We start from the raw sequence: 72,089 nt of genomic DNA, 5'->3' as shown, positions 1-72,089 counted from the left end.
GGGATCATACCCTAATCTAGAGAGTAAAGGATGGTGTTCAGGAGGCAAGAGCTTCACAAAGTGCTTGGGAAGCATTTGGCTACACAGTGAGATGGCCAAAGACAGAATATGGTGGGACTTTTCCCTAAAAACCAAAGAGGGGAAGGGAGAGCACTCAGTGGAAAAAGAATACAGAAAAAAACAGAGAGGAAATGGGAAATAATAATGTCACAAAACTTAACAAAAGACAAATCTTCAAATGAGATGAAGTCATCAAGCAGGCCAAATGTAGAAGAAACACATACCATCATTGCCCTGAACACAGAGAGATATTCACAAACTCTTTGGGAATAGGGAAATGAGTATAACTGTATTTCTGAAGAAGGAGAAAACATGAGAGGATGACAGAAAACAGTGATTGGATATAAATAATTCGGCTAGACAATGATTTAGCCAAATTAGGTTTTTCTAGCTCACCCCAAGGGATCTGTTCAACTCCTGCTTGGTGAGAAAGACACCAAAACATGATGCAGGCTAAGCTCTGTCTTCAACAGATTTTTTACTACTACTCCTTTACAAGATGGGAAGAGGGGCCGTGGTAGGATCTTTTGGATTTTTTGGAATTTTTTTTGGATGCCTTGTGACCAGTGCAGTTCCATCAGCTTTTCTGTAATTCTCCTTTGTGTCCAAGTTGTCTCTAAGCAGAGACTTCTGTTTTAGGAACATTGACTGTGTCCCTGCCATTTCAGCTTTCTCCAAACTGCTTTAGCTATCAGAGAATTCAGAATCATTATTCTTAATGAGAAAAATTGCTCCTTTTGTAGACAGAATTTAATCTTATCTCATTTCATGAACCATGATCATGTTTCTAGTGCATTTGGTTTGCTAGAAAATATTAGGTACCTATATTTCTGACCTAATCCTTGGGTAAATACAACTAAATCAGTGACTGTAGCTTTAGGCATTCAGCCAGGGAGAAAGTAATTTTCTGTGCTGATGTTCTCAATGAAAAGCTGAGGTACCTTAAGCAGTTTAAAAACTAAACCTGATGCGTATTCTGTGAAGGCTCAGTTTATGTGATATAAATCAAACCCTTCCTTGATTACCATCTTGCCAAGACACATAGACTGTATGTGTGCCTACTGCTAGACAACATTAAATTATTATTTTCCCTTGGTGCAAGCTTGAACATAGTTAAAGCTCTGCATGTAGAAAAATTAAAATATTCTGATTACTCAGTTGCACAGTTTTATAATTACATATTTACAGATCTATACATTTTGAACAACTTTGATTTTATAGAAACTCATATGGAATCAACCACAAAAGGGCTGCTACTCTGAAACTGCATAATTAACTATTCTTTCTCTTTCACTTAAATTCTGCAAATGAAGGAAAGACAATCAGTTATTCATGCATAATGCTGAAGTTGTCACTGAGGCACGTGGACTCCAGTGTGGTATCCTACAGGAAAACAATAGCTTGCAAGGAGACTGGAGCATCAGAAGTTACTGATGACTTAGAACATCCTACCACCAACCTTTGAACAATTTATTCTATTTTTTTCCCCCATCTCAACCAGAATAGCATTCCATTTGATCAGAAAACAAGGAGCTACCAGTGTAGCCCTGGTACATTCAACCAGTGGTATAAACCCACCAAAATTCCTGTTTCTGTGCAGCCATGGTAACTGAAAACCCTTCACCAGGGAGTACTGCCAGTTCCTCATGCTCTGTTGCAGGTCACAATATTCCTCTCAAAGACAGCGAGTCACCAGCAAAAGCCTCTCTGAAGTTTCATTCTCTACAAACCTTCCAGTAAATAAAGTGCCTTTTCTCCCTACTTATTCTGCTACTCAGCTTGCTGTTTGAAAAGGGGGGAGGGGAAAATCTTGCTCTGTTTTTACAGCATAAAATATTAATTTATCCTCACAAATCACGTACTGAACTTGTATTATATATACTGATTGATTAATTCGTTCACTCAAAACCAGCAGTAGCCTCAAGATCTGATTTTCTGTCACACTAAAGGACTCTCAACCTCTGCAAACAGCAGAAACAGAGCCATAACTACTTGCTTTTCATGTGTACAAAGTACTATGTGGAGTCCCTGATGGCAAACAGATCGTATCACAAGGTCAACAACACATTGTAGGCATTTAACAGCCATTCCTGCTGGCACAGGATACACGAGGAAACAGCAAACCAAGTGCTCTTGGAAAGCACCTTTACTCTCACACCAGCAAGATGCCCTACACAGTGGATATATTGTTTAATTCAAATCATGAAATTAATTTCAATGAGTATTAAATTCTTTAGGAATACTGACTCAACTTTGAATTACTATCTCAGAGTTTTGCACTGTGCTCCACAAACATTAGGACAATAAGAGGTAAGAATTAAGCACGTTTTGGAAGATGGGGCCAGGAGAGAGATGAAACCCAGGGTTAACACGCAACACTTGCCCACTTGACAGTTAGACTCTTCATTCAGAGATAATGAATCCATTCTACATGAGTTTAAATTAATTCCAGTGTGAATCTGAAATAACTCAAGCAAAGAACAGGGCTGTGTGTCCTGCCTACAGAGCACCCCTGCTTCAAGGTACTGTGGTGAAAACAGCTGTAAAGAAATTTTTAACATTCACCATTAAGGCTTATGTGCCAAGGAGTGTTTCTACTTAGAGATTAATGTGATGGACTTCCTTTGATTGGAAATATCTGCCTGGTTTTAGGACCTGAAGAAGCGTTCATCAAAAAAGGAATCTCAGACTTCGAATTAACCACCTTAAAATGACTGGGCATAAAAAAATCCATGAAACCACCTTTTACCTCCATGTGTGAATGAGATGGATCTGTATGAACAACACCTGGAAAAAACATTTTGACCATAGTAAGAGAAGAGAAAGACATTTTGGCTGTACCTCAAGGCATGCAGGAGCCATCCATCCCATGTGTTTACAGGCTCTGGATCCTGTTTGATGCAGAGCAGATCCTCCTTGAGTGTGCAGACACCTATGACACGGGCACTTACTTCATCCACTGAGATGTGGCCCTGGCTAAGGTTTCTTTCTCTGTTATCTCAGACTGGAGGCAATCTAGGGTTCTCTAGATAAGGCTGTGTACATAAGGCTTGTTTGGACATGGAAGCTCTTTTTTAATGGCAGATCCTGCTTTTAAAGTTGATCTTTTATTGGCAGTGTATGACTGACAGGCAGCTGGCTCGAGCCTCCAGCACTCCTGGCAGACAGGCACTGTCTATGCAAACCTACCTCAGTGGTTATCAGCCAAAATATCCAAAGACTCCACTGCACCAGGTCTGGAGAGACACAATAAGCTCAACAACTTCCTGATGAACCACTATACAGTGACAAGTCTGTATTTTTGCTTAGTTTAAAATAAATTTATACTCAATCCACAAGAGTGTTGTAAGAATTGATTCATGAATACTTTCAAATTACTTTGGAAAAAACATAAGTTTTACTAAACATTCCAGCTAGCAAATGCAGGAATTATTTCTAGCATATGGTGTGGCTACTGTGGCTTCATTCTTCCTTTAAGTTTGTTGTTTCCTGTTCTTTATAGTCACTCAAATTAGGTGAGGTTATGGCTCTTAAACAACTCTACTTGGACATTCCTACTGTGTAGCAAAATATGAAAACATGTATTTTACAATGTGATTATGAGAAATCATGCTAAAAAATAGGCTTTGTAATACCTACTGTTACTCTTAACATCTGTGACACCTGGCTTGGGGCCTCAGTTTGCAGATAAAGTTCAGGCAGCAGAAGAGGGAAGTGTAGTTCCTTGACAGAGCTCAGTAAGTCAACACACGTCACCAGCTTTATTGCAGTGAGTCACCCTTCCAAACCTCTGTGTGCTCAGCACCTGACAGTGAAAGGAGACTTCACCCTTTCAGGTCCCTCCAGCACAGTAACTACTGCTCTTCAACTACAGTTACAACACTTACTGCTCGTTGGTACCTGAGTTACAAATTTGAGATACATACCCAAGCTTTCACAAGTTTGGAGGGCACTGCCTCTAGCTGCTTGAATCTTCATCAGTTGTGGAAAATGAGACACTGCGGAGAAGGACGTGGAGGTTTAAATGCCACATTTCTCATGTGGACATGCCTGAAGTCCCACTGAAACAAATGGACTTGGTTTTAGTGTGCAAACTAATAATTTTATGTGGCAGTATTGTGCAATATTGCATGTTTATAACCATTCTTACAAGGTGTCTCTCTGATATGCTGGGTACCTCAAGAAATTGCGTTTTCTAACTTTGTCAAAGAAATAGAGAGGGAAATGGGAAAGGAATCAGTTCAAAAAATATACTAAAATTCTGTAAAAGGTTTTGACTGAATTACCAGCAGCTTCCAGATAACCACCTTCTGAACTGAAACTTCCAAATCAAGCTTCAACCCCACACATGCCTTTCTTTTGGTGGGGGCTGTCTTGCTGCTATGTATGCACTATGTCTCAAATTCTGGGAAAGCCCTTGGTGTCCTCTCAATGAGGAAAGAAAATTGCTTTTCCATGAGTGTATTTAGTTATTAATAGGAAGGAATTATCCACAGACAGCTCAGAATAGAAGCATCTGTTGAAAAGTTAAACAATCTTTTAGATCTCTAGGTTTCTGATCTGTTTAGATCCTTTGGGGGACAGATTCTGCAAAACCTATAGATCTGTATTAAATTAGAATAGTGCTCACCTTGACCTGTAGCTGGAGGAAGGGTTATTTGCCTTTGCCACTTTCAAATGCTATTTTGAAGTAATAGCATGTGCTCCTTCTCAGGCAGCACAGTGAGCGTGTTCAGCACTACTTGTTCCTCAGTCCCAGAAACCCCTACCAGGTGCATTTGCCAGGTGCTAGCAAAATAACGCTCCAGGGAGGGGGAAAAGCCACAAACAGCTGTGTCTGCCCATGTAGAATGTGAGATGGCAGCTGTACGTGTTACCCAACCTCTAGAGTCCTTTACTCTGTCAACAAATAGAAGGCTACTACCTGGTGCAGCTACCAGCTACACATTTTGGGTGTCCTCTTTAAGTTTGTTAACATTCGTGGTAAGAAAGGACATGAAGAAGGGTGAGATGCCTATTTAGAGTCCTCTAGCCAATGTTACTGCTGTGTGTAAATAAGAAACTCTGAAAGAAAAAGCTGAGGGCCTCAACACAATGCTCCCTTCTGATCTCGTAAGAAGGTGTTCAGCTTCCTCTCCTCCTACATTTCTCTGGGGAATCCAGTGTCGTTCATGTTCCTCATCTATATTTTGCTACTGATAAGAAATCTACAACACTTTGAAGTATTATATAACATCCATTCAAGATGCAGAACTGCGTTCTAGCTTTCTCAAATCCTTGTGAAAACCCTTAGAATCCAAATGAAAAGCAGAACTGGATCTTTGCAAAGTTAAGGTGATGACACATAAAGGAAACTTCAGGAGCTATTAAATGGGAAAGAAAGGGGAACAGTGAAAACACAACAGGCAAATGGAATCAATAACACATAATTAAAAAAAAAGTCCATCAAATGACAAACAGATTGCAGCACTGCTAATGCTGGTACGGCTGATTGCTTAGAAACACAATGAGGTAAGGCAATGGGGTGAACATCCCAATACCTTAAGGGGAATTGATACCAGCGGGGTTTCAAAACCATGGTTGTGATATGCTGACTCTGGGCTAACGCTGGGAACAAAGAGACACTCAGCCCCCACTCACCTGGCTGACATAAGCAGAAAGTCGTGATGAAATAAGCAGCTCCTGACCCCACCACTGCCTCTCCCTGCCCATCCCTTCCCTCTTGCGCTGGCACAGCTGCACACACCTCCACCTGTCAGAGCCCATCGGGGCACCAATCCTGCTCCAAACACCTGGCATGAGGGAAGGGCACCACAGCAACGAGGGGGGAGCACTGCTGAGCCCCATCAGGGGTCCTGGCAGCTCACAGAGCATCTCTGGCCTTGGCTCTGCAGCCACTGCCTGGCTGTGCCTTGCAAGGTGGCTCTCAGTGACCAGCCCATAGTGCTGGTCTGACTTGTCATTTAGGTGTCCCAAATATCCTTGCATGGCATGGCAATGTCTTCAGTCAGGAACAGGGGTGCTATGGAGGGGTGGACTTCATTCATAACACTGGCTGTGTTGATTTCTCCCAAGAGTGGCTGCATTTTGAAAGGAAAACATTTTTGTTGATTTCTTATTTTGCCTTGTGATCTAATTTATCTGTTTTTCCTTTCCTTCCTTGGCACCACACTAGCTATTAGTTATTTATAGAGCAAGCAAAAATGGGATAAACTCTAAAAAAATAGATATGGGAAAGGTGTGGTCTCTGGTGCTAAAAGTCTGACTTGTGATAGGGTAAAGTGGGAATGAGAAGGCTGGAGGGTGAGATGGGCTCATGGACAAAGATTACAGCAAAAGTACATTTTGGATGTTCAGTTTTTATAATAATATTGTAGATTCACAGGAAATCATTATTTTGCCCTCCTGAGCTCATACCTCAGAAATCAGTAACGTTCTCATCTCTTGGTATAGTGGTTATGAAATATTTCTTTGCAAACCATCTTCATGCTGTTTTTTTACCTCTGTTGTTTCTGCTGTGAAACAAAAATAGTGTTAATAGTTCAGTAAAGGCTAACTTTAGAGTTCAAAATACCAGGAAATGTAAAGTTTAAAAATCAACAGTAATTTTTCTGTCCTGTGTAGAAGGAACTAGACTCTTGAATTAGATAAGATTCTTCATGGAAGCCAGATCTGAGATCTGAAGTGAGAAGAAGCATGATCAAATAAATATAAGTGGAGCTGGAATTCAACACTTGTTTTGGGGGGAAGCATGTGTCTCTGTGACCCTTGCAAAGAGCATGTTGCAAGCTGAAGAGTAACACATGGTACAATAAAAGCTCAAATGAGAAAGCTGGATGAAGTTGTGGAAAAAACAGCTCTGCAGAAAAAAAAGTTGAAGGATCTCAATACAATCTAGATGTATTGACAGAGAAGAGGAAAGAATCTCTACCAAACCAGATTGGAAAGACAGCTTCTGACATTGAATCATATCAAGAAGTAAATTTGATTTAAGGCATATAAGAGATGCAGAAAAAATTGCATGTTCCAATTTCTCCTGAATCTGGAATGGGTTTAGCAGTATGAAGGCCAGCTGTGGTGGACAATCCACAATATACCATTTCCCACTTCTGCCCATCTAAACCCTCAGATTTGCTATATTGTTTTGTTAAATTAAACATATTGAGTTGTATTTCATTAATCATGATGAGATTCGTGCAACAGAACTTTTATCTCCATTAGTGTTCCAGTTACATTCAACATGTTAGTTGGTAAGATGTGTCTTTTGTCCAAAAAGCCATGCAAATATCAGCTGCAGAGCTGTAACTTAGAGTTATCACTTTGGTGAAGCCTGAGTTTCTCTGACTAGCTAGCTAGAGGGATCTCCTCTCAGAGAACTGTAATGCAGTCACAAGGTCAAATTTTGATACAGTTTCTGTGAGAGAATTTACCTCAGGTACTGCCAGATTTTTACCCTTGAGCAAAAGATTCATCCAGACCAAACACAGAGGCATGGATAAGAACAGGTGATCACTATTTTGTAGATTAACACTGGAGAGAAACAGGTTAAACTGTCAAATGTGAATGCTGTGAGCTCATTTCACATCACCCTTGCTACAGGACGTGACTATTGCACCCAGCACTTCACCTGAGAAGACCTCAACCAACTCAAGGATGTGTGTGCATTTGTGGACAATACTTACCTCGGGACCTAATTATCTTCAGGGTTTTGCCAGTGTGGCACCTGAAAAAAGCCTGCTGCATTAGGTTTGTACTACTAGTAGACCACTTGAAATAACTGGGTGGCTCCCCCAGCGTTTCTTTAACTGCTGGGTGCCTCCTCCTCCTCCTCCACCAGGTAAAGCCTGCAATTCATGTTGGCTCTGGGCTGCATCCTGCTGTTCGTCTGTGGAAGGCAAGCAGCAGCCCCTCTGCTTCCAGAGCTTCAGCCTCTCCCCGTGCTGGTGATAAGTTACTCCTCGAGTCCTTTCTGCCAATTGTTCTTGGCAAAGGGACCAGGGAAGACTTTTGTTGTTGCTGGCTGTTATCTCTGCCTCTGATTCCACTTGGCAGTGGTGCAAATCCATCTCTCTGGTGTGGAAACAAGCTGCTGGACTTTGGATGAGTCAACTCATTAATAAACAAAGAGTTACAAAGGAAGCAGGGATCAGTCTTAACAAAATAAATGCTTTGAAAGTTTATTGGATGCTAGGGTATTTGTCGTCCCCAGCATGACACTGCTTTATCTTGGGCCCCAGCCTTCCTATCAGAAAATGGGGAAGTTAGTAGTTTATCAAATTTTAATCAACTAAATGTTGATGTATTACTTACATAGCACGGAAAGTATTTTCTCTGTTGTTACTGGTGAAAGTGGGCTATTTTTAATTATTAATTTATATCTGTTTCTGTACCTTCCCTGCTTTGTGGAGTATGCTATGCTAACTGGAAAACCTTCCATCACCTACTTCTTGCCCTGTCTCTATGAAGGAATCCAAGCCAGCTGCTCTGTGGGAAGCTCAGGACTGAAGTATTAAATTCTCATGAAATTCTCTTCTTTGCTGAAGCAGAAGAATGTGATCAGATTCAGGAGCATGGGACTTGGAGGATGGGGGATTGCAGCTTTTTGGTGGATGAGATTGGTGCAGTTTGCTTTGTGTTACTGTTTCTTTGTTCTTTGTTTTTTGTTGGGTTTGGGGGTTTTTTTTTTGATTTTTTTTTTTAAGGAGAAAGGTATTTGGATTTTCTCCTTGTCCATAGCCCACAGTTGACCAGGAAAAAAATTTCATCTGGATGGGACCTTAGTTTTTGTCCAGAAACACCATTTTAGTGGTGAAAGCAAAACCTGGCTCAGCTTTCTTGATACTCCTTATGCCACCCCCAAGAACAGTAACCTGACTTTCCTTGCGCCAGCACTGGGAAAACCTCACAGTTTCCTCATGTGCAAGATGTCCACAGCCAGATGCCCTTCTCTCACCTTCAGAAGCCAGTCTTGCTCCAGCAGACACTTCAACAGGCAGTCCCCACTCAAGTGCGAAACTATTTCAGTGGTATTAAAACTAAGCAAGATAGGTTCACTGCACTTCAGAAAAGCTGGAAGCAAAAGGAGCTGCAGGCAAACATGCTGCTGGACTATTAATTCCACAGAAAGCAAATAAGGGCATGTAGATACAAAGAGAAGAGCAACAAAGTATTACAAGTTTGGCACAGGCTGCAGCCAACTTGCCTTTCAATGCTTTTGTATTGTAAGTTTATTTGAAAGCCCAGAAAGTCATTCTAGTGGTATGGATGAATTTGCTTTATAGGGAAAAAAAATTGGGATTCTTTGTATTTTCCTAGTAGAAGCATGTTCTCTCTCTCCCCCCAAGTCAATGTTCCATTTAGCTTCCCCTCATGGCACCTTTCAAAGCCACATGGGATCCAATGTCACCCCATCTCCTAGAAGTTACTTCCAAGAAACTGCGCTGCTCATTCTTCCTGCCCAAAATTCACTGACAAGTTTAACACTGGAAATAAACCAGATATGACCAGCCACATGCATTCCCCTCTTCAAGAATTTTGTGAAATGCACATGAATGTTTATGTACCCAGGAAAACAGCAAGACGCAATGGGATGTGGGAAACTTAAAGGAAAAAGGATACATCCTACTACCAGTAAAGTGTGTTAATTCCTTCCTAGAGTTCCCTAAGAGTTAGATAGCAATTGTTACACAATATACAGTGTGAAATAGATTGTTTGAAGAACTAAAATCCATGGAAAATACATACTTTAAGACAGGCATCTGATAAGATGGCTTCATCTGTGTTAAAAAGTGTTGTCCAAAGGATAGTGTTCAGGAGTTAGGAAAGGTCACAATGAAATTAGGCCAAGAAAGCCAATGGAAAGTTTCCCAAGCAGAGTCCTTTGATGAAGCATGGACAATTTTCCCAGAAAGTTCATCAACAAAGCAGTTGGTCAATGACAACCTATGGTGTGGACGACAAATCAATTGTCTGTTACATAAAACACTCAATTTCTCTAATCAGTTGCAATAGTAAAATAGATTTAATCCATTTACTCTCTACTCTTGGATAATAAAGGAATGTGACTAGATCTATGATTTACTTTGTGCTGTTTACTGTATTAAAAACTTCAGACTCCACACCATGCCTCTAAAACTTTCTGCCTACACACATACCTCTCAAAACTTCATTCGATTTTTGCTGTCCTTTTCCTTTCTCAGTCATATTCCTTCTGAGGTGGAGCAGACTGTGTTTAGTAGTCCAGGTATATATATCCAGGTGTATATGCATATCAAGGTTTTACATTATTTTATTTTCAGTACTGTTCATTATTCTTCCCTAATACTACTACCACATTTCCCATATATCTCTGCTTTTCAGCCAACATTGCATGAAGGAAAGATCCTTTTTCTCAGTTCTTCACAGCCACATTCAGTCCTTTCCCCAGCTGGTTTCAGTGAATTAAAATTTAGTATATACAAATAGCCAACATTGTTCTCTAAATCACATTACACTGCAATAGAAGCTTCATCATCATGTCAGATTGCCTGACCTTTGTTAGGTCCATCCAAATTTCCTTCTCCTCCCTTCTAAATGTGACTGAGTAATTTCTTTGGGGCATGTGTTGATTTTACGATCCCACTGCTTGCGCCTTCCTCCAAATCAAACATTAGAGAGCACCAGCACAAACTTTGGGGGAACTCCATTTAAACCTTAATTAAACCCTATGAAAACAACTTGCATCCACCTTTTCTGCTGTAGAGTCTCATACTTTCTACCATAAAGTAAACCAAACTGACCTTCTCATGGTAAAGAAAGAAAAAAACGAGGAAAAAAAAAATCAGAACTCTGCAATCCCCGATTCAGGCTTGTTGAGGAAAAACTTGGGTAAAAGACGGAAGTTAGAGCTCAGAGGGCATCATTGCTCACTAGGAAGACAAGCACAAAAAAGAAAGGAGAGGAGGGAAATCACAGAAGTGAACGCGAGCCTTGAGGGGGAGTCCCACACTGGTCAAGGAGGCCGTACAAACAATGGCCACTCTCTTGGCCAGACCACCAACACCTGGCATGGTCAAAGAAGGGACTGGTCATTGCTGAAACATGCATGTCCTCGAGGACCTCATCTCCTGCAAGTCCAAAGGCAGCTGTTGTACCCATTGCCAAGGGTTTATGGGATGCAAAAACCAAGTCATAAAAAAGAAAAAAAAAAAAAGGGATGGAAGAAATGTGCTAAAACTCTCCAGTCCTCCCAGGTATAATTACAGAAAATAACAACAAAAATAAGGTGGCTTTTGGCGCTTTTGGTGTTCCGAGGTGTTTACTGTTTTGAGTCTCGACTGCGGTAACGTGTAGGACGCATAAACTGGAGTTGGCCAACCAGAACGGGCACGCACCCTGCTAATTGGGGAAAGTCTGCCCCAGCGTCCGGCCACGGGTTGGCAACACAACAGCCCCCAGAAAGCCAATTTTTATTTTCTAATAATTATCCTAAATGCTGGCTCAACCACCGATCTAAAAATTAAATGAACATTTGTGTAATATGCAAAATAAATGGGTTTTGTTCTGAATATTATTAGCTGTCATCCCTTCTCTGTTTGTAGCATTTAATAGCAAGAAATACATGAAAATAACATAACTGCCAATGCCTTATCTATGTAGTATTCCCATCTCTACAATTTGGGTTTTCTCCCTTTCCTTAGTTACACGGAAGTTACACAGACCTCAGGAGCAAGATACTATAGTTAGCATAAAACACTGCTTTTCCATCAGCATATTCAGGAATTGCCCCCTGCATAAAAACCCCCAAAAAACCCTAGAACTGACCCCACTACTACTATGCTTGGATGCACAGTACAGTCACCTGTTAGAAAGAAGCACAATCTGAGACCTTTTCTTCCCGTTTCAATTTTATAGAAAATAAATTTGGAGCCTTCATGACTCAATTACTTGCACAGTAAGAAAAGGTGACAATCCTGTTTTCTACAGATGTTAAAATAATCATAATCAATTCCACTCCTCTCTAATAAATTCTGTGCTTTCTAAAAAATAAAATATATAATAGATTGCCTAAGGTCTCCAGACCACATATCTTGAAATATACTTTGCTTCCAAGCAAGTTGTCACTCGAGTCTTCTTATCTAATCTTTAGCTGTTTATTGCCCAGTTCAATTTCTTCTGATCAAAGGGCTTAGCAAAATATCAGTGTAGATATTATAGAACACCAAGACATAATGACTCGACTCTTCATTTGTTTTACTCAGCTCTCTAGGACTGTTTTTTCTCCCCTCCTTTTTCTTCCTTATGATCCCATAATGGAGCGAGGGTCTGATTCTCAGCCCAGATTTTAGCCCATTTCACAGGGCCACAAACACTTTGAGTATTAGGTAGGTAAACTACATACTTCTAATTGTGAAAGGTGGCAACCAAAATAATGTTTCACATTGTAAATTATCTGACCTTTCAGTTAAACATCTGTTACTGGCTTAATGGCCACTAATGGTGTTCCAGGAACAGAAATAATTTACTGCCTTTTACTCCTTTTGTATTACACTGCCAACTCAGCAAGGAGCTGAAGTGAAGCCAAAGGGACAGCACTGGTGGAAAGCAGAGCATTAAGTCCTACAGCAGTCACAACTATGAGGCCATGTGAAAAAGGATGGGAGGCGAAGCCTGAAGGGCTCTACCAAAACAATTGTGAAAACTGTTAGCTTATTGCCTCCTTACCATGAGCAAGAGTAGAGAAGACAAAATGGAAATAAGAAATTCACTTTCAAACATGCCTCTTTATGCAAGCCAGGGATATCAGGTAAGAAAAGAAAGTCTACTTAACAATTAACTAAATTTAACCTCTATTATTTTTTGGTTCACATAAAAGCCACCATGACATTTTGGGTAAAAGACAAAGCACTCTCATTACCTGCCCTTCATAGGTACCAACAACCAGCCTACTATTCACAAAATATGTCATGAGCCATGAAACATGCTAAAGTTCCCTGACCTCATTACTCATGAGATGCCCTGAAATTTTTAATTCTTGGAAAAAGCTAGTTTTGAGTCGTGATGAACTAATTAAATCTTGATACAGCAAACAGGATAACATCTTCACTATTTAATGAAAGAGAAATAATCAGATAAGTTGCAAACCTACAGAAATAGATTCCATTTGAGAAAGATCTAAATAGTATGGGCATGAAAGTTCCATGGAATGAGAACAGCGATTACATTAATCAGATTTCCTCACTACAGTTCAGGGTCAGTATTTTAAAAAGGGACTACTTGCTTCTGTCCTCTAGAAGTCATGCCTGATTACAAAACCCCAGCTAAATCCTAGCTGCACTGAAGTTAATGTGAATTTTGCTAAAGGCTTTGGAAGGAGCAGGATTTTGTCCTATTTTCCCTGGCACAAAAACAACACATGGAGACATGCGAAGCCCTCTGCTGAGTCCAGGTCTTTCTGGCAAAGCAATCCCTTGTAAAAGCTGAATGTGCTCCCAGGTGCTGGGTCCAGAAAGACTCTGTAGCACCTGCTGCCATGCTGCAAGTGATTGCACACAGGCCTGGAGCTGGTAGAGCTCTGACAAGCCCTCCCAAAGAAGTAAGAAAAGAAAAACAACTCTAAGAAAAGTTATATGATATCCACATATTGTCATTAAATCAGAAATATCTTCCTTCTTATTTAAATGGAATCAATACCTTTTCCTTTTATGAATATTTTCTTCATACTCTACTCAGATGCAAGAATGAGAGTAAGTTCAGTTAAGGGCTTCTGGTTTAACACTTCTTGATTTTTGATGTGCATTGATTTGCAGTTTCCTTATTATGACTTCACAAATTTAATAATGCAAGGTTCCCTGTGCTGCCTTGCTAAGACTTGTCATTTTGGATCTAAACACACAATTTTCAGAAGTATTTTCCATTTTCTTGATTGTTAAACACATAAAGGGAGCTCTTCAAAGATCAAGAGCATCAACTCTTCACAGGAGCAGCGTTCCATTTTTTTATGTGCCAATACAATGTCTATCATACAATCCAAATTGCAATCCCCTCTAAAACCTACTCAAACACAAATTAATGAGTAAACTGAAGATTAACCTGAAAAAGCAATTATTATTATTAAAAGCATTGATAAAACAAAAAGAGGAGGTATAAAATGAACACAGAAAGCAGATGCAGTTTTTTCAGAGAGACAGAAACTGGACCCAAATAATGCTGGTAAAAATGACACTCATTGAGATGTGTAAGAAAGAGGAAAAAATGCTCTGTCACCACTCATTTTTTCCCCCCTGTGTTTTCCTGGTACAGCACATTTCTGAGACCATGTCACTGGCTTTCCTTCACGGAGATAAATAGGGTAAACAGAAGTCTTTATTGTGCTTTCCTATCTCTAAATAAATTTGATTCAAGGTACTTTGCCATCAGGTTCCTGTTTCTTCTATTTGTAATTCATGTGATTGCTAATGAAAGCTCATTAAGAAAGAAGCCTTTGCCTGTCACTGGACAAAGGAGGATGTAAAAGCACTTCACTGTTCCTGTTCTGAAGAAAAACAATTTGCCACAGCCAGATCCCCCTCCCAGCAGTGCCAAGCACATGGTAATTTATTACCCCTGGATGTCTGATTCCAAGCGAAGGAAACTGAAATGTCATACCTTCATTCATAGCACCGTCTCATGGAATTATTTTTTCCGGATTCCTGGGAAGTTGAAATATTTGAGAAGAATATCAGGAACTGTTGTTTTAGCCTGTTTGGTGAGTAGATAATTGCCTTCCAACTCTATTCTTTCAGGAAATGATGTGAGTGTTGCATTGTTCCTAGACGGGGGCAGCAATGTTTTTTAACAAGACACACACATACGTATTTTTAAAAGAAACAAAACACAATAAAAACATGCAGTCTAAACCACTGCACTGAACCAGACTTTTTGAATCTGGCAGAGATAAGGGGTTGGCCCAGACAACATGTCCACATTTCACATAACTCAGAGCATTCTTTAGAGGGGATGTAAGCAACACTTTTTGTTGAAGTACAAAAAAAGAGAAATTTCAAACAAAACCTTTTATGATGTGAGAGTAAAAAGCTCATTATGTTAAGTGATATCAAGCATGACCAGAAAAGACCCTAGGGAGAAATTACACTTTCTTTATTGGATTCTGTGGGACAAACCAGCCTGGGAACTTGAAAGTAGAAGGAAGGTGCACGTGGAAATCACATCATATATGAAGAATAATTCCTTACCGTGTGAAAATTATTTGGAAATAGTTTTCAGCTAAAGTTTCTCTTTATGGCAGCCTTTTCAAAGGGAGCGCACTGAGGCAATGACCTACAGTAGCACTGATACAATGGCTGCTGGATAACCTCCTCACAGAAGTATGTGGTCTTAGTCCAGCTACGTGTCAACAGGCAAAATATAATGAGGACTGAAACTTTTAAGAACAAGGGCTCAGTTTGAGCCTCTCTCATTATTTTGACTAAAGATAATGGTGAACATTTAACATAGTTTTTGAATTTCAATTTAATTTTTGATTAAAGTAACACTGGGCCTGGAAAGGGTACACTATTTCTTCTAAGGGAGAGGGGTTTAAGGACTAAGGGACAACATGCAGAAACTGTGCTATGGCTTTGCATGCTCCAGATTGACCACCTCATACTTCTCGAGGACTTCCATCCTCTGAAAACAAAATGAAGGAAGATTTTTGCCTTTAGTGATCATGTGCTGGTAGTGACCTGCTCAGTGGCAAACTGTGCAACAACCTGATGAAGTGGGGCTGCATCGTCCATTTCCTCCCTGCTTCAACATCTGTCTAAGAAACAAAAGTCAATAATTAGACAGCTTTATTACACAATATTCTATCTGTTTTGGATGTTTTAAAGGAAATTGCATTTACTGTACCATCTGCAAGTAACAGCTGCAAGAAAGTTTCAAAACACAATGAATTCTGGACACCACAAATTTATTTTTTTTAGTACATGTGTATATATTTTGAGATTTGGTGTTTTGGTTTTTTGAGTCTCTTTTACAACCAGAGATGGTAGCCAGTGATTAGGCCCACTTGTCCTGGATGCATGGGTACACAATTGTTAAAACAAAATGGGAGGAAGTTGCTGTCCTACACCAGGTGTCTGTGCAGTATTTGTATTCTGCATAAGGTGCCCCAGACAACAAATTAATCACATTTACTGATAAAATGAGCATCTCTAAACTTGCTCAATATACAAATATCACAATCCTGTTAGCTTCAAGTGCTTCTTGATTCCAGAAAATTTTTCCACTCTGGCGATGTATTGCAGGCTGCTTATTCTAAAAAAAGTTTTGAATCCTCAGGACTTTGAGAGCTTGATAGATAACTCCTCCTTAGGATTTCAAAAGCTAATTTGTTGTTTGAAACTCAGCTGCTATGGAGGTATACTATTGTAATTCTACTTTACAATTTTGAACATTCATTGTTTAGTAATGATGCGCAATTTTCTTTCAAATCAGTGCACTGGAAGGATGCACAGTATTTCCTATTTACGTAATTCAGCTTAGAAGGTTTCTAGTTGACATAGTAAATATTGGAACCTATTTAGAGCCATCTGGAGAGGGGATTTTCAGGAACCGGAATTTATTTAATGAGGGCTAAAATCATCTGGAAAGGACAGACTTGTGTCCACTCATAAAGGACTTCCTATGACCTCAAGCAAACCTGAACTAAATTTCCAGGGCTAAAGCCACTGAAAAGTGCTGTGCACATTCTAGAATATAGAATGTAGCAAGTGGCATTTTTGCATATCCTAGTTTGGGAAAGCACTGACTAGGGAACACCCCACAAGTCTTCCAAATCAAGATGGCAAATTTATTTTAAAATTAATTCAAAGACAAGTAAAAATGCTTATTCAGTTCCTGCAACATTTACTGCTGCAAGAACAAGAGGTTTTTGATTTTTTTTCTAGATTAAAGAATATTGGGACCATATGTCATAAAACGTTGGATAAATTTCTAGAATACATCCATCTCAAAACCTTAGTAATGAGTACCAAGCAAAAGCCATAAATAGTGCTTTGGTTCCCACTAAATGCCATTACATCACATTAAATACAGTGTCTGATAAAAAAGAAAAATAATAATAAAAAATACACTCAGTTGCAGGTCACCTTGTATCCACCCAGTGAGGGAAGACTGAGAAAATGCAAGATTTTATTTTAAATTACAGTTTATCCATATAGTACTGTCCACCCTTCAGTACAGTTGTCTTGAAATCTCACCTTGAAAGGGGTTGTCTTTTTCTTCACCATCTACAAAATGATGTTAAATAAAAATCGGAACCATCTATGTTCTGATTTGGCCCAGACAAAGCATGTAAGGCGGCAAACTGAAATTTAGTTCTCCTGGATAGTTCTACATAATTTCTAGTCAGGAAGCACAAGTCTAAGCCTGGATTTTCAAAGCTACAGTTTTACACCCTAACAGGACTTCTGCAAGATTTTCTTCTTTCTAATGCTCACCATTGCCTTGAATAAATTTGATCCTACTTAGCTCATTGCTTATATACAAAACCACCAAGGTAGTGCACACAAAACTGTATACTCTACAGAACTGGAAGGTACCTGGATGTGAAATAATGTATTTCTACAAGATTTCTTTTAACCCTTAGAAAACCCCCTTTGTTAATTACTTCAAAATAGACTCTGATGCTTTTGACTTCTGCCCTCTCTTTTAAGCATCTACATTGTCTGGATTTTTTGAACAATCTTTGACTAAACTATTTATGAAAGTTGTATTACTCATTAACATCACACTACAGCTGCTTCACTTCCATCTTCCTGCAAATTCTGCTGCATCTTGACCAGAAGACCTTGCACACAGACCAGAAGACTGACCAACAGCACTGGGCATACTGCATCTTCAGTACTTTGAGAAGTATTAATTGCTTTATTATAAGCAATTAAAATAACTGGTCTGTTTTAAAAATATGTGGTACAGTAATTTGGTTCACAATTTTTTTTTTTTTTGCAGAAGATCCCATTTCCTTTTTATGGCACAATTTCCTTCAATAAGCTTAAATTTTTGCATCAAATCTTCAGTAAACCTGATCCACTAAAACCAACAGTAGTGTAAGAACGCAGCTCTTGAAAGTTTTCATCTTCAACATTTGAGTCTAGTCTCAGATTAAAATAAATTTTAATTAGAATGCAAAAGAACTGCAGACAACATCGCTCACATCAGCCTAGGTAAGATAACTAAGAGTGTCCTGTTCTAATGGGGCAAATGCAACTGGAAAGTAGTGTCACTTTATATTTAAAAGTGCACAGCTTCATCCACAAAACACCTTTTACTTACACAAAACACCTTTTACTTACACAAAACACTGTTACAACTGAACAGCAGCATTTAAGTTTCATACCTCGTGTAAAACCAGGCTTACCCATGCTCCTTCTCCAGACTACACTGACACCTGCTGGGAAACTTGTGTCAACCTCAGAATCCACACCCTTCAGACATATCAGGCGTTTTTCAACTCAGCAGTGAACTGATTCCATTCACTGGCTGATCATGCCACATATTTGCTGTGAAATTTGAACTTCTGAAAAAAACTCCACATTTTAAAATGAAAGATCTAACAAACCATATTTTATCAGAGAAGATGTGATGTTCCAGTTTTAATGAATAGTTTAAAATCTATTACCTAACATCACCATAGAAAGAAGCAGAGGAAGAAAATACAAGTCAGCATTCTCCCTCATTCCTAAGAATAAAACAATGTGGTAGGCCTTAGATACAAAACATTCCATGAAGAACAGCACTTAGGTTCATTGTTAACATAAAGCAGTTTAAAAAACCCCAAATCTTTAAATACCTCTTCAGTTTCTCAATTCGTTATTGCTCATAAATACAGCAGGGACAGATTTCATACAGCAGTTCCAAGGAAGACACCAGCTTTGTGCTATGTGTTCGTTACAACAGAAGGACTAAGAAAATATTCCAGTGGTTACACGACATATGACACCCAATCCCACTTTCAGTTCCAAAGAACAGTTCAGCAAAATAAACAGCACTAATAGTTAAGAAAAAAGTTATACACATAGTCTGGTATGAAGATGGATTGCAAAACCCACCTTTCATACTAGAAGTCAACTTAATACTGAGGACCTTTTCAAACTCCTACTGGAATCCAATGCAAACTTCTATCAGATTTAACAGGGATTAAATAAATCCTCAAGATTTTTAAAGCTGTGGAATTCAGTCATGTAAAATTGCAAGGATAAGGTGAAACACTTCCTTCATGCACCAATGGCATAAAACCAATGATTAAACTATTGATTTTCCTACTTTTCCCAAACAGCAAAGACTGGGAATAACAAAAACTTGAATCTTGCAAAGAAAGTTGCACTGTGGAGAACTATTGTGTTCCAGACAGATCATAGTCCCACTATGATAAAACATGCTGAAGACAGCAATCTTTCTCTATCAGTCAGATATATTGAGATAGTATTGGACACATTGGTTGAGATTTTTTTTTAAAGTATTTAGACAGAATTTTAGGTTTCCCTACAAATGCTAGCAAGTTGCTTCAAAGATGATTAAACATTTCCAAGTACCTACAGCATATCATGCAAAAAAAGGTGAAAGTTACTAAATGAAATTATTTCAGGAACAGATGTTTTTCATTTAGTCCCCACAATCAATAACATTAACACCAAGAGGTAGACAGATTTTGAAGAAGTGTGCTTTCAAATTATCTCCAGCATAAAAGATTCTTCAGCATAAAACATTCAGAAAGAGGAACACATTTTCAATGTTAGTACTTAAGAAGCTTTCAAAAAAATCAGAAGCATACATCTCAGGTTTTGGAAATACCACTTTATTTTCCAGTGAATATCCAACTTACAACACTTGCATCATTGCTTATGAGCCTTCAGATTGATGAAATACTAAAACCTACAGCTCCAGTGCACAGTTAATTAGATATCTAAATCTTAATAAAAATAATCAGTGCAAAAATAAAAATTAATTTAGTATGCAGTTAAATGCATTTTGTTACAAAGATATTTGGGCTTTGAGCACATACACATCAAAGAATCATTTCCAAAAGAATCTGGTAAAAGAATCCATTTCCAATCTGTGCTCCAAACAAAACTATTCCACACCCAATTCTAAAGACAAGAAGGAACTAATTTTTTCTTTTTAAATGAAAAGTTTGAGCTTAGTTACAACATTCATCATGGGTACACAAGCTGAGAAATATTACAAAAGTCACCCTCTATTCAGATAGGAGTTGTTAAAAAAGAGGCTTTCCTATTTTTCATGAGTGGGATCCTTTTGAGACTTCTATGTTTTTCCATTCAGAACAGAGAATTAACAACATTCCAGCGTGCCCCAGTGTTGGCAAATCCTCTTTTCAGTCCAGATACACGATGATGATTGATGAAGCTGTTTGGCCTACAGTAGCAGGCAGAGCAGCTTGGCAGGAATTCAGTGTTATTGAAAGAAATCTCAAATACTTATTCCATCTCCTCTACTAACTTTAATCACACTATCAACATGCTGCCAAGAATGGAGCCTTGAAACCAAGCCATAAACCTACACAAGCAACCCTTGTTGGTATATTACTGCTGCAATACAGGTAACGCGTAAATTCTGTTTATTTTTACCTGTTTCCATTCTACATTGGACACCAACTAAATTATGGAAAGATATTTCCTGCACTAACGGTTAGCTTGCAGCAAATTTCATTAAGGTACTACGTCTCATTTTCCTTGGTTAATGAACTGATTAAGTTAACTTCTTCAGTTACACTGCTGGTAACTGCAAGTTTGGGATAAAGGAAAGCAGCGCAGGAGTGTCCTTCATATATGCTGTAAAAGTTGGTAAGAAAGCAGATCAGTATTACAAGGCATTTAACTACTAATCTGCTCATTTGTTATTCTGATAAAGAAACAAAAATCTTACCTCAATTGCTTCATAAATTTCTGACAAGCTTATCTGAAGTAAATCAACAGCACGCCAAATATTTAAGGTAAACCTGTACTAGCTACAAAGCTAATACAAAGACTGATATGCTTTTCATGATCACTTTTTTAGCTTGTTTTGGCTTTGCTTAGAAGAGTAAAGCTTAAAAAGAGATGCCTGAGACATTTACTGTGAGAAAAAAAAAAATAAAAAAGGAATTGTTGACCAAGCTTACCTTACAATTTTTATGTTAACAAAAACCATTCAAACTGCAACTCTACATCATAATACTGAACACACAACCCAAAAGTTTGAATTACAATTGGATTTAAAACACTGCTGAGAACTTTCACTGGTTAATCTTCAAAGTAAAATATTCCATAAAACAACTTCATTTTCTTGAAATCTACAAGCAGAATACAGAGTTTTCCCAGTGAATTCTCAGCTAACTATGGCTGGAATCTATTAACCTACTTTTTGGGAAAGGGTTGTGGCTGCACACCAGGGTAGTTGATATTACATTAGTCTCTGTTTTCCCAAATGATACGATACTCTGCTGATGGGAGAGAACTCCAGTTTGCTACTCCCTGAGCTGATGTAGTCACACAGATTTCAGTTCCACCTTCCAACAAACAAATACTGGCATTCCACCTGCCCTGAACCAAAAAAGCATAGATAGGCACTTAAGTTGAAAGTATGCAAACTTATTCCTGTACCAAGTCAGTAGAGGAAATTCTCCTTTTTACTATCAGCTTCAGCTTTCCAAAAGAACCTCAATTTAAGTCAGAAGCAACTGAGCATGGCACAAATCCAGCATTATTAAAAAAGGTCTTAAAAAGAAACGTATTTGGCCAGTTCCTTCTCCATCTCAGAATACTGCTCTTTGAGGCGCTCCATAGCTTTTCTGTGCTCTTCATCCACCTCCACGCGTTTTTTCTGCTGTTCTTTCATGAACTCCTCCCAGTGGGCAATGCACTTCTCCTCACGAGCCATCACCTTGTCTGCCTGAAGCTGACAGGAGGAAAATACAAAGTTTTAAACAATCATTTCCATAGTAAAACAGGGGAGGTTAATGAGAGCTACATAATGTTAAAGTTTATGGAAACTAGCAAGAAAACATATGGAAAGGGGAAACTAAAAAGAAAACACTTATTTTTGTATAGCCAATCCAAAACAAGTGGCAAAATGTCTGGAATACTATTAATGTGATTGTATTAGCAGTGATGCTATTTCTATAAAATACAACAACAGAGATATTAATGTTTTGAAACTGGCACCTAGTGTTTCTGCTTTAGCCAGCTAGCTCTCACTGTGATTAATGTCTTCCTTTATAAATAAGTTATTTTTCCCCTCATACTTTCCTACTGCTTGGCGTCTGCTATTCAGTATCTTATCTTGAAAAGAAAAATTTAAAATGTCTACATATCTAGAAAAAGAGATCATACACACATCCAATGCACATGACAAAACACAATGTAATTCTGTGGATTGCTTGTGAGTTGTATTGATTGTCTGGTACCCTTACATTACAGATGCAGAAGCCAAAATAAATCTAGGAAGTTGTTCTTCCATTTGCTCCATCTCCCAGCAAAAGAGAGGATTAATCCTCCTTTTTTTTAGCCTCTCTCCTTTTCAGTGCATCAGCAATAACTGTTTCTTATGTGTGGAATTTTTGTCAACTAAAGGCACTGGGAACACACTTACGTATTCTTAAACATTCTCTCTGCTGTTCTTCAAGATCAAACAGCAAGGGCTAAATACACTACTTTTTTCAGTGCAGCCTTTCATACACTTCAACAACACTATGCCAAGATCCACTTTGTTTGCAACAGATACAGTAACATCTACTGACAAAATACACCAGTGCACACTAACAGTTTGACCTGTGCACTACTTTGTATGCAATAGGTTTTGAAACATTGGTGTTTCAAACACTTTTTGACACAATTACACACTACATACCCAAACCTGACACTACATTTTTCCAAAATATCATTATTTTTTCAGAACGCATCATTTCAGAAAAGTAAGCAAAAGGTATTTCTCCTCAAGTGGCTGCACTACAATGACAAATTTTATCTATATTTTTAAAGAAGTTACCTACATGTTACTTCTTCCTTTTGGAAAGTTGCAAGCGAAAAATCTTACCATACAAACTTTAAGAAATGCTATGTATCCTGGATACCTATAACTACTCTTTCACTACATATTGGGGAAAAAAAAAAAGTGGAAACATACAGCTAATATTTTTAAAAAAGGACAGTCACCATTCTAAGTGATTGTTCATTTTCTAAGTCATAAATGCCTTATTAAAGTTCTATTTCAAGCAGTGGCAGAACTGTAAGACTTTCCTACCTCTCAATGAGTATCTACTCTAATGTCAGACACAACCAAACTCTGTCAGTGCTCAGACGTGTGCTGTTTGCCCAGTACCAGTATTCAATTGCAACTGGACTGCCCATCTTCATCAGTTGCAAATAAGGAAAGAAAAACATGACTATCAGCTTACATCCATCAATGCACAGCCTGTTTTGCTTGATGGTCATGGAAATGGCTTCAGCTTTTCCTGAACTAAATTATTATCAATGGCATTTTGCAAGTAAAGAGATAACACAGGAACACAATAAAGAAGTAGTAATGGGAATACATGAAACTAATTTTTTGTGTAATTTTCCAGGTTTTAGATTCAGAGCACATGTATTTCAAATAAGCAAAGTGTAGCCAGCTGAAAAAGTTCCAGTGATTCGCATGTTCCTATAATATAGCCCTTCATTAAATAACCCATCCACAAGTGAAAAAAAACACTTCCTTTTCAACAAGCAATATATATAATATGGTCAATGTTCTCAGCTAACTAGGAAAGATTTACATTTCCATTCTGGTAGGTTAGTAGATGTTTTTTGTTCCACAGAAAACAAGCTTTTTAATATTTAAGCTTTCCCTGTATGTGACAAATGTTATAGTCTGAGTTAGGAGGGAAAATAAAGCAAAGGAAATAAAAAAATAGTTTCCATATACCAGGAGATTGTAGAAAGAGTTAGCTAGATCCATTAACTTTGCAGTGTGCATTTCATAAGTGCAGAAATCACCCCAAAGGAAGTTCTACTGCAAGTATATAAGGTATAGAAACATATGTTTTTAAGTTTTGCTATACTGAAGGCAGACAAACTTGCTGTGAAGCACAAGACCCTTAGATTACAAAAAAAAAAAAATCTATCCATCCATCCATCCATCCATCCATCCTTTACCTTTTTTGCTTCACACTCTCTCTCTTGGAGTCTACGGATCATAGCGTTGGCAGCTTGCACTGAAACAACAAATTGCAGTAGATCAGGCTGCTGCTGTAAACAAAAGAAACTTGCCTGAAAGGGATTTAGAAGATTCAAGGCTGTTGCAAGGTGAAGATTATATTCCACTCTGTCACTTAACTCTGCCCAAGAGTCATCTGTACTTGCAGAAAATGCTATACACTTAACAACTTTTACACTTAGAAAAGTAAGTAGGTTTATTGCAGAGTTCAACATTTGTATGTTCTAGAAGCCAAAAGCAGGAAGGCAGTGATGTCCTCTTGTGCCCACACTCTTAGTGTTGTTGATGAGCTGGAGTGCACTACTCAGCACCTCAGAAGACATCAAAAGCCACTCTCAAGTCAGTAAGTAGAAACAGGTGACCAAACTATGTTTTAGTTAGTTGGGGATTTTCCCCTTATTTTTTCTTCATCAGCTGTGTATAGATTCCACATGTACATCTTCATGTTGAAGTCTATCTCTTCCCTCCCAGACTAAGCCTGGGAAAACTTGTCAATGGAAATAGGAACTGTATTCCTACGCACTTCCCCCTCCCTCAACTTATTTAACACTTAATTTACACACAGAATTAAATACACTAATCAATACATCCTGGACAACTCACTCAAGCTGCTGCTGCTTGAACAGGGAGGTTGGACATGACCTGCAGAGGTCCCTTCCCACCCTAACCATTCTGGGATTCTGTTACTGAAGATGTACTGCACAGCTGACCATTAGAAATTCAGGAAGCAGGATTGAAGAAGTTAGATGGTATTAGGATATCTTATTTGCATGACTAAATTTTAAGTTCCAATGTAATCTGTTTGGTGTGTAAAGCACCATCTACCATTTGCTATTCTGCATATGCCAGAAGCCATATAAATAAGTTACAGGAAATTAAATGTTTATACAACATGCCACACACAAATTGTAACAAAAACCCACAATGGCATGTTTCAACTGCATAAATTCGGCAGCTAAAGCTGTGTACCCACACTCTCTTAGAATCTCTTTTGAAGGAGCCATCCTGCTAAACAAGTAAGAAAAAAAAGAACACTTAAAAATTCGCAAAAATTTCAAAAATTTTTTTAAAATCTGAGCAGAAATATATGATTAAGGATGAAACCAAGATTAGCATGCAATTACTATTACTTCCCAATTTAGGACTGAATAATAATAATACTGTCATAGCTATATAGCAGGAAGTTTTGTTTTAAGTGACGGGAGACAGTACTATGCACTCCTGTGGGAAAACTAAGAAACTTGAAGGTCACACCACAGCATGCTTGCAACAAATCAGGAAACTGAAATTTTGTCCATGGCTTTAGTCAATGTGGAGCGCTATTTCCAAGTGAATAGGAAAAGAATGTGCTGAAACAGCTTCTACTTAAATCAACAGAAAACTTTAATGTAAGCTTTAGCAAGAGGTGATCAGCTGGACTATGATGTATCCAAAAAAATCCCTGTTGCTCCCCTTTTAAAGTTGCACAGAAGTGAGAACAAATCACATAAAGAATAGAAAATCACCCAAGTGTGGTAATTTTTTAACAAATCATATTTTGAATCCAAATTATTTAAATTACTCAAAATGATGCATCAAGAGCAATAAGAAGCAACTTGCTTACATCTCTTGAAGGTTTCACTCAAATTGTCTTGCATTGCCTGCTCACACTTTGGAAGAACACGTTCATTTGTTTCAAAGATGGTATTTTTTAGATTTTCAAGTACTCGTAGTTCTCGGAGGCCACGTTTTTCCTGCCACAAAAATTAAAGAAAGTGAGTGCTTAGCAAGGGATTCCACTTCACAAATTAAAGATGGTTTCCCAGTTGATAAACTAATGGCTTAATCTCAAAGATTAGACCATTGTCTACTAAAGTGTTACTCTACTTATTTAACAACACAGAAAAAATTGCCAAAAAAAAAAAAAAGAGCAATATTCCACTCTTCACATTCAAATACAAAAATCCTTTGAATGATTCCTCTGGCCCTTGTGAGAAAAGACAATATTAACTATTTACATACTGTAAGGAAAAATGTCCTGTTTTGTAGAGATAATTTACAGCATCTCTAAAACAACAGAGAGCAACAGAGCTTGAAAGCACTTCATTTTTATAACTCAGTTGGTTACTGAGAAATAACCTAGCTTGCCTGATGGCTGACCCTCCACATTTAGTATGGCAGGAGGTGAAAACAAGTGAAATTGTTTTAACTGAAGTAAAGCAATGAAGTTGACTAAAAAATAATGTAATGTAATGTTGACTAAAGAGGCAGCACTTCTAGTCATTACTGATTAATGACAAGTACAAGAAGATCTTGTTTTATTGTCTAAATTTAAAAAGAATTTATTTTTCTGAAGTCACAGCACTATTCCCACTCTGAATTTCACCAGCATTTTACTTTGGCTAAAAACTCTACATAAACAAAAAATACTCTATCACATGAACGGGGACAGGGATCACCACACCCATTTTAAAACATCAGAAACAGAGGCACAGACAAGTAAAACTCTTTAATTAAACAGGCTTCAGATTTCCTGAGTGCAAATCTCCATTCCTTGCACATGAGGTGCTAATCACTGAAAAAATAAGCACATGTCCTATTGCAATCAAAAAGTATCTCATATCTTAAAAGTTAGAAACAAGTGGAATTTTTGGGTGCCACTAGTCTTAAGCCCACTTAAAAGAAATTCTAAATTGCAAAAATTTAAACAACCCTCTGCTTTGCTATTTTCCTCTCATAGAAGTACACACCAGTAACTAAATTTCAATAAAAGATCTAAGAAGATCTTAAATCTGTCTAAGAAACAGAACAAGACTTCAGGTGAAATGAGACAAATCTATGAATTACCAACCTAAAGATATAAGTCCTAGTTTTGTCTATGAGTTTAATAATTTCCTTCCTGTGGAATGACATTTAAAAGGACTTACTGTATCCTATAGCTTAGTTAGGGAAAGCAGAAAAAAGAAATGATTTCTTGTGACTCTCAAGTCCATACTATACAGATGTGATGAGATTTTATTTCCTATCTGTATTTTGCTAAACCAGCAGAGACAAAAATAAACCTGCGTGAAATATAAGCTACAATCAAGGTTGGGGGGGAATGAGGAGAAAAGACATTTTAATGTCATTCAAATCAGGCCTGTATACTCGAATTTTGAGATGTTACTGCATTTTCAGTTAAAGTTTAAAATTACACATTTTGTAAGAAAGAAAATCTATACAGAAACAGCCTTTTCCTGGCAGACGATTCAAATTTTCTAAACTTTTGCTGCCATCTTGTGGAAACCAAATTATACTTTCCAGGCAAAGTTGTATATAAACACTCCTACACATTCAGTACTTTAGCCTTATTTGCAGCCAATCAAATAACAGTTATTTAATTTTCAGTGAATTTATTCCTTCGCACAAAGTGTTCTTCTTCTCTTCCAACAGCGTCACTTTCTCTTGTGCAACAATAAAAAAAGAAAATAAAAATGTATCCATGCTAGCTGAATCCAGCTGAGGCACAAAGTAGTTTCTCAATAAGATGTAAACCCACACTGGCCAGCAACACCTTCCTTGAACCAACAGGACTTCTCTAAGATATTAGGACTTTAAGATGTTATTCTCCTGTTATTTGCCAGTCTTCTGCAGGAAAAATAATTTAAAAACACATGCTCTTTTCAAAAGTTTTTTAAAAAAGTCCTAAATTACTGCCTTGTTTGCTAAAGATGCAGACATATACTACAGGTGTTTTATTTTGGGTAAAAAAATCCATGTCAAGCACTTTTGAAGTAAGCTATATAGCTACTATGATATCTAAAAAGACTCTAAAGCTGTTCAAAATTTCGGAGCCTGCCAGCATCCAATAAGATACAAATACTTACTTCAAATTCTTTAACAAAGTAACGTATTTCTCCCTGAATTACTGGTCGGTGATCCAGCAGTCTTGAATAGACTTCTCCAACATCTGGAAGATTAATGAAAGCCAGAATTTCAGTTTTTCTCTCACAGCAGGCTACACAACATAGGCAGCGCACTATACCTCAGTGTGAGGAAAGACTATTGCTCATCGAGTGCATACAAAACCAAAAGAGCACCAGAACAGAATTTGTAGGGTAACCTATCTATCCAGCAAACCACCAGCTTAGAAAAAACACAACAAACCAGTATTCCAGATGCCAAAGACACCTTTCTGTAAAGGAGAATGCTCTCCTCTGTGGCTCAGCACCCTTTTTGTCTCACTCCTCTTTCTCCTCAGTACAGCTTCCATATCTGATTGTTAGTGCTGGTAAAAGACCAGAACTAAATGCTGCAGCTTAAAGAGATCCACAGAGTAAGAGTGGGAGTCTTCTGCAGCAAGACACGGGAGGAAACCTCACTACAAGGGAAAACTGTCAGCATTTTCTTGTATTCTAGGGCCATTTCTAGTCTTGGAAATGAGTATTTACTATTTAAGTATATGTGGAGAAACACGCTTGCCTGTCATAAAGAAAAAAGCCTGCTAAATTGAAAAGCACCGTGAGAGCATAGCAAATACTGTTTCAAAAAATACACAACGTAGTCCCAAAAACAGACTTTAAGGCGGCACTGCTATCTAGAGGATGCGTTCTACTGCCCCAGCTGATGGACCTGCCCTGGCTCTACCGTATCCACCCGTGTTTGTTCAATATCCTGAATCCCACCACGTTCAAAACGACTGCAGAACGATTATTTGGAAAATCAGAAAACGCACGTTTGCAGTAAATAAAGCATGGGCTAAACCACTTCCCAGTGCAAACGCTTCTGTGTAGGGATTAACCAGGACAAAACTTGGGCGAACAAGACCTAATGAGCGAGCTTCCCAAGAAACTCCATGCCCATGGCAAGGGCCTGGGTGGCCGACTCGGCTCCCCGAAAGAAAGCCACAGAGACACCCCGGTTTCCAGTTCTGAGAGGTGACAGCCAGCCAAGCCTCCCAGGTGCAAAGCTTTAAAGCCCAGCACACACTGCCCAGCCTGGGAGCGCTGGAAGCGCTGGAACCCTGGAGAGTCGGGCGGGGCCTGGGGGGGGTCCGGGACACTCCGGCCGCTCCCGGGGCCCCTGGGCCGTCTCTCTGCCGCTGCCGCGGGGTTCCACCCCGGGCTCGGCACCTCTGGGCCCCGCACCGCTGCCTCCTTACCCTTTATGATGGGCTGGATCGGGGACCCGGCGGCCGGAGAGTCCCGTCTCCTGTCGGCGGGCGGCGGGGCCGCGGGGCCGCCACGGCCGGGGGACGCGGGGCCGGCCCCGCTCATGGCGCTCGGCGGGCCCCGGGCAGCGCAGCCCGGGCCGGCCCGGCCCTTCCCCACTCCCTCCGTGCCTGCCTCCCGCAGAGCTTCCGCCGGGCCCGGTGCCGCGCCGTGAGGTCATCGCGGCGCGCCGGCCGCGGGACCGCCCCCAAGGAGCCCCGGACCACGAACGTGCGGGTGTGGGGCTACGCTGAGGGCGAGAGGCGCGCACGGGTGCGGAGCAGGGCGGCGGGGCTGGAGCACGAGTCCTGTGAGCCGCGGCTGAGGGAGCTGCGGGTGTTAGCCTGAGGCAGAGCAGGCTCAGGAGAGACCCGACTGCTTTCTACAACTGCCTGAAAGGAGGGTGCGGCCAGGTGGGGATCGGCCTCTCCTCGCAGGTAACCAGCGACAGGGCAGGAGGACATGGCCCAAAGTGTGTCAAGGGATGTTCGGGTTGGACATCAGGAGGAATGTGTCCGCAGAAAGGATGATTAGATACTGCAGTGGGCTGCAATGGCTGACGTGGGGGAGTCACCATTCCTGGAGGTGTTTAAGGAAAGACTGGACGTGGCGCTTGGTCTAGTTAACATGGTAGTGGTTAGTCATAGGTAGGATTCGATTATCTCAGAGGTTTTTTCCAATCTCATTGATTCTCTGATTCAGAAAGAGACATACATTAAGCAACTGATTTTGCTTCTAGATGCAGCAAACATGAATAACAACTGCTGGACACACAGGCTAAAAAAAACCCCTCAAAACCAACAGAAAACAAACAAAAAAACAAACAAAAAAAAGCACAGCTGTCTCTTTTTACAAGTATTAAAAAAGTAAAAATTATGTAAAATCCCTGTAACTTTCTTTTAAAACCACTTCAGAGCACAAAAGATGCTCGGTATGAGAAAGACATGGAGCTCCTGGAGGAGGTCCAGTGGACAGCTACATAATTGTTTAGGGGACTGGAACATTTCTACAATGAAAGGCTGAGGGAAGTGGGCTTGTTCAGCCCTGAGAAGAAACAACTGAGAGGGAACCTTATCAATGTGTATCAGTATCTGAAAGGAGGGTAACAAATGGATGGAGCCAGGCTCTTCTTCGTGGTGCCAAGCAATGGAACAAGAGGCAATGAGCAGAAACTGATGCATAGGAAATTCCACCTGAATATGAGGAAGTTCTTTACTGTGCAGGTGACTGAGCACTGGAACAGATTGTCCAGAGAGGTTGTGGAGTCCCCCACCCTGGAGATACCCAAGTACCTTCTGGGTGCAATCCTGTGCCATGTGCTCCAAGATGACCCTGCCTGAGCAGGGAGGTTGGACCAGATGAGTCCCTGTGATCCCTTCCAACCTGACCCATGCGGTGATTCTGTGAAAGCATTAGGATATTTTCAATATACTTCCCCTCCCTCCTGGCCACTTATAAATTACAGTGTATTAACTTCAGTTTGTGACTTTTTTTCTTTTCGCTACTCAATAATTTCTAGAACAGGTTGATTCTATTTAGGCCATTGCACCTATTTTTTTTTTCTTCTTTTACACCTTTTTTTTTTTTTTAATCTGCAATACATACCACACTTCTCAGTGTCATTGTACGGTCAATGAAGAATAAACTGGATTCTGCTATAGCTGCTTCAACCTTTAGTGTCCTGAAGGCTTCCTTCCTACCTGGAATACCAGAAAGGTGCTAGTTTAGCTGGAACAATTAGTAGTTCATTAGTAGAAAACAGTAGTATGTATTCTTTGTTAGGCATTAGTTCTGCCCATGTTCTACTCTGCATAGCTTTTATAAGTAGGAGCAATTGAGTGGCTCAGGAAAAAAAAAGAGACTTTTTAAAGCTATTAGAAGTGACACAAAAAAATTATTCTGTTATTAAGTCCTGTGCCACATCATAAAAGGTTGAAAACTGCTCACGGAAATTACTACATGGTTGGTTTTTTTTGACAATATCTATAATCTTCTAAATTCAGGCTCAAAACTGAGTTAATTGGTTTTGTTGAAACAATCTATGCCCAAATCAGGCAAAATATAGCTGGAACCTGTCTAAATAATAAAATGAATCTTGCATTGGGAAGTGTTCAATACTTCAACTAACATTATTATTAAATTTAGCATAAATATATAATGTAAAGTAGTTTTTCACTCCATTGTTATGTAGTCTGTAAGTATTACATTAATTAGGCAATTAGTAGATATAAGAATTATTTTTAAAATAGTTTCCTCCTACATTATCTTTTTTCCTGAAAGTGACCACCTATTGCAACCTGTAAATTAGTATTTATATTTTTCCACTTGAATCAAAATCATGTATCTGACAATCACCAGTAAATTACAATCATACATATATATTAATAATATCTGCAGAATATTCCAGATGCTCAATCATCACTACTGATTTGGGCTAGAATTGTTCAAATATTAATTTTACCCTTTCCAGCTTAGCTGCCCTCCTCTCATAGCCTCTCAGACAAGTTATTTGCCCCTCTAAGCCCTATGCTCCAGCTTTTTATTTGTTAGGAAGGAAATCCTGTAGTTGAGGGGCTTTGTAACTTCTGCATTTCTAGGAAAGAGTTTGTCATGATGTTGGAATTATGAGACTGCAACAAGGGCAAATCCTGTGACAGATAGTTGCATTGGTTTCTAAGACTACTGTTCTGAAAACCATTCCTCCTTTGTTTGAATAATGCCAGTTTTTGCTTTTTTTCCCCTTTTTTTCTTTTGTTGTATTTGTGACTGGTTTTGTTTATTGTTCCCCTGCTTACTCTCATTGCCCAGTCAAGCTTATTTTCAAAACATATTTTAAAGAAATTAAGGAGGACTTAAAGAGATGATGGCTATAAAAAGACAATACTTGTGGAGCCCCTAACCTGTCAGTTTGTAGAAAGTAGTCATCAAGTCACAAAAATATGGAAATGGCTATGGCTTGGAGCATGAAAATCAACATATGTAGTCATCATGTATTTTTCTGGAAAATAGGCTAAATAACCTCTGTCATTTTTGCCGTGCAATGGAACCTGCTTTCTCTTTTAGGGATCACCCTGCCACTTCCCATTAGCATTAGCAGCACTCTGAATTGCAAAATCTTCAGATGAACGTGCCGAGTCCTGTCATTTCCCCCACAGGCTGTCTGGCGATGATAATCCTCTAAAGGATAATTTCATCCAAGTGGCGATGTCCGAGTCAAATGCCGGCAACAGGCAGGGAAACCCAAACCTGTTGAGGCAGACATCTGCCCAGATGGGAGGAATCGGAGCGACGGCCTTTAAGAGGGCGAGGCGGGGGACATACTTTGTGCCAGCAGAATAAGTCCAAGGGCTGCACCCGTGATGGGAGAGCAAGACCATGATCATGATGGCTGGAAGTTTGCGGGCTGCGATGCCGATGCTGGCCTGAGCAGGCCCGGGGCTGCGCTCTTTGGAGGGGTGCCTTGTCACATTAGCCGGGCGGCCACTGTGTTTGATGCTCAACCTGGACAGACAGGCCTGCCAGGCAGAAACTGCTCAGGCAGATGATGCTGGGGAGGACAAAAATTATCCACTGCAAGACTGAGAAGACAGATGACACCCAGCAGGAACAGCAAGCCAAATCTGCAGAATCCACAATGCAGCTGGCTAGCCCGGGGCTACCTGCCTCTTTGAAGAGGAATAGACATCACCTACGAGCTGTCAAATTAGATCACCAGCCTGAAAATGCTGAGAGAGATTTAGTTCTTCCAACAGAGAAGGGAAAGTTTAATGGATGAAAATTTTCCTAAAGGGGCCAAGGTAGCGTGGGAGGGGAAAAGGGAAATCCTTCAGATGCAGCAACAATGAAAAATTAATCGCCTCCCGCCTGCCTGCAGAGTGAGAGATGGGATGCGCGGTGTTCTGTGGCAGCCGAGCTGGCTGTAGTCACTACCAGCGTGGAAAATAAAGGCCACGCCTGCAGGAACATGCACAGAGCAGCAACAAGTAATGCTTGCTACAAAATCGATGCCCCTTTCCAAATCTGTGATATCTTTGTGTCACCCTAGGGCTGGGCTCTGAGGTAGGATACATCTCATGTTCAAGACATGCAGCAGTGGAATACAAAGGCCCAGTCTGAATATGAAGACTCAGCAAAGCAGGAGGTGCATGATGGCATTTCCCCTTTAATTTCCTTTGCAATAAAATTCCAGCACAAAGAAAATGTGTGCAATCGAGGTCAATTTTGATAAATAAATAGAAAAAAAAGTTAGGATTACCAAGTGAGTAAGCATGTGCTCAGGTGTATGGTGAATATGAAACGTGGCATTTCCATCAGGGACAGCAGCAGCATGATCCAATTATAGATGCAAAGAAGAAATACTGCTCTTGGGGGGAAAAATATTAAATGTAGCAATCCATTAAGCAGCTGCATCATTGCAATTACACTTTGAAGTTAAAGACTGTGAAACACACAGTCTTTAAAGATTAAAAGAGGTGATAAGATTAAAAACCAAAAGGGGAAAAAAATCAAATAGGCCTACAGAGCTGTCTTTCTAGAAAGAAAAAAGGTAGAAAAAATTTTTATACAAGGTTCTGTATACACATACAATTGTAAAATCAGTTTATGGCCATACCAAGCAAATCTACTTGAAAAATCTATTCCCAGCTTCTGCGTTCAACACAGTGACAAACCGTAAATCACCTTCAGATATGCAAGCAGAAGATGTTAGCACATCAGAAAGAATATGAACCATTCTAAATAGAAGAGCTTACACTGGATTTGTTAATGATTTTATAGTTCTATCACTTTATTTTCCTCTCTCTCAGCTAATTGATTTTAAGCACTTTGTCCTCTTTCAAATCAACAGCTGACTTTTATTCATCTATTATTTTTTTAACCAAGCAAAAAATAGATACCCAAGTTCCACTGTTCTTCTATCTGTAATGCTACTTGGTCTATTTCACAGACAAAACCACTTCTAAGTCACATTTTCATATAAAATAGTTAACATAAACGAATGTCTTATTTGAATTGCAAAGTACATCTACATTAAACCTTAGTTACGAGTCTCAGCTCCCTGCAAATAACCCAGGATCCACACCCACACTGAAGGGTCCAGAATAACCTTCCATCAGCTATAATTGAAATTAATGTATGTATATGTGTGTGAGAGAGAAACAAAGTTAAATTGTATAATTATTTTATTTTTGACTTTTTATCAAGATACTCCAAAGATGTAACGCCTATTGGAAAGTCTAAGGTGCACCTCACAAAAAATACGCTCCCCATTTCTAGGCCTATGTGCTTCCAAAGATTCGGCCAGCAGCATGAAATTCCTAAGAGAAGGTCTACTTCAGTTTACAAATATTTTGAGGAGGATTAGTAGGCCATAGAGAAGAATACAAGATGAAAAGATTAAAAATATATGAGAATATAATTTCTTACAGGCAAACAGCTAAGGAGTTTGCTAGGAGGCTTCATTGGCAAAACTTACACTTTCTGCACAAAGAATCTTGGGAAATTCAATAGGTACAAACCTATCGACAGCAAATACTTACTGTGAATGGGGTGACGAAAGGTAGCAAAACTTGCTGGATTGGACTGTTTCAAATGTGAACCAGAAGTGATACCTTCTAACTCATTTTCTGTGTGAAATACTGGGATGCCAACCTGGAAGGTAAATCGTTGATGACCAGGAACACAACAGAAAGCATGTTACTCATTTAAGCTATCATAAATAATTTATTTAGTTTTGCTGCTGAAAAGCCTTCACTTGGGTTCCATCTGAATGGTCAGATTTTCCTAGTCCCCAGGTCTAAACTGGAACTATTTTTTTTTTTTTTTTCAGTGTAACCTTTCCAAATTTCTCATTCCTGGTCACTCTTTCCTAATCCCATATTAAACCTGGATTTTTCTATATATCACTGTTGCCCAGTTACAAGTCTCAGAGCAAGAAACACCCCAAGACTTGAGAAGTCAAACTGAACTCTCACTTAAAAGTGAAGTTACACACACAAGGACAACTAAAAATCAATCAGCACATTTCTAACATACCTTATGCAACACTTGAACACCTGGTTCAACCTGGTTGGTCTATAAGCATCTTGGCATCAAGGGAGAAAAAGTGCTAAGTGTAGGGTTTCACTGAACACTTACAATTATCGTATTTATTTCACTGTTGAATTCTTCTGTTGCTGAAAGGTTGTCATGCAGCACTATCTCACCATATGGCAACACACTCAAGTCCCAGGGGCACATACTTATAAGACCATAACATGTCAGGCCCCTTGAATAAATTAGAACAATTATGCAAAATAATAATACTGCAATGATGAGATACATTAACAAATGAAAGTGTTGCTGTTCATGAAATGCTGTGAAAATAAATTCCACACATCACTGTGGTCATCATCATCATCAAAATGCAAAGTAACAAAAGTAAAACATTACAGTGCCCTTCAGCAACTGGAGTTTTAAGAATGGAGAAAAGGGTTGCAAGGGAGCAAAGTCTCTTTTACTGATGTTTAGTGAAAGTGTAATAAAGTATTACAGAAAGAGGAAGTAGCTTTAAAAGCAGCTGAACATTTACCCAATGCAAACCCTTTACATAAACCATCAATGTTAATTTGAGAGCTCCCACTACACACCTCATCTTTCAAAATTATGAAGCATAGTTGTAAAAAATGTACCTCAGTCTCAGACCAACTCAGAATTGTGTGATTTTTCAGAAGTTTTCTTACAGATTTATTTGTCCTTGATCAAAAGGCATTAGAGAAAAAGGGTAGAGGCAAGAAAAAATCAATACCATCTGGTTTTCCCAGTCATCTCTCTAAGGGCAAAGTCTCAATTCATCCTTCTTTGCTTTTAACCCTCTATCCCCCTAAGTTTCCCTAGCAGGGGAAAAAAAATTGAAATATGCTCAAGTTACTATATGATAATGTCCAAATGCCTTTTAGATAGTAGAGAGTTAAATATTACTATTCCACTTCTAAACATTTCATCTTTCTACTAGGTGAACTTTTTTCTTTAACATTTCAGCAGCAAGTAACATTTTTGTTCTACACCAGAGAAAATAAAACTGGCACAAGAGGCTAGGGGATACTGCAGCAGTAGCATGTTGCCAACCTGAGAAATCCCAATACTTGCAAACAGCAGCTGTTTGGGATTAAAAAAATATGACATTTTGTAGTATCATCTCTACAACAACCTGTCTGAAAAGATAACAGTATTGTTCCCAGCAACATTTAGCTCTGGCTCAATTTCAGTGTTCTTAGCTGTAATGTAAACTGTTTTCATGGATGAAGGGTTGCACATTTACTTTAAAGAATTTAAATCATTCTCACTTTCAAAAGCACAGACAAAAGTAAGAAATCCGTAAGATGAACGTGAGACTTCCCCTAAACCTGACCAAATGCACTGATGATTCACACCCATGCTCCCCGCTTCTGAAACAGAAAAAGGATTCATTGTAGCAGAATTTAGTAGAAGTGCAGGTAGGTCTTTTTCTAATCTTACCATCCCTTGCTCCCACACAAGGGGAAAAAGCACACTAATTGAATACATAGTATTAGGTAAAAAATGTTTGAATAAACTGGATATTAAGAATACAAGTACTGACAGTAAACACATGAAGCTCTCAGGCAGTGGAATATGAAAACCTTTGAGAATAAAGTTTATAATGTACATTTGTACTAAAGCCCACTCCACAACTCTAGCAGATCTCAAGACTTCAGAGAGATCTTTGTAGTACCTAAGGTGAGCTTCTAAATAGCAAGAAACAAGAGTAGCTAGAAGTGGAGAATTAAGTGCCTAGGAAACGGTGAGAAATTTCTGAAATTTGTGCCCTAAACGTAACTTGGTATGCCTGTAAACCTTTAGTAAAATAATTAAAAATAAAATTGTGTATCTACAGAAAACACCTATTAGACTCTGGAATTGTCCAAGTTATGCTTACCCTTGCAATTTTCTTCTGTCCATTTATGTGTCAGTATTTTAATGACCTCATCATCTACTTCTTTTATTTATTTTTTTAAAAGGACTTCTAACATTCGAAATGCTTAAACATCTATCCAAGATAGCTTTTTTATATTTACTGGGTGAGAGGCTGCTAAGTAGCACATTAAACAAAATAATGTACAAGTGAAATTGTCCACTAAGCACTGCTGAAGAAACCAACAGTTTATTTATCAATTAAAATATCAAAGTATTTCTATATTTCTTTCACGTCTTAAAAGAAATGTTACCTGAATTGAGCAGAGGGTAATTAACCAATTCAAATTAGCACTTTTATACCTGTACAAATAAAAATCAGAGAACCACATTCTACTGTAAAATGACTCATCCGAATGGGTGACAACAGTGTAGTTGGTTTTAAAGCCCACTTTAAACACTGCTAATGAACTTGATAGAGCAGCGAATTATCTCAAGTTGAGGGTTTTGGTTGGTTTTGTTGCGGGGGTGGAAAAGGGCATTTGCACTTATGTAAAAAATATGAAGCAAGGCACACCAAAATCCTTAGGAACACTAACTTTGCTACCCAATTTGAAAGGAAATGCTTCTAGACACAAAAACAGTACACCACAAAACAAAGCAGGAAGTGAACTAACCTTTTAAAATCTTTTTTCACTGAAGAAAAACTAGGAAATCTCACAGCCAAATTAAGACTACAGTTTTAAAATAATTTATTCGGTCACATAAATACTTTGTAACATTTGCATGTTCCCTTTTTCACATCCTTGGCACACAATATAGCTCTTAACTTGTACAAAACTAGTGTAAACATCCATGGAAAAAGAAAGGAAAGCTGGCTGACATACATAAAAATGAAATAAATAGCAAAAGGAGTGAATAATTGATGGTAAAAATAATGTAATTTCACTTGAATGTTTAATTAAAAGAACTTCAGTTTTTTAAAAAAATAGTGAATTAAAACTTCATTAAATCTTTCATTTTTGCATTTAATCAGATCCACAATAACAATTCTTTAGTTCTAATTCTTGAATGAACAACAGCAATTCAATGCAGTTGTATTATCTGAGGCATTGACAGTTTCGGTTCACATACAGAAGGTTACAAAACAGTATTTGCAGGTTAGTGGCTTTGGACAGTACAACTTCTAAACTCTCACATCTCATTCCAACATGACATTAAGATTTGCCTTAATGAGCATTAGTGTATAATCTGTTCTTGAGAAAGACGACATTGGACAGATGCTGTCGGACACCTGGGTAATGCTGAATGTGGTTGAACCAACGAGACACATTTAGGTATTTCTCCTTTTCTTGCACTGTGAGGTCCACCTGCATGGGGAATAAATACAAGGCACCAGTAACACCCGGCACTGCATCATTAGAATCATAACAAATGGTAAGGCAAAATAAAAGTGGATCATTTTACAAATTATTTAAACTCAAGTAAATTGTTACAGTCCAGCAGTATTCTATCCTAATTTCACATAGTAAAAGTCAAACTTAGAATATGTGTGGAAATTTAATCTACTCAAAGGAACAGACCTGGAGTTGGAATACACAGCTGATACAGAGCATGATAGAGGCGGGGAAAAGCTTGCATTAATTTCATGCATCTCTCTACTCATGGTGTCAGCATACAGTACTGGGCAGTGCAGGGAAGAGTTCCACAACACGCACAACGCCTTCATGTTCATTTAGCAGACAGTCTTGTCTCACAGGCAAAGAGACTACTTCATGTTTCAAGGTGCATTTTAAGTACAGGAGTAAGCTTTTCCCAGGCAATTTCAAACTGGATAGGATAACTGGAAGTTGTTTTGTATGACTATTGCTGAAAATGGAATAGTTACTAAGAATCAGCACAACTTAACTCTTCAGATCTGCTAGCTTACGTTATTAAGACAGCAATAGTGTGATTCAAATTACAACAGTAAAACAAACTGGAAACCTGCCCTTACTTCATAAAAATATTTAAAGTACTATCATGCAGAACAGTTTCAAGATCAATCAGGAACAAGTCTCTATCACACTATTGCAACAGCTCCTTGTCACAGGATATGTGGCTAAGATTAATGCAGAGCTTCAAGCCTATCTTTAATCAGAACACTGGCTTGCTTAGGTGAAGTATACAGTTACAGCTACAGATCCAAATTCTACCTTTAAAAGTCTTTTAAATGTAAGTCATCAGCATCCTCAAAGCTTTACAACAAAGTCTTCTATTACTTCAGAGTCTTTAAAGCCAGCTGTAGAAATACTCCCATCTTGTATCACCTGTATTACTATTCTTGCTTAGCAATTTTCTTATTTCTCTGTAATCAAGTTGGCTTATCAGTTTAGACCATAATCTCTTTTCTCACATTAGCATACTACAACTGAATTACAAATGGGGTAGTCCTCAGAACAGACTATAAAACCTGCACCAAGAACAAAATGTGATCCTCACATCAACTACCCAAGCCTATCTCACCAGTACTGAAACCAATCAGGATTCATCTCACTTCATTTTCAGTCAGCCAATTAACCATCAAGCTTAAATCTTGACAATGCTGACAGTCAATGAAAAAGGGCACATCTGTAGAGGACAGTTTTAACAGATAAATGATTATCTCAACATGTCTAATATTTTTCATATTTACATTTCTAAAGCTAATCAAGGTTAATCTCCTCAAAAGCTAAACAGATGGAATATTCCTTACACTTTGTTCTACAAACATTAGATTTTACGAATGCTGCAGGTTCACAGAAAATTTGGTCTTGGGCACAAGACAGCTGGAAACCAATCTGTTTCAACAAACTTTGGACCACAGAAAGAGCTAAACATACTCATTTACAGATATTCACTACGAGTAAAATGCTGCTCTTTAAACCCAAGTCTTATGTTAAATAAATTTCACCTTGTGACATGCTACCCTTTTGATTTCAGGAATTTCCTATCAGATTCACTGCTTCTTCTTGCTGTTCTCTCACACAGCCCAGCACTTGGCTTAGAACTGGGAAGCTTTAAAAATGTAGCAGCAAAAAGAAAGTAAGGATATATACTAGATGATGAACTAATGGAAAAATACTGGGAAAGAACAATTCCAAGGAGTTGCAGAAGGAATTCTAACAGCATTAAAGCTCAGTATTTAAGAGCACAGTAACGCTGGCAGCAACCAAAAAGCAGGGATCCTGGAGCTGCTCCTAAACCCACATAGCTGCTCTTCCTAGGGAATGTACCTGTCAGAATACAAGCACAGAACTACAGATGTATTTCTGTAACAACTTCTGCAATTCTGCACTGCAATAAAGCCCAGCTCAGGCAGCATGAGAAAATCTGCTTTTCTTGCTGCTGGCATGGAAATGTAAACACTGTTCTTACAGTTGTATAGTCTGATAGAAATGCACAGACAAACCATAAAAAACAGCCACATATTTTTGCTGATCTAGAAATATAAGAGTTATTGGCAATTAACCAAGTGAATAGCACTAACCAGAACAGCACTAACAAAGGGAGGGAAAAAAAATCTAGAATGTTTAAAGGCACTACAAATGAAAAGTGGAAGCTATGGTAATAGAAGACTGTTTCACAAACTGCCTGAGTATCTGCAAGTGCAGTATATTCAGGACCAAAGGAAAAAAAAAAAAAAAACAGTACCATTTAGGGAAAGATACTTTTGATCACCTGCAGTGTGTGATAATTAATGGTAGCTGGATGCTGATGCTTGATATGAAGCTGGGGGACCATTTACAAAGTAACACAGTACCTGAAAAGAACTATGTGTGTGCTCTAAGGCAATCTAAAACTACTGGAAGTGAAGATATTTGAGTATGAGCAAATACTAAAATACTGAAACTTTACGTGCCTTGAGTTTACAATAACCTTTTTCAAGTCTTTAATGGATAAGCACCTGGTTGTGGAAAGGCTGAGTTAAATTTTAGATTTTGCAGCAGATACAGAATTTCCTTCCCATAATCTTGTACTGGTAATTATCGATCTTCACATTTCTCCAATATAAATCAAAAATAAAAGTCTGGAAAATTAGTCCTTTCATTCTGTTAGCATTGTGAAAAAACATCTGAAGGGCAAAACAGACAGCTAGGCTAATAGTAAGATCCCTTTTTGTACTCAAGGCACAATAAGCAAGATATTTTTACTTATTTACATAATTTACTCTATCAGTAAAATATATTAAAAAGCACTTTGTGGCATGCTCTACTTTTTACTCAGAACATAACTCTTAGGTTAATTGTTTAGAGATCACTTCCATGGCATTTTTTACAACATTTTGTTAGATGGGTATTTTCTGTTCTTCCTCATTAAATTAGATAATTCCCCCAAGTTAAGAAAGGCTGCTGTTCTGCTGTTAAAATAATTATTTGCTATTAAAGCAATTATTTTAATAGCAAAGAAGCAGACACTTAATTTGACAGACCTTTTTTTTTATGTCATGAAAAAAAAGAAAGTCTTTTTCTTCCACCACAAAGCTCACTGAGGGGAACCAAGGTGGTTATCATACAGTGCAACTCTAAGTTTCTGAAAGGGCTAAAAATACACAAGCTTTAATTATATTCTCTTTCTGTAGCGTTGGGGATGCAGGCATAAAGCCCCATTCCCACAACCTGCAGGTCACAGAAAATCTAAAAATACCTGCCTACATATGAACCTCTTCAGCATGAAGAAAAGGATAGATATTATCTGACTTTTTAAACTTAGCCTTTCGATATGGGAGAAAGAAAAAAAACCCAACAGCTGGATGGTGTATTTCATGACATACATGTACTTTCATGTAGTTTTGTATAATTTTCTGCTGTTAAAGGAATAAGCCTAAAATTACATTTTTTTAAGTTAAAACTTCGCAATTCTGTTCAAGAACCATTTTTAGCATCGCTGCTTAGAAGAAAAGCTTGTTACCGCTGTACTAAAATAAGTAACATATCAGCAAATATTAACAAAAAGTCATGGCAATCTGCTTATAACAAGAAATGTTCCTTATGGAAAAAATAACTCCAAAATAAACTACTATTGTAGTCTCATTACAGTTCAATATTAGTGGTTCTGACTCAACGACCACTGCTTAGTTTGTTTTGTATTTGATCACATTTGGTTTGACACCAAAATTTTGACTGAGGCATCTTCCATTTGCAGATTTAAACTTCACCAATAAATCATTTTCCAAAGCTTATTAAAGAAATTTTGAAGTCAAATATATAGATTTGAGATCGCTTCCTCGGTTCTGACAACATTTTTGAAGTATAAAAGCAGATCAATCATCATATTCATTATTTCTCTTGAAATAAAACTGGGCTTATGCTGGTCAAATATATTTAAGAATGAAGACATCTGGAAACTTTAAAAAAAAATTTAAAAAATCCCCCAGATTAGAAAACAAGTTCATTGTCACAGGGGGAATTTAATGCTTAATGATTGCCTAAGCTAACCTCAAGCAATGCTTCTAAATTCATGTTTGCTCTGCAATGTATGCTTTAACCTAGTAGAACTTTATTGTTCATATTTATCCACATATATATTTCTGTAATTGAAGTGTCTGCAAGACAATATTAATGCTATATGCATGGAGACATCAATTATATATGACAATGCAGATCACATTGATTGAAAAGACAGTATCAAGCATTACACTTTTTGGCTGTTTGTGACCTATATTATGATGCAGAACAGCATATACTATTTAGTTCCTGCCTTAGTACTATGAGTGTGCATTTCTAATTAAAAGACCCAAAACAGATTCTGCAAGACACCTGAAACACTACCTGTGAATCTGATTCTCACTGACTGAAATAATAATTACTTTCTCACAATAATGGATTTTTAAACACATTGCACTATTGTGTTTATTATGATAACTAGAAGGGACAGGGAGAATGAAAGGCAGGCACACAACAGCAGAATTAAGAGTTGCTGCTGTCCAGTAAATAACCTCAGTTCAAATGGATGTGCCAGGACAGTGAAGAACCAGACTCCAGAACCACCCCCTGGATAAGGGGAAGGACAAAATGAAGATGGGAAGGGGGAATGAATAAAAATATGCATGATCTATACTCAGAGAAACTAAGATACCACAGGTGAAGAACTGAGCTATAGCAATGATTGCTCTTAAAAACTTCTCTAATGAAACATCAGAAGAGTTTTAAAGTTTTACTACTTGGCTTATTTAGGATGATCATGGTATGTCAGTAATATTTACAGTATTCCATCACTAATGTCTGTGTTAGCATGTAGTTTTTAGTCTATCAAGAGCAGAGATTAACCTTCGAGATACTACCAGTAATGTTTTCAGATCAATTCTCTAGCCAGCTTGATGGACAGCAAGATCTGTGTTTGTTCTATGCCCCATGTCTCCCATTTCTACCTCTGTTCTTAAAGCATCATAGAAAATACATATTGATATTTAGCACAAGGCTTAGCTGAAGCAATGATGGATATGACAAACTGCTTCTCTGAACCACATCACATGAGGAGATAACAGCAGCTTTCTCTGCCTCTCCCATAAAGATTATGGCAGAGCAGCAGCTCTGGACATAGTCTCTTCTGATCACAATAAAAATAATTAAAAGACATTAAAAAAATAAAATCACAATATTCTACAGTTCAAGATCCTACCTCTATATGTTTATCAATTCTGAAACCTTCAAAATACATGCAATTCCTAGTTGGTAGCTTTTAGATTTTTGTATTTATTTACAACAGTCACCCCATTGCTGGTCCTTTGTACCCTTCTGATTCAGAAAATTACCTTCGATGAAATCAAACATTTCAGAAACAGATGCCGTACTATAAACTTGTCCCAACTAGTGTCTGGGTGGTTGCAGGCACCCAGGAGCACCAAGTCATTTGTTTTTACCATCTGTTCTATTTCCCAAAGCAATAACTTGTATCTTTTCATCTTGATTAGGTGGTCTACTCTAGAGCAAACTCTAAATTTAAAATATGCTTGGATCTTCCCCTGCCAAGGTGTTTTTTTTTTTTTTTTTTTTAAATCTCATGAACTTGTACTCTCAAACAGAATATACAATCATATTTTTAGAAAATTCTTACAGTCTTTTTTATGTCTGCATATCATACGTGAAAGGCAACCCATTCTGACACTAATCAACACATCTATCCTACCACTTAAGACATTTTACAAGGTAAATATGATTTAACAGAATTAATTCTATGTGACTTACTCTAGCACGGTTTTAAAAACCTTCTGAAATGAAGCTTCCCTCTCCTCTGCCTGACACTCATTTGAACTTTTACTTCTGGACGAGCAAGAAAGAGATATATTATAAGTTCTCTTTAATTTCTGGTAGAACTTCATTGCTTGATTGCCCCTCCCCTCTGCTTCCATTTTAAAATGTAGTATTCTTCTACACTTCTCCCAGAGCTCTGCTTTTAATTGTATAAAAGTAACCATTCACCCAGTTGATTGAATTCAATTCTCAGACACACATGCATTTGTCAAAAGCATCTTCTTCTAATTATCCTCACTCCCCCCCTCGATTTTCTTATGCAAAACTGACTGATTTCATCTTCTCCCAAGAATTTAGATCTTTTTATGTGAGTCCTTTGGTTTCTTCCCACTCCAGAGGATGACAATGGCTCATTTACAAACACATTCCAGTCAAAATGCAAATAGCTTCTACTGCTTTATCTTTAAATTAACACTTGGGGATCAGAACTGAAGGTGCACCAATTTTTAAGAACTTCATAGTAGTCTGAGTAGACTACAAATAATCTTAACATCTTTCCACTCAGAACAAATTTATTTTTGGGGTGGTTTTTGTTTTCGTTTTCCTCCTAAGCACCAGCTCCCCCATGTTATTTTCAATATTATATACCTTATCAAGTCTTATCATTTAAGTCTGGAAACACAAATGATAATTTGTTATGGCTCAAACTTTTTAATATGCATTAAGGAGCTTAATTTACATGCATTTGTATTCCTCTAATATTTACAAAGTTAGTTCTTTCAGTTCTGACACATCCTTTCAGCTTCATTTAACTGTTTCCCCATACTTCTGTGACTGCAGTTCTGTAGTTTAGTCATGTTTCAGACTTGAACAGGCAAGAGTCCTCAATCCTAGAAACACAGGGATAGGTATCATCCTTGCTACATTTGGCAGAGGAAACTAAAGCATTCTGACACTACAGGTCTTTTGACAGATCCACAGCTTTTTTCTTTATTTATTAAAGAATAAAATGAAAAACTTAAAAACAAGTTTTATATTTCTCTGTTCTGTTCATTAGGTCAACTTGTACAACACTAAAGTGGCCTTTAGATAAATTACAGTAGTTTCACGAATACAAGCCGCACGGATTATAAGCCGCACTTCCGGTGCCTCGACAATGTTGCTGTCTTTGTCAATAGATAAGCCGCACCCCGAATATTAGCCGCACTTTCGTTCGTCGCGAGAATCCGTGCGCAGCTTTCACAAATTGGCCAATTAGTAACAGGATCGCGGCATAGCGGGCTTTACTGGCTCGGGGCGGGGCCAGGAAGGCTCGGCCCGCTCATGGTTGCCGACGGGGCTGGGTAGCCCAGCTCGGCGCCACGGCTCGGCGGGGCTGGCCGGGTGGTGCTGCCGCTGCCGCCGGGCTCGCTGGCCCCCCTCTCCCGTCAGCACCGCCCCGCTGCCGCGTTCCCTAGCCCTGCTGGCGGCCTGCCGCCGCCCGGCTCGCTGGCCGCGCCGCGTTCCCTAGCCCTGCCGGCGGGCCAGCCACTGCCGCCGCTGGCAGGCATGCCGGCCGCGTCGCCGCTGTGTTCATGTACTCGCCCTGCCGGCGGGCCAGGCACTGCCGCCGCTGGCAGGCATGCCGGCCGCCTCGCCGCTGCGTTCACGTACTCGCCCTGCCGGCGGGCCAGCCGCTGCAGGCTCGCCGGCCGCCCCCTCCTGTCTGCACCGCCGCCGCGTTTCCTCGCCCTGGCCGGCACTGCAGGCCCCCGCACCGCCGGGCTCTCCCACGCTGCTGGCCCCGATTCTGCTGGGCTTCCCCCGCTGCCAGGCAGCCCCACCCGTCGGCCTTCCTGCTTCTGCCATGCTCCCCTGCACTGCTAGCCCCAGTTCCCCCGGGCTCCCCCGCCCTGCTGGCCCGGGCTCTGCCGCCCCCCCTGCCCCACCCTGCTGGCTCAGGCTCTGCCGCCCGCCCCCCACACTGCTGGCCCCGCCTCTGCCAGGCTTTCCCACCTCAGCCGGGGCCGGCCGGGCTCCAGCTTGGCTTGGGGCTGCCGCGGGCTCTCACTTCCGTGTTGGCAGCTTTTAGAATTTTGTTAATAGATTAGCCGCCCCGGAATATTAGCCACACTTCCGGGTTTCCACCAAAATTTTGGTCAAATTGGTGCGGCTTGTATTCGTGAAATTACTGTACAATTATAATAGTTGCACATATAAAAATGAGGCAAGTAATGCTTACCATGATATGATGCAATCCATAGTACATCAAAACGTCTGCTAAAGTAAAAATGTTTCCTGCAAGGTAGACTTTATCTTCAAGGTGCATGTTAAGATCCTAAAAAAGAAAAAGTCATTGTACTGCTGTAGTACTGACTCTGTGAAACAATATATTAAGGCAGTTGTTAAAAATAAGAGACGTTTCCTCTGGAGACCATGCATATAAAATAAACACCAATTTTAAATTATCCCAACTCAGCAAACTGTTAAAACAAACAATATAAGAAGTGACAAGACAATAAAATAAAATATCTTTCTTTGACAGTGAGAATTAGGTAAAATTTCAATGCTGGTCTCTACACAAAGTGCTTCATATGTACAAAAATTTTTGTAAATGCAAATGCAATTTATTTTAGGATGACACCACAGAAATACTTTCAAGTCTGTCTTGGCTTCAAAACACTGAAATTAAAAAATTAGAGAGTTGTGTATTTATTATGAGTGCAAATTCAAATATTTAACATTTGATTAATAGAAAATGCAGTTCTGTGATAAAAGGACAGCATACTGTTCTTCCAGCAGTGCAGCTGGTCAGAAGAGTTCTGGAATTGCAATGTCTAAGAACCAGGGAAGCACATAGGGATAGTGGGGTGAGAGACAAGGTGTTTCAGTCTTGATGCTGGTAACTTGATGTCCATCAGCTGCTATCACTTGACACTTGCTTTTATTAATGCTGAAATTACTGCCAGCTATTCTTTGTGACTGCTATTGTCAATTCAGCTGCTGTCCAAGTCTCTGAGAGATTTTCAGCATTTTAAGAGCATCTCTCAACTGTTCCAGACCAGAGGCTACAAGGGTGGGGTAGTAGAAAGCTTCCATTCAGGTTCAGTAAATAATTATTTAAAATGTATATTAGCAGAAAGACCCCTTTTCATGGCTTTTTGTATACAACCATTCTCTGCCAGAAAACAAGAGGCTGACAGGCTCAGTGTTGCTCAAGCTTATCAGTTCTGAGGACACAGGCATCACTCATCAGCTCTCCTCACCTGTCCTTCCTTTTCTCCAAATCTTACCTACCTGCCATCCAATTTATGCACCTTTCTGCCCCCTACTTTCCTCTAAAGAAATGTAAAAATAAAACTACCTACTCTAACCTGAACTCTAGCATAAGCCAGCTTTAGTTTTACAACATTATTTACAGACATCTACAAAAACAGTTTCTCAGCTTTTCCTTGGATTTGGAAACTCCCCTAATCTGAAGGAAATAAGCACACATCCTCTGCTTAAGCCACTCCCTCCCCCTGCCCTAGAAACAGAGGTAAGCAGCTTAAATGTAACTAACATTTTCAAAAATTTGTGTTTTTCAGTCTCAATTACAGCACATTCCATTTTCAGACAACATCTTATTGAAAAAACAAGTCTTGGGCAAAGGGGTTAATACTTCGTGAACATTTACAAACCAGTATCTGGCCTTAGGCATGCTGCACTTTTTGTGGTTACATAATTTTACTGATACAGAGATTTCCTATAATGCATATATTGAAAATAAACCAAGACCAAAACGCAAAACTAGAATGCTGAGACTTCAAGACATCCAACCTTGCATTTGCTTTTGACAAGTTTGACTCCATTAAGCCACCCTACTATTCTTTGATAACCTCTTCATGACAGGGCTCCTGTACTTCTGTAATATTTGAACATCCCCACGTCTGCTTTGATTTCTTTTATTAGAGCAAATCAGGGAAACATATTAACCCCTGCATAGTTAAAATTCTGTAAGGTCAACTGCCCGTGGCTATGTTGCTTCTTTTCTTTAGACTGGTTTACTTCTTTGTTCATGTTAGTTAGTGCTCGAATTACCTCAAACATGTAACTACAGTTCTGTGGAATTTCCTACTCGCAACACAAAGGCAAATCCAATGTTAAGAAGAAAAAACTTGCAGGAAGAAAAAACTTCAAAACTAAAGATCTACTTACGAGGAAAAAAAAATCCCACAAACTTGTCATTTTGAAATAAATTCTCTGACCAGTATTTTAAATTTCAATTAACCAGAAATTCCACATGCATTATAATAAAAACTACCACCACAGAAATTATACCTTCTCCCCCTCCTCCCCCATTCTTCTTAGCTTAGGGTATGGAATCAGGATTTAGTAAAGTAAAAAGCTCATTATCTCTGAAGTTACCATCACCACAGTTATTTTCCTGCAGAAAATTTTGGATTTCTGCATCAAAGAAATTACAGCATGCTAATTCTGAGTTTTTATATTGTACGGGTACACCCAAAATAGTCATCAATTAAAAAAAAATCCTAAAACTTTAAAGGCAAGGTAAGCCATTACAGCATGAGCAATTATTTATTCTGGGTCATCAAATTTTATGAAGTCAGTTAACTGAGCAAATTGAATTTGACAAAAACGGTTTAGTCTTGTATAAATTAGCATTAGTTTACAATTCTGGTTTTGAACATGTACCTTCCCCCCCTAAAATAAAGACAGATATTCTAATTTCATTCTGTAAGTCATGCTAATTCAGAAACACCATATTTTTTTCAAGTGCATTAAGCACATTTAGTTAATCCCACTTTGTGGGTTATGCTTCCCATGGATGATTATATTACTGGCTAATAACAGACAGTGCAAAAATTCCTGCAAGTCAAGTTTTGCAAGTGACAATAGTATGAAAGTGAAACAGTGTTCCTGTTCTGGAGAGATTAAGGAAAATATCAACACAAAACTGTATAGAATTTCTATTACGTGCAGAAAATTCAGGTCTGCTGGCTGTCATCTGAATAGTTTGTCATTCTGCTTAAATGAATTCAGTTATAAATACATATTATAGTATTGGCTTTTCGCAAATATTAGATTGGATACTATATGTGTGGTGTTGAAATGGTTTTAAATATTTTTAGGTTTTAATGGTTTTAGGAGTAATATAGGCTGATAAAATGTCTTTGTAGTAAGTGAACTACCTGCTTGGTTGGCTAACACCCAGTGAAGACACCTGCGACTGATACTCCAGTTACCAGCACTGACCATCTGTAGAAATTGAAGACCACAGTCCAAATTAAGATTGATAACAAAAATAAATTAAAATCACAGCCAAGAAACAGGCAGAACCAAGGAGTGGCCATGTAAAACAGTTCCTGGAATATGGAAAATAGTTTATAGAAAAGTTTGAAAATGTATGATAGGTCTATGAACATGCAACAGGCACCCAGCTGTTATAACCTTTTGCTTTATTGTCTCCTGTTGTCTTTTATTAAACCTTTTAATATCTATCAGGAAAATAAACTTGTTTTCCACAAATTCCATATATACAAACCCAGAATTAAAAGACTAAGATAGTCCTGGAAGTTGCTTGTAACTACATAAACTTACCATCGCATTCTCTCAGGAAACTCTTTCTTAAATTTCAGATAGGTATACTTAAGGCATAGCTGCATTAAAATGCATTAATATACACTGAACAACTGCAGCAGTTCAAACATCATTTTTGGGTATGAGGGGGAGAAAAGTAACAGAAAGAAGAAACTGTTGTATTATTTGCGGGCTAACTGATTGATTTCCATTTGCTTGTTCAATGGGGAAAAAAAGAATCCAATATACAGCCTCTATCTAGCAACAGCTCAACACATCCCATTCAGAGCACACTTCTGAGCACCCCCAGCATTTCCTACTGCCTGTTAAATATTCAATCCAATGGCCCCTAATCCATTTGATCTGCTCAGGCTGCTGACTCCCTGCCAGTCACTGCCAGTTGTGACAGTGGCTCGGAGACAACTCAGGAGCTTCCAATGGACATAATCACACTGATTTTGTTCTGGATATCTTGCCCACAACACCCTGCTGGCATATGTGCTTCCCTTACCCACAGAAGCATGTCCTTTCAGTCAGCAAGATTCTCGAGGTCATTTATGCCCTAAATGCTTTTGTATCCCCATGCAAAGACAAAAAGCTGAGCACTCCCAAATGCTTCACGAAAGCCCCTGACAATGCAGAAGCCAAGAAAGGGTTTCTGCAGCCACATCCAGGAAAAGCAAAACTACACTTTTGGTACATAGACATATTTTTAATTGTCATGCAAGACTCCTCTCTAACTGGCAAACTATGAGCTAAACATGGTCTGGAAGAAAATTATATTACTGAGTTTGCTGTACAAGAAGAAAAATAATCAACAAATGTTTCAATAACAAAAATTCAATCTTTAAACCTGTAAGTGTGCAAAAATATCCTGCTGCTAACAGAAGAGGTAAAGAAGTGAATGCAAAATTGAAGTTTGAAAAGTGATGTTGGACACGCTTGCCAAAGCGGGAAACCATCCCATTCAGTCTCAAAAAACAGTGTACAGAGCTGTGGATTAATGGCATGAACAGAGCATGGATTAACCTGCTTTTTTACCTCTGGAAACAGTAATTTCTCAAGCAAGCACATTAAATAGAAATTACAGCTCTCTTATTCTGATTTCTAATTGGATTTCATGATTACAGGCAGCACAGGAGATTGGGATAAAGCTAAATGAAATCATGGAATATTGTTCTGTATGAGACACTGAAGGTAGTACACAGAGATTCTTAGTTATCATCCTCCAGAGACCAGAGGTTTCTACATTTCTTAGATGCTGAATTTAACAAATTACTAGTTATTTATTAGAGGTTTCTTAAGATGGGGTGCGATGGGGGAAGAATCCTCGGGTTTAAAAGTAGTTTCATGATTATAAGCCGCACCATATTGACTAAAATTCTGCTCCCACCCCAGAAATGCAGCTTACACTCAGGAGCGGCTAATATGTGAAAAATTTTCTGAAATTTCCAACCCCAGAAGTGCAGCTGAGGTGCTGATCCAAGCACCTGCCAGTAAAACCCGGGATTGCGCGATTGTTACAAATTGGTTACTCTGTTGCATGGCGGGTGGAGGCGGGCTCCGTGCCAGCAGCGTGGTAGGGGAGGCGGAGGCTCCCTCCTTCAGGCAGCGCAGCCCGGGGAAGAGATGGGGGACTCCGTGCTGTCATCCCCATGGCTTGGGGGGGAGGCAGGGGGCTCCGTTCTGCCATCCCCACAGCTCGGGGAGGAGGCAGGGGCTCCCTCCTGCCGGACCCACAGCCCGAGGTGGGAGGCGGGGGGCTCCTGCCCCTGCCTGCCACTGCAGGAGCAGGTAGGCTCTGCCCCCGCCTGCCATGGGTGCCGGTGGGCTCCGTCCCCACCAGCCGCCGCGGGGCAGCGCCGGGCCAGGGCAAGCGAGCAGCAGCGCCGAGCTGGGCCACCTGGCCCTGTTGGCAGCCCCGAGCAGGCCGAGCCCGCACGGCCCGAGCCGAGCCAGTAAAGCCCGTGATTCTGTTAATACTTGGCAACTTTGGTGCACACAGGTCCTCGCTGCGAACGACAGAGCGGCTTATAATCAGGTGCGGCTTATGTACGGACAAAGAACAAAATGCTGCCGACACCCGGAGATGCGGCTTATAATCATGAAATTACTGTACATTAAATTGAACAGAATTCAATAACACTTAAGCAGAGATCTGATGACCCAGGGGTTCTCAGTTCCTTCCATGAGGAGCAGAAAAACCACTAGTTATCCGGCATGACAACTCAGAAATTTGCAGAGTGTTTTTTTCCTATGCAGCTTAATGTATAAAAGATTATACTCTTTTATCCTGTGGAAAAGAAAGTTAATATGCTGATCCCATTTATTTTGTCAAGCACAAATTAAAATTAGACAAAACTCAATAAGCCCTTTACTGGCCCATTCTGAATGCTGTAGCATTTGCTCTGGATGAATATAAAAACCCTGGTTGAAATGGTCTGTTTCACCATTTTTTTCCTGCCAAGTAACAGCTTTAGGCAACATGTTAGTAAGAACAATTTAACAACCTATTTTTGTCAAGCAAACAGAAAATCCTTCCCATTCAAATTAACAAACATGAAAACAGTTATTTACTGACATCTTGTAGAACCACATCAGTTAAGGGTTAAATAGAGGCAACCTAAAGTTTATAGCAGAAGTGACTGAACTGTTTTTGGTGCAGCTTATTATAAATTGTGGCCCTAGGCGGTAACCGTCCCAAGGCTGCCATTGTGTATTCCAGAGACGTCATAAAATCACAGCCTCAGACTTCCCTTCCTATTCTAGTTTTTTTTTCTAGTTTTTTTTGTTTGTTTTTTTGTTTTTTTTTTTCCACCCATACTCCCTTTTGGGACAGTATACTTTTATGGTAGGCTGCCCCTTCTCTGATTAATCACGGTGGCAAGAGAACAAATTACAAAAAAACCCCCTTAATCGCTATACTATGAAATTATTAGTGCTGGAACAATTCTGCAGCAGCCTTGTGTTAAAATAAATTCTGGTTACTCAATATTTGCTAAAAAAATAAATTCTCAGAACAACTTTTAAATGCATTTAAAGGCAGAGATTCTCAAGTTACAGTGATTGTTTCTCAGTAAGGAAATTTTGCTTTGCTTGGAAACACTTGATTTAGCTACATATTTGTATTTCAGCATACTGTCTTTTCTACACAGCCAGTGTCACTAAGGCCAAAACAAAAAAGAGATCCCAGCTTCAGCAGGAAACAGGCATATCTCTGCATTTGGTTTTAATGCTGCAATGCAGTTCTGCAAACACTCACACATATCTGCTGACACTGCAGGAATCATCACTAAAACCATCCTGAACAGATGAATTTTGTTATAACAAGACAGAAAACTTGCTTTAGGCTTTTATATGATAGAAAGGCAAGAAAGGTAAATGGAAGTTAGTTATTTGTTCTCATAGTCTTCTCACAGCTTGGAAGAACAAAAAGTTTCAAGTTTGTTCAAAGAATGACTGAAACTGCGTGACTCTTGTCATAAAAGTTTAGACAACAGGGACCTCCAAGGGCCACCTCATCATACCACAGATAAACCTGAAGTTAAATCTTGATTAGTCAGTGCCTCCTTCAATCAAGTTCTAAAAATCCTACAGGGTAGACAAGTTTTCATGCTGTATCTCTAGAGCAACCATGACTGTGAAGGTTTTGATAGCATTTGCAAATATAAAGTAAGAGCAGATATGTTATGAAAAGAGAAAAACAGAAGCAATGTAAACAAACTCATGATTAGCCAATGGAATATATTCCCCAGACACAATGAAACTAAGATAACTCAGATTATTTGGGGTTCAAGCAAGAGAAATGGTTTGTCAGGATTTTCACTGAGTTGGTAGATAATGCAGGCATGACAGGCCTCAAGATCAAGAGGGTTGTCACCTCAAAAAGTAATAAAGTTTTGTTTTGTATCATTTTAAGATGCATTTTCCTTGCTTCAGTTTATCTTTGGTTTCTGCCAGAAGTATTACCACTCTACCAGCTTCAAGTCAACCTTGCTGCTCACAAATTTCCAAATTCAGACTCACTGGCAGCACTGAGCAACATAATTCTCCATCTACAACATACTATAAGAACTAGAAAAAATAAGTACTTTAAAAACTGATCGAATTTCACTGCTCTTTTATACACACTTTGTAAACAGTGCTTAACAGAGTAAAGCACATTTTCCCTTCAAGTTGTCTCCACAAGACTGCAAAAATACTGATTACTATTAGTTGGAAGAAGTAAGGAAAATAGACTAAGTTTTCCTATCTGCTCCTTGTCATCTAACTGTTCAAACCAGGCAGGACCCTTGAGATTCTCTTTTCTGCTTCAACCTGTTTAAGAAGTAAGCTTCCACCTACAAGAAAAGTTTAATAACAGCAGACTCAGGACTCCACACAAAGTGGCTCAATGTGAAGAACAGTTTTGTAGAGGTTCCTTTAGGATTTCACTTTTCACACACAATTCTGTCCAGTACCTCCTTTTAGCATCAATACCAATTACCACAGCATCAAGTATAGCTTGTATCCCATAACCGCCACATCATTAGGAATAGCTCTTAAAACACTCAGAGAAGCATTATCCTGGAAGACAACACCACCTTGCTTATAACCAAGGGTTTCTGAAGATAGTAAGAAACTGGCACCTCACACAGCTGAACAGACTCCAAACTGTGTGGAACACCCTTCATAATTTACAGCCATTGAGCACTGCAAGAGCTCTGCTTCATGTATTTTACAGTTTTAACTGTTTTCCCATTTCGGGATGTTGGGGTACTTTTGTCAATAAAAGTGAAAAGCAGCAAGAGGAATAAAACTCAGTACTTAGTGATACTGTCAAGCCCATAGCACTTGTTAAATTTTATTAACTGTATGCTCATACACACATTAGCACTGTAATCTTCTTCAAAGTCTAGCCACTCCAAAATTCAGTGGCAATTAAGTACTCCTTACCTTCAGAATTGTTCTAGTATCTTCCTTACTGGAGCCTCCATTTACTCGGGTCACTCTGTATTCCAGCCACTGCTGCACCACAGCCTTCTCCTCAGCAGTGCTTCCCAGCAGCTGGTCTTTCCTAGCCTGCCTGACCAGGTGGGCAGCAATGGTCACCAGCCCTGTCAGCCCAGGGCCATTGTTGGTTTGGAGAACAGGAACCTGGAAGTGGAAACACAAGAGTAAGACCAAACAAATAGTTGAAGAAAGCAGTCTCTATATGAATGACTTCTGGTTTTTTATGTTCCCTCAAAAGGACCTTTGAAGCAATAGATCAGAACTTAGAAGCAATCACGGTAAAGTTGGTGCCACCAAAACCAAGTCTGTGTTCACTTTTTGCTCTTTGGGGTATTTTATTTTCAATTCTTACAGAAGAACATGAACAAACCAAGACACCTTTAGCTTCAGTTAACCAAATTCTGCCAATATTAGGCAGAAATAGCATTACTTGTTCTAACACCGGCAGAAATCTTATTAACTGGCTTCTAACTAATCTCCAAATTCAGGACTCTGACGTAAGACTGTGAAGTCAGTAGCATCCCACTTCTCTCTGAGCAAGCAGGCTGCAGTAACCACACCCCCTTAAAAGCTTATTCATATGTCCTGCACCATGCCAAAAGCGCCCTGAACAGCAGTCAGGAGCTCACTGGTACCAGCCAGGCAACCCAACACACCTCCACCCTTAACAATGTCTTTGTGAGTGACAGCAGCATGAGTTCAACTGTGGGAAAGGAAACTGAAACACCACCTCAAGAAATGAAGTGAGTGCAATATTATTTTTGTAGTCATATCAAGAATCTTTCACTACCATTAAGTTTTTTTCCACTCAGCATCCAGCCAGAAAAACTACACACAGACCTAGTTATTTGAATTTTTCAGCCTTATGCTTTATGGTAATAGTATTACATACCAGCTGGGCTGTAAAATAATTAAGGCAGCTTTTGCAACTGAAGAACACATACAGATATTCAGGGCTCTATTCATAAACAGTCAATTAAAAAACCCCATAAATATAAGGCAACTGCAGAGCTTCATTTCTCAACCAACCTTCTCCAGGAAGGAGGATCAAACAAAGGGCTCACAAATTTGTGACACCCCCAGTTCTACATTGCATTTTTCGTGCCTCAGGTTGCCTCTTAAACCATGGAACCTAATGTTTCCATACAAACTTTGAAACATTAAAACATCCAGAACCACAGAATCATCAAAGTTGGAAAGGACCTTTAAGATCATCCAGTCCAGCATCCCCCAGCACTGCCACTGCAACCCCTAAACCACTAAATCATCACCCAGTGCCACATCCAGACACCTGTGATGTTTAAGCATCTCCAGAAATGGATACTCCACCACCTCCCTGGGCAACCTATTCCAGCACCACAAGAGGAAAACCACTTTAACATCTAATCTGAATCTCCCTTGTCTCAGCTTAGGCCATTTCCTCTGGTCCTCTCACGGCAGGCACAGTAGATGGACCGGCTCCCACTCCACTAAAACTCCATGTCAGGTAGGAGTACTTTAAAAGAATAAAATATTTAAGAGCAACACGTCCTCAATACAGACATCTTCCTATTATTAAAACAGCACCTTTTCCTTTCCGCTGTAATTTAATCAAGATAGCACAGAAATAATTCATACAGGCGCAAGGAAAGGAGAACGCTGAAAGAACAAGTAAAAGTCAAGCCGAAATCCCTTTCATGACACACGATGATCCTTCCCACAAGCTGAGAGAAGGGGTTTCCAGAACCTACAGGCTCACAGGCAGCGAGGCCCTACAACATCCACAACATATGTGGTTTGGTGAGAGAAAGGCTGGAGGGAGCACAGGTGAGAGCTCGCTCAAGGAGACGTCGGCTGGGGGCCGCAGCCACCATCACAGCGGTGTCTGAAGGGAATTGCCAGGGAGGCGGGAAAGGAAGCTCGGATGGAAGCAGCCATTGGGGAAAGGAGACCAGAGGACACCCGCCCGCCCTCCCACGCGCGTCGCCACCGCCACCCGCTCCAGGCCCCTCCTCGCTCCCTTCACCTGCCGCTCCCCCTGGACGCCGTACTTGTTCCCGCCCGGTAGCCCCAGCAGCCGCTCCAGCAGCCCCAGCTCCTCCGCGCCCCGCACCGCTGCCGCCATGTTGCGCGGCGGGACACGCGGGACAGGGAAGGAGGACGGCAACAACCGCTCTCCCCATTGGCGGGCAGCACCACGGCTCCGCCGAAGCAAGCGCCACTGCCATTGGCCCGGAAGGGCCGGTCAGCCAATCAGAAGCCAAGAGAGGCTCCGCACTCATCCCCTCGGGGAGGAGGGAGGAGCGGCGGGGGTCACAGGCAGCGCATGCGCAGTTTCCCCTGCACGTCCTCGGCCGCACGGTCCGCCCGGCGGGCGCGCGCCAAGCCGCGCCTCTGGGGCGGGGCCCTGTGGGAGGGGGCGGGGCGGCCGTGAGGGGCCGAGGAGGTGGGGCCGCCCCTTTGCCCGCCCCCGGCGGGGCGGGGGTGCCGCGGAGGTGCCCGAGCCCTACGGTTTCGCGGAATCGGTTTGGTTGGAAAAGACCTTAGAGATCACGGAGTGCGTTCTATGATCCAGCACCACCATGTCAGTTAGACCATGGCACTGACTGCCACGTCCAGTCTGTCCTTAAACACTGCAGGAATCGTGACTCCGTCACCTCCCGGGGCAGCTCATTCAAATGCCTGATCACCTTTTCTGTGGAAAAAATTCCTTCTGATGCCCAGCCTGAACATCCCCTGATGCAGCTTCAGGCCATTTCTTCTTGCTCTGTTGCCGGTTGCCTGGGAGAAGAGGCCGACTCCCACCTGGCTACAGCCACCTTTCAGGGAGTTTTGGAGAGGGATGAGGTTCCCCCTGAGCCTCCTCTTCCCCAGGCTCAGCATCCCCAGCTCCCTCAGCCTCTCCTCACAGGACTTGTGCTCCACACCTTCCCCAGCTTCGCTGCCCGTCTCTGGACAGCTCCAGCTCCATCCCGGCTCCCCGCACTCCCGGTGTCCCGGCCTGCGGGCCCCTCGCTATTCGGTTCCATGGATGGCTCAGTGCCACACAAGGAGCTGCCCTGACGTGTCTGTGGGGATGCACTCCGGTTGTCCACACAGTCTGTCCCTCCCTTCTCCTGGGCTCCTCAGGAACCACTGCACCACTTCTATCCATCCACTCGCCTGTCCTGCCTTCCTCCACCTGGCAAATCTTGATCTCGTTGTCCAAGGTCAACCAAATTCAGTAGGGGAGCTGAAGTTTTGTGGAGATCTTGTGAAATGAAAGATCAGCCAGAATCAAGCTGCTACCCAAGGGCATCGAAAGAGGAGGAGGGATAAAAGTAGGGTTAAGATAATCATCTTAATCACCGCTGTTAATAGTCGTAGTGGAGTTAAAAGATAAACCCCACAAAATCTCAGCTGGCCCGATTTAACTGCACTTTAGTGTATTCGAGATTTGATGAAGATGTGATTTAATTACCTTTCCAATGGAAGATACTCTGCTGCAGATGTCACACTTTAATAACTGATCATAAATATTAGGAATTAAAAAAATTTAGATTTCCAAGTTTATTTGTGCAGAGTATCAAAACACAATTCTTGATAGAAGACACCAAACTAAACACCAAACTAACATTTTTTACTAAAAAGAATGAGCTAATCTTGTCCTACTACTGACATTTTCACAATACAGACTCACAGCTATCACTGCGTTAGTCATCTCAGATAAGATGATCCTGACAAATGTCCTGTTTCTCCTGTGAAACTCTTTATCTTGATACAAGGTGACATTTAGTTTTGTGCTTTCTGTTACAGAAAAAGTCTGAAAGTGGACACAGCCTTCCTCTGTCTTGGGAGCAAATCTGCAATTATGAGTGGATTTTTAAGCTTTATAAGATCTTTTATATTAACGTGTGCAAAGCACTTAGTTAAAACAAAAACCAAAACAGAACCAAAAAATCTGCCTTGAAAATGGCCTTGCTTTTTGCAGAGCTTTTTCACATCAATTAATCAGTTTCTTTCTTTAAGCAATTTTTTGTAATGATATTTTTCCAGTAGTGTTCCAGTAGTGTTCCAGCTCTGTGATATCAAGGAATGATCTAAAATTGTACAGAAAGGCTTCCTTTTCAGTGGGAAAATTGAAAGAAATACTTTGCCCCCTTTTTGAAAGCTAGTTGATAGTTTAATTATTGAGTAATTTTACTTTTGATAATGAACCATCAGTAAATATATGTCTACGCTTACAGGTTATTTTATATTTTATATTTTATAATTTTTAGATGCTTTGGAACCTAGAGGATGCAATCTACCCATGTAAAATCTAATTACTGATGTGTTGAAATATCTATAAGTTAAAATAAAAAGGTCATAATTTCAGTCAGATGAAACCTGGGGGTTGTTGGGTGGTTTCTTGTTTGTTGGGTTTTTTTTGTTATGACTTTCCTTCTTCAAACCTCAAAGTTTTAAAGACCTTGGAAAAGAAGACTATAAATTAGATGGAGGAGATTAACTGCTTACGGTGGTGTAGCAGTTTCCCCTTGATAGTGTTTTGCAAAGTCTCTCTCCCTTTCTTTTCCTGGGCACAGTTCTCCCTTCATTCCATTAGGTGGAGCTTTGTGATTAAGGCTGCAGAGCAAACTTGCTTCCGAGTGCAAAATAATTCACCACGAAATGGCTGGGGGAGGAGATGAACGAAACCTTCTTTGCTTAGAGGTATCGTTGTCCTGTACGCAAGCTCGAGACAAAAAATCTGAATCAAGACCCTCACATACAAGGAAAATAAATTGAAAAATCGATTCTGTCAAACAGGGCCCTGCTCTAATCTGCTGTTGTCATAGTCAAGTTCCGAATCTAAAATACCTTAGGTTATAAATTAAATGTCAAATATAATTAATTTGGCACTTGAAACATGAAGTGGATGACTGTCCTTTAGAGAAAGCCTGACAGCTTTATGTATGTCACATTGGTATCTGTTAAAACAAGCTTCACATGCCAGATGATCCTTGTGTGAATCATATTGCTGTTAGCTGTACCAGAATTTTGTCGATGGAATAAGTCTCAGAACAGTTTTCTCCTTAATTGTCTAAAGCTTTTGCAAGACAATATAAATCAAGTGTCATCTGCATCATCTGTGCAGAATAGTGGTTTTATCATACATCAAATAAGCAATTTATTTCTTATTCATTACTACAGAAGCTATTGTTGAATATTTACATACAAATCTATATTTTATACAAATGGAGAACGTTTTCTGCCCTGTGCCTTGAACCCACTGCAGTTATAATTTGAATCCAGTTTTCCTTCCATTTCTTAACTTCAGCAACAGCGACTATAGCCCTGCCATTATCTTCCACAGGGAGGCCGAGGTTGTAATAGAGTACCACTCCTTCCTCAGCCCACTTCCCTGGGGCATGGAGATCCCGTTTGCACGGCCTCCTCCCCTTGCCCCAAAACAGAAGCAAAGAGGTCTTTTTCACCTTTTGTGTTTTGTGTCCTTGCTTTGCATCTTAAGCCTTACTTATTCACAGGTACCCCCAGGGAGGTGGAGGAGGCAGGTTTGCCCAATGGACACTTTTACACAGTTGTTGAAATAAAAATGTCAGTATACCGTGTTATTTCCCACTAACAGGACCAGTAGGACCTTCCTAATACAAACCTCACAAAAATCCCCCAAGCAGGGTGCTGCAGCAAGGTTTCAGCATTAATTTTAAAAGGTGGGTAACAAATTGGCTAAATGTTTGTGGGTGATGCTGTTTGCACTACCTGTGTGATCGGGATATTCATTTAACTTAAGAGGAAAAAAAAAGAGAGACTGAGACTGTGCTGCTCGTTGAAATGAGGGGAACTTGTGCAGACAAACTGAAAGATCCAGACTTGTTCCTGGTTCCTGCAGTGGTTGAATGAAGCAAAGATTAAATTGACTTTTTTTTTTTCTTTTTTTTCCTGATATGCTCTTGGAAAATCGAACACACAAAAAGAATGATTCTTGTAACAGCCAGCTCTCCTCTGCTTCAGCTTCTCTTTTTTTCTGCTCAACCCCATGCTCTATAAGAGGAACATGAGCCCTAGGTCTGTGTTAAAATTTAGCCATCCTGTATGTGTCAGGCAGAAAACAACTCCAAAGAAATATTTTAAACCTAAGAGGCACAACAATATTTTCTTTTTGTCTCATTTTCACTAGGTTACACTGACAAAAGGAATGCTAGTTAGAAGCCTTTCTGCAGGCAGGGACTCAGAGAGGTTACTGTCCCAGCAGCTGATTTTAGCCTAAGTGCATATTGAAGGAAACAGGGAAGAGAACATTGCTGTGTGATTACTGCTGTGACAGTGCCCCATCAAAAGCAGGAAATGGGAGACTTGTCATACTACTGAGAATACTGACCTCATGCACATGTATGCCTTAATTTAGCAAGAGATGCATATGTTTATATTCATTTCAGTCAGAGGAGCAACACGATTTGTCACTGACCATTATAAAATTGACTGATTTCTTTTTCACTTCTGTTGCGTAGAAGGCAATTGCAAGTCACAGTGCTGCCTAGGCACTGCAGTGAGTTAAGGTCATCATCTTAGCTGCAAGACAGGGCCAGATCCACAGGCAGGACAGCTGTATTACTGCACTGCTGCCCAGGTGAGAGGAAATCAGCTCCACACCGCCGTGCATGAAGTGTTCCCAGACCTGACTCACTTGTGCATAGCATAACTTTGTCTCTTACGGGTATATCTGCATTTGGATGAACAACTGTTGAACGTAGGTGACAGTTTGGATTTGATAACTCCAAAATTATTTTGACTGCTTTCCATCCAGTTCCATTTCCATTGGATTTGGAGACCAATCAACAGAGTGTGTATGTATTCATAAGCAGATAAATTCATCTATAAAAACTGTCACATTGACGGTCCTTTGGAATATTTTTTTTTGACAGAAAACCCAGGTAACTTTATTCTTCGATAAGGAAAAAGTCTTCACCACTGGTTGTTATGAGGTGTATTTCCCTGAGACAAGCAAAGATGGACATACACAGAAAATTTACTGAGAGTTCTGTAGAGACATATTCTGCTCTCAGCTTCATCCTCTTAAGTCAAATTTACTATCCTTTATTTCTCACTTTCCTTCCAAATTTGAAGATATCATTAAAGAAAGACAACCAATATTGCTGGGTGTATGGTAATTCAGACTGACAAAAAATGGCAGAGAAGAGAACAAACTGGTGTCTGATGTACCAACCTGAATGCTAAGGTTTGGTTCAGCAGGGGACCACTGTTCTTTTCAGCAGTCGTGTGTATCAGGCACAAGCAGTTCTGTCCCTGACAGCTAAATAGATGAAGCAGATGACAGATTTAAAAAGTGCTGTACCTAGAAAACTACACCTGGTTTATCATGTGTAAATGTGGTACATTTAGTTGTTGAAATGTGATCTGCTGCTTCTTTTACAGATAAGTAAGTGCTGGGTTTAGTCTGTTGTGTTTCTGAGAACATGATCATTGTAAGTGTATTGCTGCTGTCAAGAAGCTGTTTTTAGGAGGTTTGCCCTACTTACCTAATGCCGAGTCGTGGGATGAAAAGGTTAAGCTATTTCAGTGTGCTCTATCAGTAACGTGCCACGTTTGTCCAGACTAATTCTGTTCTTTGTTCTCCAGCTATGGCTGTGCTGAGCTGGAAATATGTCCTGAATATACACTAGATGGCAGGCGGGTCAGGGGGCTGGAAGCAAGCTTTGCCCATTCATCACTCAGCCCTCTCTCCTGCCTCCAAAAGATCGGTTGGTCTTCCCCAGGCCTCTACAAAGCACATTTGGCTCGCTGTACTGCATGTGAGTATGCGGTCAGTGGATTAGAAGCCAATCTAGCCCTCTGCCCACAGGATGCTAGGCCGTGTTGTTTCTGACAGATTTGCTTTTGCCTTTTAGCCGACAAAGAGAAGATGCCTGATCAGTAACAGCTCGATCAGTAGCAGCTGTTGTTGAGAATAAGGCTTGTGTTAGAGAAGTGGATGTGTTAAAGAAGTGCTGTCAGCACCTGAGGCAGGCTCTGATGGCTTGTCTTCAACAGTAGACTCCTGTATTTGCCCCGCAGGAGATGATGGCAGCTTGTCGCAATTTTTTTGTAGCAGAACATCTTTCCAATGCTCTGTGATGCCCCAGGATGAAAGATGCCCTCAACGTTGCCCTTAAAGTGGTGATCTCATTGCAATGCCAGTATGTACAGCCCTGAATACATTAGTGCGTACTGCAGGATCCTTTGGGAGCTGTCGTGACACAAGGTCAAATTCAGCCCTCATGTAAACTTGTGATGCTCGCTTGACCCACAGCTCTGTCACTGGAACAGAAATGCTGTCAGCTTTCACCTGTCCTGATGTCCTTGAGGAAAGGGTGGATTTGAAAGGGGATGTCACATCACTATCAGATTATGCTAATGTCATAGGTGAGTCTCACTGGGCTCTAAGAATGAACCGCATTTTAAAATAGTCTTTCCTATAGTTCTCTGTTTTTCCATTAGTGATAGTTGTAGGAAGGCCATGAGTGGCTGGCAATTGCTGTTCCTGTATCAGGCAAAAAGTTTCCTCAGTGTTGAGTTGCAGTCAGATGCATTTAGGATTCCTGCTCTGGTATGAGAATTCCTCTTCTGATTTTAATGATCAAATATTCTTCAGATTTTAAGGACACAGCTACTCTACAGACAGACTCACGCTAATGCAGTTATTGCTACAGACAAAACAAGTCTCTACTGAGGATTTTCTTATATCTGTTGCTATAAGAGCAGGGCTCAAGTACTTCCATAGAAGCAAGACATTTTTTTATTGCCAGCTCATCTAAACCTAATCAGCACATGTCTGGATAATAAATGGTGGAAAACATGCTTCTTTTCCTATACTTTTCTCTAAACTGCTGCTTGTGGCTTTGTATCAGTTGAGAATTACGGAGAAACAAATGCTTAGGTAGTTACAACTGCCTTACTGAGTAGCGAAAGAGTTGGGACTCTTGAGAGCAGCAATGAGAAAATCTCACTTTGAATAAACTTTGAATAAATCTATTCATTTTAGTGTTTAGACAATGCAGTAGTTGAAACAGTAATTAAAAAGACAAAAAAAAAATCAGGTTTAGATCTGACACTTTCTAGTGTACAGTGCATGCACATTTTCTCTAATAGGACAGGAATGAGCAAATACTACACACAAGCACATTTGTCTTTTCTTCTTTTTTACTTGCTTTTTGAGGAACCACTCACTAAAACTAGGGAACATTTCAGAAGAGTAAAATTAGAAAAGAGCAATAGAGACTTGACAGAGTGAATAGATAGGTGTATTTATACAGATGAGAAGCTACTTCCTTGAGCAGCAGCCAGCCCCAAAGGAAAGGTAAGAAACCCTTCCTCCTGCAAATGTGATTTGAGACAAGTTACATGAAGACAAAAGGAGAAAACATCAGGACACAACCAGAAAAATGAAAATATGGAGCTAATAACTGACTAAAGTTTAAATTCGCTTTCATATGGGTGCAGCCACAGGATTTGTTTGCAGCAAAGCCCCCTGAAGTTGATATTGCTGGTGAAAGTAAATGCAAAGTGAAAAATAAAGGCTCCTTAATTTATTCTTTACTTCTCTTTACTCCATCTCTTTCAACTTTTAATTGCTGGAGACATAAATCTACAAAGTAAACAAACAAATTAAAAATATTAAAAATTGGTATGCAGCAGTACATTTTATAACTTTTTAATGCATATTTTACCAGTAAAGCAACTTTCTGAGAGGTAAAATGTGTTTGTAATATAAGTCATAGACCCAGGCCAACACCAACTCTGTCTGTCGGAGGCTGCCTTTGTGAGAGGAAATTTACATTTAACTTTTGGCAAGTGTGTTAGTTTGACATTAGCACATACATCACATAAAGGGAAATCTGCATTAGAATGGAGATGTTGGATGAAGCTCTGCTGCTGAGATTCATGGCGTTTTACCCAGGATTACAGGAAGGAGTTACACAAAAGCCTTATGAGTTTAAGAATTTCAGGTTATGTTGACCATAACCTATGAGTTTGATAATGGATCTACCAAAGAAAACAGGGTCACAAATAAAAGATTATCTTGTTGTCCAGCACCCCTGCAAAATCACACAATTCCTCATTTTCCTAATTTTCCTCGTTTTCCTAGGTTAAGGTGGTTTTTGGTTTTGGTATACTTTTTCAAATTTTGATTTTTGTACTGATTGGTCTTCCTTCTCCCTGTTGCTCCCTGCAGTGATCTTCAGTCTTGCTTCTTCTCTCCATCCAAAACTTGCCAAAACCATGTATGGTGACACAGATTTTTTTTTTTAAATTGAGTGTTCATTTACTGCTGTTTCGGAAAGCATTTTGTGGATGTGAGGAGTGAGGATTATGTGATGATGAGTATTTAAACCAATTACAGCAAGGAAGTATAATGCAAAGGAAGAAGGTTATGGTTATAAGCTGCTGGGTGTTGTTCAACACATCAGTGACATTTTGAAATATCTGGTTTAGAATTATTTGAGCCTATAATCTGGGGGACTGTAATTGAGTTTTACTTCTTGGGAGATCACAGAGGTTCAGATGGTGGTTTATAAAATATACACAGAGATCAAGTGGTTTGAAATTCAGACTGATTTTCTATCTTTTTTTTTTTTTTTTTTTTTTTGGTGTCGGAAAAAGGAATAAACCCTCAAAACACTTTCATTTAAGGCCAGTTCCTACCAGCAAGGGAAATTTAATCCACTCAACCCACCAAATCATTGAGTACATTTATTCATTAAAGTAATCAATCAGTGGAAATAGGTTTTTCTTTTTATATATTAAATGGCAAAAATGATGAGTTCATAAAAATGTCAAGAAATTTTCATCTCTGCTATCTCTTTTCTAAGGTCAGCTGTCTTCAAACGTATTATCCCATTTGTGTGAATCTTACTTATTCTGTCTTTCTTGTAGAAAGCTGAGCATTGAGTATTACACAGAGATTAAAATTGAGTAGAAACTATAGAAAATGTCAAACATAGCAGAAATCATGACACTTGCTCTTTTGACTAGACACAAAAGCATCAACAGTTGTTAATTTCTGAAGCTAGTACTCTGACAGTGTTACATTAATACATCAGTCACGGCAACTTCTTGTTTACATTTTTGCTAGCATCTACAAGTTTGTCAAGGTCTATTGTCTCTTTCCTTTATGCAGTTGGCTTCTTTTATTTTGACAAATGGATCCTTGCCAAGAAGTTATGTATGTGCCTTGAACATCATCATTTGGAAGCAGGAGACAGCATTGGGATTATCATTTTTCTCTACCATTTATAATGCAGTCTGCTTCTTTGAGATCTGTTAGAGGAAAAGACCTGGTGAATAAAAACATCCACTGTCCATTTACCATAGGAAATAAAATTACATGCATTGTTTGCCTGACTCACTCTAAACCTAGAAATTAAGCTCCTTTTATTTTGGGAAAGATGAAGTGCCTCCTGGGTTTGTCTTTGAGCTCTTGTTCATTTAGGAAAGGAGGAAGGTAAAGCAACCAACTGCATCATGAAATCAGTGTCTTACATCTGTAGACAGTCCTTTAAGACAAATTAACCCAAATTTATGAAACACTCTTTAAGACTTCAGAGTGAGAAACCTTGCAACTGTTGTAATGATTCTAAACCGCAATAATGTTGCTACAGGTAAGGAACACATGACATAAAAGGCATTGCCAATATTTTGTGTGAAGTAGCAATTTCTTAGGTGCTGTTTCCAGATCTTCTCAGGAAGATATAGGACCATGGACCATGTCCCAATCTCCAGAGCAGGAAGGATATTCCCAGGTAATTTCCTGAAGTAAAATTCTGTCCTGAAATGTGTTGTTACCAAACCATTATTTTATTGCTATTGAATTTGGTGACAGGTTTAACTGTGTGAAAAAGACATGCTGATCTTCCTCAATAGTGTCAGGAATATCTACTACCTCCCCCAGTAACACAACTCCATCTGTGGCCAACTGACAAAGAAAATTGATTGACAGCAGCCCTGAAGTATGGACTAATTAAATATATCATAAGTAGGTTGCAGTGAACACAAATCATCTTGACCCAAAAAATTTTGTTTCCCAGATGTCAGCAAGATTTTCTGTTTAGCTTTGTAATATGGTCAGGGTCCAGAAGCAGTCTCTAAATAACAGAGGCATCTTTGATGCCAATTCTTACTCCTCAAGGTTTTAAAGTTGACTAACAAATATCTGTGGAGCAAGCAGACTCTAAAGGGCAGCCAAAGGCTTGTTTGTGCGGAGAAATCAGCATGGGGTAAGGTAAGATGAAAACTGAGGGTACAGAAGCTGTCTGCACTCATTCTTCACAGGGAGAGTGGTGAGCCCTCAGGGCGTGCTCAGATGGCCCCAGCCAGAGCTTGCTGAGGTAGTTTTAGGGGTCACTGTCCCTGGGTGTCTGCTTTGTCCTTTTGCTGGGGGTTACGGCCCTTATTCCAGTGGAGATGGAAAGGAGCTCATGGTCACCCTTCCACCGTCCTCTTTCAAAGCCTGCTGTGTTCATTGAAATTAGCTGTGAAGACTGATTTGTGTTTATGGGCTGAGCTGCTGTTGATGGAGGCTCGGGTTTGCTGCCTCAGCTAAGGGAAGAGAACTGCTCTCAGAAGCATGGTGCAGGTGTCATAATGACATAAAAGTTTTAAGAGCAACCCTTTGTGAATGTAGTGGAATAAGATATCATGTATTTAATGATTAAAAGGCTCTCCACAGTGGATCAGGGCAGAATAGCTGGTGACGTATGTTTCCAGATTACGGTCTTGCACTAACTCAGACACATCAAAATGTAACTCTTCAAATTCCAGTTATTCAAAGACACAGTAAATCTGTTTCTTTTGGGGCAGAGAAACACCATATTATTTAGCTATTTCACTAGAATTTGGCAGTCCTCATATACTGGATGACGTTAAACCGAGTAGAACTTTGCCTGAGTAAGGAAGTGCAGCTACAATGCAGCAGCTGTCATTATCCCTAATTGGGATGACAAAACCTGTTCAGATCCTGCTGAGCATTTCCTTACGTGTCTACTGCATGCAGAGCAAATCAATTTTTCTTGAGATTTTGGTGTGTTGTACAACTCCTAATACTTATCCTAGGCCTTGGGACTGGGCTGTGTTAGCTTTCTACAGAGATACAGTGCTTAAATAAAAAGAGCAAAGAGGCTGTGATGGAACCGTAGAGACAGTCTATGCAACTTGGAGATCAGTTGTAAGTGTGACAACTTGAACACTCAGCAGAAAACTAACTAGATATCTTTAATTGCTTTGCATTTTTGAAGCAATTCAGGCATCTTAAAGGTGCACAGAAAACACAGTTAAATGTCAAGCTACTGAGTTTGAGCTCACAGCCTTAGCATCTTAGCCTATGGGCTAGAAATGACCAATATTTACTACCCATCAAAAATATCTATGGGTGAATGATCATTAGAAATATCGTGAATACAACTTCATGCTTGCAAAATAAGCTTATCTTCTGGTAATTGGCAAAATGACCGATTTTGGGATAAATGGGCTATACACAGAAAAAATTGGCATATATGCCACATGATTTAGCTCGATTAGTAGGAGCATGGTGCTGATAATGCCAAGATTGTGGTTTCTATCTCTGTATAGCCCAGTCAGTTAGGAGTTGGACTCAATGATCCTTCTGTGTTTTTCCAGCTCAGAGTATTCTGTGGTTTTCTGGCTGTAACATATCTTTTTCTTCTGTATCCAATCTTTGACTATGTGTAAATGAACATAGTAGCACGAAAAATTCACAAAGTTGAATCTAGCAATAGACCATGCAACAAATACTAACGTGGTCTGCTGTAGCAACCGCACCAGCACTGAAACTTTCCTGATAAAGTTTCATCTGCACTTGGCTGAGTCTAGTCAAGAGGGAAAAGTTTAGGAATTTCAGGCAGATCTTTTGCGACAAGTTTCCTTATGGCAAAAATATACCATGTCCTCATACAAATGGTTTTATGGACACCATGAAAGGCAGCTGGGTCTATATTGATAATAAAGAGGAGAAACTTGGAGACATGCAGCTCTTCCATGCAGCATTGCTCACGCTGAAGACCAGGTGTTTGCTGTTTGTACAGTCACTTTGCTCTAATGGAGGCATGCAGCCCGGCTCAGCAGAGTGATTTTTCATCCTCCTCTGATACTGATGCCAAAAGCTCAGTTCCAGCATATCAGATTGCTGGTTGTTTGAGAAGCAAGTACATGAAGAAGTCCTTGGATTTGCAGAATGTTTTATCTACTTCTATTTTACAGCTTGTCTTGCTTCTGCTGCACTTCGTAACATCTGAACACTGTATGGGCAATGGAGCACCTGCTGATTTTGTCCTATGCTCTCTGCCCTGAAATAACAAGTGCTGCTGGTCAAATGGCTCTTATTTTGGGGTTCTACCAAAGTGGAAATGCAAGTGGAAAACAGGTGGAAGAAAATAATCAGTGCCGCTCAAAACCATTCCTTTCCTATTCCAATACTTGGACTTGAGTTTCCTTCTTGAAACTACCATATCAACTGAAAATGCTTAGTGATTCATGCAAATCCTAAGGAGAGAGAAATCCTTTGAAAACACACCATTCCAGGCCCAAATTGAACTTCCACTCTTTACAAGGGGAGTTTTGCCACCAGTTCAAATGAGAGCACTTGGAGTAAGCCTTCTGCATCCGCTGATCCTTCCTTTTTTCATTCGTCTGATAAAAAAAACTATGCTAAAACAGAAGGAAGAAGTACTTAGAGCTCTTCGAGGAAACACAGAGTAGGTTCTCAGGTAATTAAATTACATCAGTTCCAGTGTAGCCAGTGATATATACTGCATCCACTGAAGTTACACCAATTTTTCCTGTTCCAGGCTCAGGCTGACAGTGTTTGAACATATCATTGTTCCATAAGCTGCTGCTCTCTCTGTACATCTGGGTGGGGTAGAAACCTGAGAGCAAATGCAATCCTTGGGCAACACTTCAGAAGTGTTACAGGAGACTGGTTACATTTCGTATTAAAAAATGTAAATTATTTTCAGACTGACTTTAGTTCATTTTTCACAGCTTCGTTTTACAGAGATGTGTAACTGCAACTGGACACTGCTTGTGGTAGCTAAACTTTATAGTTGTTGTGAGGGTCACAACACTGACCTTCACCCAGTCACTTGGAGGGCTTGCAAGTGCAGCTGCTTGGTCTCTGCAGTCTCCAGCCACACCTAAGTCATGCTGGCTTTCACACCCCACTCAACCTCACAGATGAGAAACTTTTCACCTGGCCTGATCTCTCATATAGGTAAAAATATGCTTATATGTTTACAGCTGCAAACAATTAGTGTATTTTAAAAACAAACACAACGAAAGCATAGATGAAATGGAGACATAGCATGTGAAGCACATAGGCACGCTGCGGGTAAGGTGCAGTTTCCAGAGGCTGCTGACAATTGCCTCGTGCCATAGGGAGAGGTGCTGCTTTCCATAATGCATGGAGCCAATTATACTAGTGTCTGGACAGTGGGGAAGGGGGAGAAATCCTTTCACTGACCCTGACAGACAACAAACTTCTACCCTGAAGCCTGATGTCTGATTAGTTTTTCAGGTTTTTTACTGAAAAGTTGTTAGTAATAAAATAGTTTCTTCCTAAGACCAATACTATTTCATTTACCAATATACTACTTGATGTATTCCTCTTAGTTTTTTTTTTTCTGACATCAACTTAAATACCTGTACTTCCCCTCCTGAAGATGTGGAATTGCAAACTGACAAGTCCAGCTCGTGGGACCTGAGTCAGTCATACCTCCAGAGATTAAGGGGGCAGAATATCTAGAAGCAATTTAATGTTTTAGAGTATTTTTCATGAAGAAAAAAAAAATCTAACAATTAGGTGTTAGTATAAAAAGAACAAAATAGTATGCTACTAAAAGGTCAGGTTTACGTAATGTGTTTTACACTCTAACCACACAAAGAAAAATGTTAAGTATTTGATTTCACTCTGAACTTTATGACTTTGATAAATTTAAGATTATTGTTGTATTTAAGCAATTTTATGTCCTCAGTGGGAATTAAGGCACTCAGCACTTGCAGAATTGAAGTAAGGATGTGAGCAGTAATTTGGCCACTCTTGAATTGTATTGCCTAACATCTGAAAAGGATCAGGAAGACAATCCTTAGCCCTGAGCATTATATACAAATGAAATAGGGGTTATCTGGGGGCAGCATAATTCATTAAATGTTCCTTCTAAATGTAAAACACCAAATTCCCTCGACACAGTCAACATTTCTATCCGCAGTCTAGTTGTGACATAAAAAAAGATATTACAGTAAGAGTAAACCAGAATTCAGAAAAGCCCAGAAGTTTACTGTTATAGCTCATTCTGTTTTCTCATGACATCTTTTAACAAACAGACAGAAAAAACATTATATGTATCACAGTTCTCTGAAAAAACCAGTCTGATTTTAGAAGATGGGACTAGATTCTTAGGTGGTATCAATCAGGAGATTTACATTAATTGTAATCCAATTACCCTGTAGCTCTATCAGCTGAGAATCTGATCCAGGAGCTGTAACAGAAAAGCATCCTTGTATAGCTTCATCTTCCCCTCATATATCTCTCTTTTACTTTAGGCCAGTCTGGGAAAAATTTCAAACAAATGCTCTGATCAGATTTTTGTGAAGACTCCATAGAATTGCACTGGTGCAAAAAACCCAGTTTATTTCAAGGGAAGATGTGAGGTGACCAGATCAAAGTTAAAAAAAATCTCATAACTGTAATTGCACTATAAGACATGTACATCACCCATTACTGTGTGTTCTTACCTTTGATATATTTATTCTCACATCAAACCCTCTCATGGAACAAGAAAGGGCTGGTTGTCCAGTTTGGCCAAACAGTTCACAACAGGATTAGTAAGTGGTTTGCTCAAGGCTACCCAAGAAAACATATCAGAAGACCATGAGTCTTTCTCATGCAGAGCTAACGCCACATTCCCCAGACCGCTTCTTCCTGCCTAGGTCTCCTTCTGTTATTTAATTA

The 72,089-nt window shown here is 39.7% G+C and overlaps 2 protein-coding genes and 1 long non-coding RNA gene across 4 annotated transcripts; 1 reads left to right on the top strand and 2 right to left on the bottom strand.

Moving 5' to 3' along the window:
- Positions 1-19,855: 19,855 nt before the first annotated feature.
- BLOC1S5 (biogenesis of lysosomal organelles complex 1 subunit 5) lies at positions 19,856-29,507 on the bottom strand. Its single transcript, XM_033078682.2, has 5 exons — positions 29,393-29,507; positions 28,119-28,201; positions 25,877-26,006; positions 24,213-24,271; positions 19,856-21,975 (listed from the first exon to the last, which is right to left on the bottom strand). The coding sequence occupies exons 1-5, from the start codon at positions 29,505-29,507 to the stop codon at positions 21,796-21,798; spliced, it is 567 nt and encodes a 188-aa protein (XP_032934573.1). The 3' UTR covers positions 19,856-21,795.
- Positions 29,508-29,649: 142 nt separating this feature from the next.
- LOC116998590 lies at positions 29,650-38,230 on the top strand. The gene is made up of 2 exons (XR_004418435.1): positions 29,650-29,878; positions 32,505-38,230. It is a non-coding gene; the product is annotated as an uncharacterized LOC116998590 (long non-coding RNA).
- Positions 38,078-57,333, bottom strand: EEF1E1 (eukaryotic translation elongation factor 1 epsilon 1). Of its 2 annotated transcripts, none has more exons than XM_033064412.2 (4): positions 57,142-57,333; positions 55,055-55,255; positions 46,782-46,877; positions 38,078-38,719 (listed from the first exon to the last, which is right to left on the bottom strand). In XM_033064412.2, exons 1-4 carry the CDS (start codon positions 57,316-57,318, stop codon positions 38,579-38,581), a joined length of 615 nt encoding a protein of 204 aa, XP_032920303.1. In that variant the 5' UTR covers positions 57,319-57,333; the 3' UTR covers positions 38,078-38,578. The 2 variants fall into 2 exon arrangements, with proteins under 2 accessions (XP_032920303.1, XP_032920313.1); XM_033064422.2 differs by having other exon boundaries at positions 57,117-57,273.
- Positions 57,334-72,089: the final 14,756 nt, after the last annotated feature.

This window comes from Catharus ustulatus, chromosome 1 (assembly GCF_009819885.2).
Source record: "Catharus ustulatus isolate bCatUst1 chromosome 1, bCatUst1.pri.v2, whole genome shotgun sequence".
NCBI lineage: Eukaryota > Metazoa > Chordata > Aves > Passeriformes > Turdidae > Catharus > Catharus ustulatus.
The sequence above is the reverse complement of the archived record's forward strand: the minus strand, read 5'-3'. Positions and strand labels throughout refer to the sequence as shown.

What these genes read in the sequence shown, in the direction of transcription:
- EEF1E1 (XM_033064412.2), bottom strand. Translation starts at nt 57,318, where the DNA reads ATGGCAGTGGCGCTTGCTTCGGCGGAGCCGTGGTGCTGCCCGCCAATG. An exon ending in GGGCTACCGGGCGGGAACAA is followed by an intron (nt 55,256 to 57,141) that starts GTACGGCGTCCA and finishes TTCCACTTCCAG; the next exon opens with GTTCCTGTTCTCCAAACCAA. An exon ending in ATACTAGAACAATTCTGAAG is followed by an intron (nt 46,878 to 55,054) that starts GTAAGGAGTACT and finishes TTTCTTTTTTAG; the next exon opens with GATCTTAACATGCACCTTGA.
- BLOC1S5 (XM_033078682.2), bottom strand. Translation starts at nt 29,507, where the DNA reads ATGAGCGGGGCCGGCCCCGCGTCCCCCGGCCGTGGCGGCCCCGCGGCC. An exon ending in GATCCAGCCCATCATAAAGG is followed by an intron (nt 28,202 to 29,392) that starts GTAAGGAGGCAG and finishes TTAATCTTCCAG; the next exon opens with ATGTTGGAGAAGTCTATTCA. An exon ending in GAGTGAAACCTTCAAGAGAT is followed by an intron (nt 24,272 to 25,876) that starts GTAAGCAAGTTG and finishes TTGTTGTTTCAG; the next exon opens with TGCAAGCTGCCAACGCTATG.